At 36.6% G+C, this 71,184-nt stretch overlaps 5 protein-coding genes and 2 long non-coding RNA genes across 15 annotated transcripts; 2 read left to right on the forward strand and 5 right to left on the reverse strand.

Moving 5' to 3' along the window:
- Positions 1–5,063: 5,063 nt before the first annotated feature.
- LOC112280676 (uncharacterized) lies at positions 5,064–10,519 on the reverse strand. The gene is made up of 12 exons (XM_024516447.3): positions 9,176–10,519; positions 8,559–8,615; positions 8,362–8,427; positions 8,123–8,141; positions 7,911–7,984; positions 7,675–7,696; positions 7,363–7,424; positions 7,092–7,200; positions 6,903–6,974; positions 6,408–6,589; positions 5,900–6,281; positions 5,064–5,759 (listed from the first exon to the last, which is right to left on the reverse strand). The coding sequence occupies exons 1-12, from the start codon at positions 9,355–9,357 to the stop codon at positions 5,736–5,738; spliced, it is 1,251 nt and encodes a 416-aa protein (XP_024372215.1). The 5' UTR covers positions 9,358–10,519; the 3' UTR covers positions 5,064–5,735.
- Positions 10,520–15,169: 4,650 nt separating this feature from the next.
- On the forward strand, positions 15,170–16,771 carry LOC141045140 (uncharacterized). Its single transcript, XR_012217080.1, has 3 exons — positions 15,170–15,311; positions 15,484–15,662; positions 16,204–16,771. It is a non-coding gene; the product is annotated as an uncharacterized LOC141045140 (long non-coding RNA).
- LOC112279526 (uncharacterized) lies at positions 15,180–19,406 on the reverse strand. Its single transcript, XM_024514048.2, has 11 exons — positions 18,781–19,406; positions 18,245–18,301; positions 18,068–18,133; positions 17,870–17,888; positions 17,627–17,700; positions 17,402–17,420; positions 16,956–17,126; positions 16,762–16,842; positions 16,364–16,551; positions 15,896–16,253; positions 15,180–15,786 (listed from the first exon to the last, which is right to left on the reverse strand). Exons 1-11 carry the CDS (start codon positions 18,960–18,962, stop codon positions 15,766–15,768), a joined length of 1,236 nt encoding a protein of 411 aa, XP_024369816.1. The 5' UTR covers positions 18,963–19,406; the 3' UTR covers positions 15,180–15,765.
- A 7,482-nt stretch (positions 19,407–26,888) lies between these two features.
- LOC112279872 (CLIP-associated protein) lies at positions 26,889–34,532 on the forward strand. 2 transcript variants are annotated; one of them, XM_073532514.2, is made up of 14 exons: positions 26,889–28,395; positions 28,613–28,768; positions 29,020–29,082; positions 29,279–29,347; positions 29,743–29,983; positions 30,093–30,254; positions 30,557–30,654; positions 30,969–31,043; positions 31,183–31,251; positions 31,369–31,454; positions 31,570–31,687; positions 31,891–31,989; positions 32,100–32,433; positions 32,615–34,532. In XM_073532514.2, the coding sequence occupies exons 1-14, from the start codon at positions 28,063–28,065 to the stop codon at positions 34,048–34,050; spliced, it is 3,339 nt and encodes a 1,112-aa protein (XP_073388615.1). In that variant the 5' UTR covers positions 26,889–28,062; the 3' UTR covers positions 34,051–34,532. The 2 variants fall into 2 exon arrangements, with proteins under 2 accessions (XP_073388615.1, XP_073388616.1); XM_073532515.2 differs by having other exon boundaries at positions 32,151–32,433.
- Positions 34,533–43,229: 8,697 nt separating this feature from the next.
- LOC112279824 (putative cadmium/zinc-transporting ATPase HMA1, chloroplastic) lies at positions 43,230–49,873 on the reverse strand. 2 transcript variants are annotated; one of them, XM_024514564.3, is made up of 15 exons: positions 49,278–49,873; positions 48,588–48,790; positions 47,977–48,324; positions 47,538–47,688; positions 47,235–47,422; positions 46,850–46,996; positions 46,484–46,679; positions 46,014–46,126; positions 45,606–45,832; positions 45,271–45,373; positions 44,755–44,913; positions 44,382–44,598; positions 44,053–44,243; positions 43,787–43,873; positions 43,230–43,645 (listed from the first exon to the last, which is right to left on the reverse strand). In XM_024514564.3, exons 1-15 carry the CDS (start codon positions 49,510–49,512, stop codon positions 43,463–43,465), a joined length of 2,748 nt encoding a protein of 915 aa, XP_024370332.1. In that variant the 5' UTR covers positions 49,513–49,873; the 3' UTR covers positions 43,230–43,462. The 2 variants fall into 2 exon arrangements, with proteins under 2 accessions (XP_024370332.1, XP_090105349.1); XM_090249223.1 differs by having other exon boundaries at positions 49,081–49,520.
- A 1,207-nt stretch (positions 49,874–51,080) lies between these two features.
- On the reverse strand, positions 51,081–54,656 carry LOC112279825 (uncharacterized). 5 transcript variants are annotated; one of them, XR_016502297.1, is made up of 6 exons: positions 54,210–54,634; positions 53,745–53,896; positions 53,310–53,558; positions 52,900–53,170; positions 51,592–52,802; positions 51,081–51,387 (listed from the first exon to the last, which is right to left on the reverse strand). XR_016502297.1 is itself a non-coding variant. In XM_024514565.3 (5 exons), the coding sequence occupies exons 1-5, from the start codon at positions 54,442–54,444 to the stop codon at positions 51,898–51,900; spliced, it is 1,812 nt and encodes a 603-aa protein (XP_024370333.1). In that variant the 5' UTR covers positions 54,445–54,656; the 3' UTR covers positions 51,081–51,897. The 5 variants fall into 5 exon arrangements, 3 of the variants coding, with proteins under 3 accessions (XP_024370333.1, XP_024370334.1, XP_090105350.1); XR_016502298.1 differs by having other exon boundaries at positions 51,732–52,802; positions 54,210–54,607; XM_024514565.3 differs by having other exon boundaries at positions 51,081–52,802; positions 54,210–54,656.
- Positions 54,657–67,020: 12,364 nt separating this feature from the next.
- LOC149989590 (uncharacterized) lies at positions 67,021–68,280 on the reverse strand. Of its 3 annotated transcripts, none has more exons than XR_016502300.1 (4): positions 68,051–68,280; positions 67,766–67,820; positions 67,451–67,507; positions 67,021–67,255 (listed from the first exon to the last, which is right to left on the reverse strand). It is a non-coding gene; the product is annotated as an uncharacterized LOC149989590 (long non-coding RNA). The 3 variants fall into 3 exon arrangements; XR_016502301.1 differs by having other exon boundaries at positions 67,404–67,507; XR_016502299.1 differs by lacking the exon at positions 67,451–67,507.
- Between the last annotated feature and the right edge of the window lie 2,904 nt (positions 68,281–71,184).

The raw sequence follows: 71,184 nt of genomic DNA on the forward strand, positions 1-71,184 counted from the left end.
CCTATTAGAAATTTGGAATGGCATATAAAGTTCTTGGCTAGATTTTCTTTAATATATTCTTTGAATTTAGCTAATTTATTTTGTGATAAATTATAGATTGGTCCAAATAAAAATTGAGTTCCTTTTTGAAGGTTAATTGAGTAGTCATAGGAATGATGTTTTAAAAGAATATCTGTATTCTTTTTCTCAAATATATCTTCAAAATCTTGATATTGGATTAGAATGAAACTTAAAGTCTTTCTACCATTAGAAAAAAATACAACATAAATGACACAAGATAATCCTTCTTTTGTAACATATAAAAAAGCTCTTAAATCTATAAATATAGATTTAATTATATTAGACATATAACTTTCTATTTGATTAAGTAAACTCTTAGTTATACTTTTAAAAAAGTCAAGGCTACAAGAAATCGAATGTATTTTAGAGTTATATTTTTTTAGCTAATATAAATCTAAAATGATTGAATTAGATGGAAATCTAATGATATTAAATATTATAAAGCTACTATGACTATTAGCTATTACTTCTATAAGAAAGATTTTATGAATAATATCTCTTAAAGATAATGGATGACAATCTATGATTTTTATATGAATAGGTTTAGTTCTCTTCATTAAAGATACACTATGGCTTTTAGCAAATTCTTCATCTAAGAAACATGCTGAGGCTCCTAAATATAACAAAATAAAGACTTTGTGATGTTTAGGTCCTAAAATAATATTTATGTAAAACAAAGAAAGAATTTTGAGGAGAAAATAAGATCTTCACTAAGTATTGTATAAGGTTCAAGTGGCACAATTCTTATTGTAGCTAAACAAATTTATTTTTCAACTATCTTCTTTAATAGCCGTACTCTTCATTTTGTGGTTGCATTGCTTGTTTAGACAATATCAAGCAATGTGCTTGGATTCTCTATAATACAAGCACAATCCTTCCTAACAATGACAAGTCTTTTCTTACTCAATAAGAGGTTTGAAACGTACTGCATCAATTTGCATATCCTCTACTTTCAAATGTATGTGTTGAAAAGACATTGGTATTGCTATTGAATTAAAGTAACATTAAGGTGTATTTATGCAACTCTCAAATCAAAATTCAAAAAGTGAATATCACACTTCACAATAAATTCATTTTCTTGATTCAATATTTGAGGATTAGATAAGTTGAGCATCAATTTTTTTATCTCATATTGTAATCTATAGAAAAATTGGCTAATAAGTGCAATATCATTCTACTTGATATTAGTTGCAAATTATCAAAATTATGAAGCATATAACATTATTGATTGATTTTCTTGTCTCAAAATATGGATCTTGTTGGTTGCAACACAAATTACATCCTATTCTCCATACATGGATCAAAATTCCGTCAAAAAGCCTTCAAATTATCCAATATTACATCTTATTGTTCAAGAAAAAGATAAAAAAATATGATGATGCTGAATTCGAAAGAAGTATATCAATGAATCTAACTTGTGATCTTGGAGTTGGATAGCTTTAGAGTTGAAGTTCAATCACAAGTAGTACTTGATTAATAAATCTTCAAAATTTGAATCTTGTGCCATCAAACTGCTTAGGCAATGCGATCTTTGGTTTTTTAACATTGAAAGGATGTTCAACCAAAGAAGAAGGGACATGATTTGGTACAAATGTTGAAGTAGCTCCAATCATTTCTATATCTTTGCTCCTTCCTATTCTTCTTACTCTTTGTGGTGGTAAATTGAATTGATGCATTGTAAGTATTAATTCTCTCAATTGCTCTTGCATTTGTGCCATTGCATTCTTCATTTCAAGAAGGTCTATCATGATAACATTTAGAAAAGAAAAAATGTCTAATATTACTAAAGATAAATAGAAGAGAGAACTTAAGAATAAAGAAAAACTAAAAATAATATTAGTTTAAAAGAGGAAAATCCATAACTTTTAATATATTTATGTCTTATTAAGAAAAAAGAGTAATATATTCTTAATCAAGAAAAGACAAAGCTTTGATATTGTAAGTATAGTCTTATTAATCTATCAACGATAAAAACTTGATAAAAGCAAATAACCAAGTGAAAATTTTCTCAAAGAAGTATGACAAAATAGAAATAAGAAAACATGTATATTAAAAAGAAACTATAATGGCTATTGTCAAAAGACAAGAAAATTAAAGATTCTTCAATCTAAATTAGAGCAAGAAACAAATTGACAAGAGTAAAGAAGACTTTACTCTTGCTTTTATATATATTATCTACCTAGGAGCTATGTGGTGACATTTTATAGGACCTCCAACATGTGTTGACTTTGCAAGCCACATGTCTTAACTTGCAAGGCATGTTTTCTATATGTAGGCCACATAGTTAGCTTATTCTACAAACCATCTACATATGTGACACGTCAATAACTTGTTGACCAAGTTTGTAACCTAAAAGTCAACTATAAACTCATGTAAAATCAAAACTATATCTATTCACCTTTTAGAAAGCTTTTCTAGAAGATATTATGAAATCAATCTATTTTAATCTAATTTTACCTACTTCTACCTAATCAATAAGTAATTATTAGAATAAGTATGTATTTCCTTGATAGTATGTTCATAACACTTATTTTTTATTATTTTTTCCTATTTCTAACTTATTCTCTCTTTCTCACTTTCTTAGTACTTCTTTCAACCATAAAAACTAAGATTCCAAAAAAAACTCCTCATTTCAAAATCACCTTATCTATTAAATGTCTAAAAACATTTCTTTGCAAGGACTTAATGCTTTAAAACCACAAGTGCCTTGCCATTTGATCTGGCATGCTAATTGTTTAGTAAGGCCATTGCAAGAGAGGTTACTGCCTCCTTCTCCCTTTCCTTTATTTTTCTCTCTTCCCTCTTCCACCTTGTAATCAATGTAGGTATTGATTATTATATAGTATTATCAATTGGAGATGCATCATTCATAATTTTTTAAATTAAGGTGGTAATCAAAATAAGATATAAATTTAAATATTGTGATTAATTAAAATATATACAATTAATTGTAATTGAATTTTTTTAAAATTTTATTCTATAAAATAATAAATTTAAAACTTATTAGAAAAATAAATTATCAAATAATAAAATTTAAAACTTATTAGAAAAAATTAATATTATAAATTATCAAATAACTTGATAAAATTAAATTATTATTTTTTATTTTAGTTTATAAATTTATTATAAATTTTAAATATTAAGAATCTATAATAAATTTATTATTTTAAATATTAAGAATCTATAATAAATTTATTATTTTAAATATTAAGAATCTATAATAAATTTATTATTATAAATTATAATATTTATCAAATAATTTATATTATTTTTTATTTTAGTTTATAAACTTATTATAAATTTTAAATATTAAGAATATAAGTTTTAAATTTATTAGAAAAAATAAATATTATAAATTATCAAATAACTTGATAAAATTAAATTATTATTTTTTATTTTAGTTTATAAAAAATATAATATCTAATATCAATGACTTTTAAAAAAAAAAACCTTATTGATTTTAAAAATTAGAGCTTGTATCATTTGATAAATTTTAAAATTACATTCTATATTTTTTTATGCTTGCCAACTATATAAGGTATTTTTAAGTTATAGATAATATATATAAATAAATATATCTTCTTGAAAAAAATGATACTAATTAATAAATAAAGCATATTATATATATATATATATATATATATATATGTTAATGAACAAAATATAACATTAGATTTGGTTAATCTATATGTTAGAAAAAAATCACAAAACACATGCTTCTTATACAAAGCCTCTTATTTACATAAAATTAATATGATTTCAAAATTTCAAAATTTCAAAATTTTAACTCACATTGAAATTGGATTTTTATAGTTAAATATTAGATTATTTTCTAATTGATTATACAAGTTGTACTATCTAATGTTTTCTAAAAATAGATTATGAATGCAAAAATATGATACTATCATTATTTTTAATTTAATATAAATATGATTTTAGATAAATTTCTAAAATTTTGAAAAAATCTCATACTTTTGTTAGATTCTCCACAAAAAATAAAAAATAAAAAATAAAAAAAATCAATTAAAAGTTTATAATAATTCTAATGAAATTATACTTTTAAGTTGAAAAAAAAACAGTTGATTCTTTGTTTATTTATATTTGACAAAAACCGTTCTTTTAAATTGAATCATAACTTTCAAAAATAGTTATAATATAATAAGAAAAGATGGATTGGATATTTTATTATATATTAAAACACTAGAAATCACTAGAAATCACTAGAAAACACTAGCAAAAAGAATGCTAGTTATAGATGTACTATAAAAGCTCAAAGAAATCGACAATGATATACTTCACAAAATGAAACCAAAACAAACAAATTATCACATCAAATAATTGGAAACATCTTGTTGCAACATTTTTACCACCAAAACATACAAAAATCTTTCTGAACAGAGCTCAAAACAATCTCCAAAATTCAAAACTTGCTTCTAACAAACAAAAACACTCACAAACCAGTATAATAGGCAAGCACATTGCAACAATGTTCTTGCACTGCAAGATTCACATTGAGAACATTGAAGATTTTTGCATTTAAAAAAAAACATTTTCACACAACCGAACCATCTCTCTAATCTACTAAAGCATGTATAGACAAGAACTGCTTTGATGGAAATGCTCACCGCTCATCGACGAAACTTGTGAAGTCTCAGCTTGCAAGAAAGTTGAGGATGGTTGCCAGAAGCTGGAGAGTTAGCATGATTGCCAGTTCCCATAAAAGTATACACCAATGAATGTCCCTGGGGTATTACATCTAGGTCTGGCAACCTTGAACAATGGAGCTAGGTGGGTATCGTTATGGATGATTCACTTGAATTCCCTTATAATCAAGGATTTACGCTTGGTGCTCTGCCAGGTTGTAATACCTTCGATGAGTGGAACAGAGGAAATGGTAAGACTTTTCTATAGCACCCATTTGGACTTTTGCGAGGATTATGCAGTCATTGTGGTTCACCATGTGAAAGAAAACAGATTCGTCCGTCCACCCACATCCACTAAGCTTTCTGCAAACTAATGAAAATATTAAAGAATCATTTGACTGGACAATGTCATGCCAAGACTACCCCAACAGTCAGTGTCTTGATTACACGACGAGGAACAGTCACACTAAGCATGGTACAACCTACTTGCTGAAAAATTGCAAGAAGGGAATCTAAAGGTGGTACGTATTCGCAACTGACGAGCCCACTTCTACACCGGAATGGATTGCCATGGACTACAATATAGCTTTAGAGTCATACTATCCTCTGAATGCGGGGCCACCTCTTAAAGCACCATGGAAAATGTGCAACCTGTTTGCTGAACCACTGGCGCTGATCCAAATGCTTGACTAGGCGGAACGCGTGACGTAGATGAAATGGGTTGTTTTTTTGTATTTTTTGTTTTTGCTTTTTTGTTTTTCTTCAGAGGTGGGGTACAACGAACACACATGGGTGATAGCTGCTCTACGTAGCACAGCGCCAAGATCACAAAACTTCCACCAGTGGTCAGATTCATGATCCCACGAGCGTCACTCGAAAGTTCACTGATATCATCTCTTGTCCACAAATTGATACAGCCGACTGAGTAGTTGACACCGAAGTGGTTTGACTTGGATGAGCCGTCTGTATCCCATATGAAGCTGCTTCTTCAACTACGTGTCTAAAACTAAAAAGATTGCAAGTCCACGCAACTTACTTCCATGCATGGTGTTCATTCTGCACATGAGAAAAGGGGAAAACTTCAATGACGCACACAACTACAAACTCGTGTTGACGTGATTCGTAGTTGTGCATGACGGTTGGGAAGGTGAAAGTGAGTCGCTGCGAAAGAGAGGCAGCAGATCAGTGTACTGTACCTGGCTGAAGAATAGACTGCCGTTACCGTACGCATGAGGGTGATGGTTCGCCGGGTGTGGCGGCCACTCTGAAGCGCTGACGGTGCCATGAGCCTGTTCAGGTTGTTGCTCTCGAGAAAAATTAGTCTTTGACACTGCTTCAGCGCCAACCGGACCCGCACTGGTTGAGGTAACAAAGCCCATGCTGGCTTCAACCTTCGCTTTTTTCTGCTCCTCACTGTACTGGGCCACATTCGGCTGTTCCAGCGACATCTCGTGCATTGTCAATCCTCGACTGACACCCCCCATCCCAATTTGCCGCAGTGTTTCCATGTTCGATGGTTGTGGTCCAGATGGGAAATATCCCACACCTGGATTTGATTCACCGTTACTTCCTGGCTCTCTGTTCATAAAAACCACATTCAGGCTAACGTAAGGGGCACGACAGGGAGCAGCTACAGCGGAACAATTTGGAAAATACGAAGTTTAGAAAAGCTTTTGCGAAGGAGAATCTGGCGTGGCCACGTACCTGTTGAGCGATGCATGCATGAGTGGAGCAGCTGGATTCGTTTGCTGTTCCATAAAATCTTGGGGTGTAGGTTCTGGGCGCTCTTGTTGCATCGTCCAGTGCATGTATGGTACCTGTGATGGTGTCATGCCTGCCTGCTGTTGCTGCGCTTGCTGCGATTGCTGCTGTCTCAGTGCCATCATCTGCATGGAAGCTAAAAGCCCATGTTATCCTTGTGAACAGGATTGTAACCTCGCGGTGCAAGCATGTCCAAACCAAGATTGTTAAATTTTCAACTGATCCTCGAGCTAAAATACTACTACGGAGTCCATTGTGGACTTTTATAACAGCATTTCAGTTTAATTCGAGGCTGAAAAGAAACAAATTCATCATGTTTAACTTAATTGATTTTACCAAAAAAAAAAGAAACAGTGAAGTTAGATTTGCTTCAAGATATGAAATTCGCAAAAAAGTAAATGATAATGATGCTCGCTTGAGAAATGCAGATATTAATACCTGCAAACTATTCCCAAGAAATTCATGTTGCTGCCGTTGTATTACATTCTGGTAAGCACTGCTCACATAATTCTGCACATTACATTAAATAACAAAGACAATGTCAAAAGTCAGACAGCATTTCAAGGAAAAGAACCTATCCGTAACAAATCCCTTTGATGAAGTCAACATATGAATAAGATCATCTACCTTTCTCGCCCGCACACGCTCAAGTGCCTGCTCTAATTCGCTTTCCATATTAGCAAGCTGCGGAACGGAGGTAACACCTTGCAAAAGCTGCTCATCAGCCAAGTACAACCTGAGAGTAAAATGAACCGACTGATCATGTCAACTCAACTTCACTTTTTAGATTGATAGAACAAGTCAGTCAAGCAAGCAACTGGAGTTACATGAAACAAGATTCTTTGAAACTTGAAATGCATGACAATGCTTTTGAATAACACAAAAACCAATGATGCACCTTGCTCTCTGTTGCACCAATTCCTTCTCTTGTTGTGCTTTCTTTAACTCCTGTTGCAATAACTGCTATGCCGACAAAATAAAAAAAGTTAAACTGTATCTCTTCCGACGCCCTAAATCCAAATCTCAATTACAGTACGTAGGCTTCACAAAAGTATGTAACCGTAGGTTAATCACTATCCAGGACTCGAAATCATAAGAGAGGATATCTGGCGTAAACTGTCTGTTAACAATTAGAGAGGACACTCAAGAAACTCATGACAATGTCAAATAACTTGGAAGATAGTGTTACAGCACAAGGACGAGAGATGACCTCGATTTCATACGTTGATTTACTGTTAAAAGGTCCACGCAACACAGGATCGCGCGCACGCACACACACGCACACACGCACAATTTCTCACAAAAGTGAGTACCATATCTTTTACAAAGCTCAGGAGTAGAGTTACTGAATAATAATTTGAGCGTAAGACGAACATTACCAACTTCTCCCTGAATGCAGAAACCCATTTTTCATTTAACTTAAAGTGCATTCACAACAAGGCTAACCTTCCAGACAAATGATCTTGACTAGCGGCAAGACCATGTTCTTCTGCGAGCTTTTTCAACGCCCTTTGCAGCTGCTGCATTCATGCAAACAATCACGCTACTCAGCTAAGCATACAAAATACTAGGCTTCTGATGCTTTTACAATACCAGGCATTGGTGCTTGAAAGATGTGATTAGTGGGAAGCATGGGACCAAAAACCGTTTGAACTTACCTCCAAGTTTTCAACCTTCCTGAAAGAGATAGCCCCCGACAGATAACACAACAAGTCATTGATCAGAATACCAATTTGAGTCGCATGTAAAATCTTGATCAGAAGGAAACGTCACCTCATCTGAAATAACTGCGACGCACTCAGAAACGGACTAAAGCCAAGTTCAAGGAGCCGAGAAGGAAATGGTACACTACTAGGATCGACCTTAAAACAACGACAGAAAGAAAAGGGATGCACACCTATTGTATTTGCTGCGGTCATGGTGCATGTGATTGTTCGAAAAGCGTGCCAACATATCCTCAAAACTGCTCGATCACAAAGCCATTTCACTGATTTGCTATGTGCCGTATTTAAAAATAGAAAGGGGTTTTGGAACAGCGAACGACGAAGTCATTCACGTTAAAAGATCTGAATGAACACCAGACAATGCGCGTACCTCTTGTTCCGCTCGTGCATGGGCAAATTGGCAAATCTGGCGATGACTTCTTCAATGCTGCGATACAAAGCGAATTGCCTAAATCAGTCAAAACGCAACTCAAAACTAGAAAAGATCCACTCGCTAGTCTCTATATCAGAGTGGAGTAATCATTTAACTGTACTCGCAGTAACTCCACCTTTCACTCGAAGTTCACAGCCTAATCATCCGTTAAAGGTATTGACGCAGAAATTCAGAAATAGGGCAAGTAAGGCTACAGGCAAAATTCAGAAGGAAATCCGCCTGTCACTCTCATCAGGCGTGAAGCGACCACGACTCACGGCCTTGCACTATTTTTGAAAAGCGTTAGAATTATTCGTGAAAGCTCACGCCTAAGCGTCCCTCTCCTAACTAAGCAACTAGAAACAATGAACTTGTCGGTGTAGCGTGAACGGTATATGGAGCGTGCATCAAACCACAAAGCAAGATGAAGGCCGCCTAGGGGACTCACAACGTCTGGGTTAACATTTCAGAACGACCTAGGTTTTGTTACATGATTGCAGAGGCATTAGAGCCATGTGACAAAGAGATTCTAGCACTACTGCAGGCGGTGGGAGTAGGAATATGTATCACACTACCTGCAATTGCAATACTGCGTGAGCTTGCCAGACGGCGAGAACATGATGAGCGCTAAGTCAATATCGCATAGCACTGACAACTCATACGCCTTCTTGATGAGGCCGTTGCGTCTCTTCGAGAATGTCACCTGTCGGTTAGTCGGGTTCTCGATCTTTTTTATCTCCAACTTAACCCTCCCCATCTCTGCCGCTGCTACAATCCCCTCTTTGAATGCACCGCCAGCCGAACCCAAAAACTTTAAAACTCCCAGGTCACTCCAGTTACTCTCGCTGTGTGTGTGTCTCTCTCTCTCTCACACACACACACTAAGTGTACACTACTGTAACCCACTAAGCACGCGACGACCGCTCTCCAAATTCCTGGCAGAATCCTCGACAAAGTGCACACACGCACGCTTGGCCCTTACCGACTATAAATATCTAGACAGCGTTGACATGAGTTCCGGCAGTTCCCACCTCCATGTTTATCTTGATCAAACAAACAGCCACCGCATCATCCCATCATTCTCTCGCGGCATGAAATGCTACGCCGACTTCCACTTACATCACCCAACGCGGGGATTCCGCGACCACAACGACGAGAAGATGTGTTGGGATAGGGAGTTCCACGGTTTCGACTGGTCGGCTCTACGTCAAACCCTCCCAAACTGGCCAAGTGCAGAAAGGAGGGAAACCAAAAAAAGCCAAAAAAAAAACAAAATCTCAACATCCAGAACAATATGTGAGTTGAGAGAGGAATAGTTTGATGAGGAATGCTTCCAGAGCTATACAAGACCCAGCTGAGACCGTGGGCACGCCAACGAAGACGGCGAGCATCCTCCTGGTGGACCCTTGCTCCGATTTCCAGTGGGCCCCGTAGAATTATCCGGCGAAAAATGAAACCAGTGTGATCGAGAAAGGAGAATATTCCTGTGTTTCGGGTTCGTAAATGATGAATCGTTTGAATGTTTTCCAAAATAAACTTTTCAACTCGCAACTCAAGAACACGATCTGGTCACGGAGAATCAGAATTAAAAACGAAGTCTATACTAGCGATAACTGAGCCTCTTCTTACCCATCGGGCCAACCGATCAAACCACACGAATCTGGCCTCCCCCAACCAGATCCAGAGCAACAGTTTCTTCGCCCCAACTGATAGTTATTGAGGAATCCCAGATACGAGTCTGTAGCTCGAGTGTAACAGCTCCAAGTTGTCTTCTCACCAGCCGCACACCGCGGCACAACCCCTTCCACTTGCAGCAATCTGGTCCTTCAGAAAATTTGTGTGCTCACACATCATCATGCAATCATAAGGGTAGTTCATCGCGGACCTGCAGGGTACCAGAGCACTCCAGCGTACTAACAGTGATGATGAAACCACCCCCAACTTTTATCAAGTCAACCAGCTTTGCTATCTACTTCCCTTAGGCACGTCACGCCGCAAATTTCATCACCCGTTGAAGGTTGGGAAACTCATCTGTTGCACGTTGCCGTATCTCCAACAAATAAAATAAAAAAATTTAGAAATCGGAAATTACAGAACAAAGGGGAAGAGGGGCGGGGAGGGGATTGGGTGGGTTTTAACTCGTGTCTAAGAATTGCAACTCAAGTCAATGCGATGGAGATCGACTATTGTTGACTGGAATATTATAAGCTTGGTGCAGTGGAGCAGACCAACATATCCACTTGTCCGCCATGCCAGAATCTGACTGACACGCATGAAGAGAAGCAGGCATTGGCTCCTTCTGAGGGTTCATCAGTCTGACTAAGTTTTTCCAAAGCCCTCGCATCACATCACAACGACAACAGCAACAACAATACCAGTGTGCTTCTCCTCGAAGTTACTATGTTGCACAATGCGGGGTAAAAATCTGAACTAGCCACACACGAGCAGAACAAAGACCGGAAATAAAGCAGATTCAACAACACCGAAGTTTCGAAAAGGGGGTGAATCTTGGAAGTTTTTGGAGCCTGTCAGGGGTGACCTAATAGATGGGTGGTAACGGCAAAAGGAAGGTAGGAAATGTCGTGCCCTTGGTCACCTTGACCATGAAAGACACCGGACGGTGTGGACGGAGCCATTTGTGCATCGTGAGTGTAGCATCCGCTTCCAGGGAGAGCGTGTGGGAAATGAAAGGTGGGGAAAAAACCTGCCATTAAACACTGGGTGCCAACTCAAAAGTATCGCCTACTCATCGGTCACTGCCGTCAGAGGGGCGTGCCAACGCATCGCCTCTTTGTTGCAGGATGGCAAAGCGTAGGCCCTCCCAACCACGACTGACACAAAGGACATGCTCAGGTGTCAGAGAGATTAGGATGGCAGCGGTGTCTCTAGTTATGATGACCTCATGTTTGCTCTGGGGGCATCGAAAGTCATTAGTGTGCACCTGCGCTAAGGGGCTATCCTATGGGCGAAAACCAGCCGAGGTTTACAAAGCCTGTGCGGAGTTCGAAAGCGAAGAGAACGATTGCGTCAGCTTCCTGCCTATAGCAAAGCCTGTGTGTTTTTTTTTTTTTTTTTTTTTTTGTCCTGCCGCAATATTTGCTTCTCGACGCCAACTTCAAACCAGCCAATGCCTTTCACAGGCCATCTGAGACCGAAGTCCACTTTGCGTTTCCTTTCACGCAGATTCTTTCCCCCAGCACATACCTGCTACAGTAGTGTCGCAGGTACTGGAAGAACCCGAAACCGAGAAGCAGGATGTGGGAATTCTAAACCTCGTACTGCTTCAAGTGAACCGAGGATCTGTTTTGTGACTTTGCACACATCCGAGGGAATGAAGTGGGTGCAGGCTACGATTAAGACGAGGATACTCCCAAGCTAGGACGGTCGTTACCCAGTGCATCGGATAGCTAACTGATACTAGAGATTCGGTGTCGAGTGTCATCAGCTCCGGACGATTTGGTGCGTACAGTGATGTATGGATGGGACATGGTGGGAGAGTAAATATAGCATTGCTCCACTGCGTCGATCAATTAGCCCACCACTTTTGGAGCACCTGCAACCGGCCCTGCCTTAACAACGATCCCTAGAAATACCTAACCCCCAGAAACATAGGAAAGTTTAGCTAAATTTCGAAGCCTTGCAATTCCTTCGTTGTGCAGATGCGACATATGTCTCTCGACCACGACGGGCGAAGAATGGGACCCCTATTGTGTCGATTTCAGCAGCGATGGAGCCATGGATCGGCGTGCCCACAAATGAATCCAACATTGGACATTCAGGCATCTGATCTGCCGCTGATCCGGCTCTCTTCCATCACCGACAATTCGCAACTGGTGGCGATTGCATGCGAGATCCATCCACGACGCAGATGTCTCGGAATTCATTTACACTTCTGATGATCGGGATGTTGTCAAAAATATATATATATATATATATATATATATATATCAACATCGCTGTGACATACACATACACATATATCTGTGTGTGTATGAATCCGAAGGAGAGTATTTTGGGAGTTTTGCTTTGAATAAAGTATCGCGGACGGTAACTTGTTCAGATACCTCTTTTGAAAATGTGAAAATGAATAAGAGTATCATGCTTCCAACAAAACAATCATAGTGGTGCAGTCACGTGTACTAATACAGTACACACATCATTGTTAAAATAAACGAGGACTTATGTGTATTTATTTTCAAGATTGTAAGTAGGTGATTTAAGTTAAAAGCTATCAATTTGTTCCCAATAAAAACATATGATGATAAGGATTATAGTATTAATGATTTTTAAATCAAATTTTTGTTGTATCTGTTATGCCATCGACAAAGAAAAGGGCAACTTTTTTACAAGTTGTAAAGTTTTATTTCTATTTTTTCTATTTCCAGAAAAGTGTTTGAACTTGTAATTGTACTAGCTATATGGCCACTTTATAATTCATTCATAATCATTTCAAACTTAGTGGAAAAACAGAACACACAAAAAATGTAATAATGTTTTCATGACACTTTTTGTTGAATCAAGGTTTGTCGTTACATGTTATCATAACCAACAGACCACATTAAAACAATCCCAATTATATTTTTTAGTCTCTTATATATATATATATAGATAGATATACTCACTCAATGAAACAGAGTAAAATTACTTCATCTTAGTTTGTCATGTACAAAACATATAGTTAGAGTTATATGTAACATTGTATACTACAATACGTAACTAAATCATTTTAAGGTTTTTAAGATATCAATTTGCATTCTCTAAGATAAAACAAAGAATTATCCCAAATACACATCACAGCAGGTGAAAGACAGTGTTTGTATGGACAGTAATACTCATTTGTTTGTTTCTTTAAAAACGTATTGTCTCATTCACAATGCTAGAGGTAAGAAATAATGAGGGATGAAAGGGTTTTTTTTCTCTTTCAATCAGCACTGAAATTCTATCGCCAAATTCTCAAGATCAATAAGGTAATGCTGTCTCCGGGCTTGAGTTCAATGTGATTATAATTTGTTGGATTTGCATTCCGAAGAAAACTAACCACAGTGGCATCTGGGTAATTATGCTTAAAGCCTGAGAGCTTTGGAGGGGGATCCACAAGGGTGATGGGGAAAACAAGCTTCCCCCAAATTTAAGCGGCGCCTCTGTGTGTTTGTCTCGTTGTCGCCATGGGGAGTGATGTCCTTGTGAGGCACGGGGCTAAACTTCCTTTTCGGCGCTAAATTAGGACGAATCTTTCAAACAGCGGGACCGCTAAGCGGATGCCAGTACGCTTTTGCTCCTCAATAGTCGATTTCTCCGGGAAATGAATGACACTCTATCATAACATTTGTCAGTGTGAATCAAGCCTTCAGAAAACAAGGGGGTTTGGCGTTGCCTGAATCGGATGCCGTTCCGGAGATCCACACAAGTGCTTGACTATTCGTTTGCAGCAACAGCGGCATCCGACCCAGTGCAGACGAGGGTGCCATACTTCATGCCGAGTTTGCATGCGTATCTCATGACTAGGGAATATCAGGCTTGTGGAGGTGGAACAGAAGCAACTGGAGGATGAAGCGGAGGTTGCAGCTGTAGGACAGTTTTCACATCCCGGACTAGATTCTCTTTCAGGAGAGCATCTGTGTCGTGGCCTTGTCACCGATGTTGAGCGTCGTGTTCCAGTGATGATCCGAGCCCGTTGTTGAAGGAAGGAGGTTAGGCAAGAGAGAAATTTCCCTCCCTTCCAGGTTTTCAGTGTGGAACAATTGGCAGAACTCGAGGCTTTTTGTCATCAACTTCCCCTTGTCCTGCGGGGCACGGGACCCAGAAACGCAGATGCCTAGTCGCGGACCTGGAAACCCTGAACGGGCCACCGATGGGAGCCGCAAGCTGCCAGCTGCTGGGCCCGCAAATGCGGGCGAGGGGCCACCATGGCCCACAATCCACGACGTGCACAAGAATGTGGGCAGAACGACGAGAACCTTTCAGTGACAGGGTCCAGCCTTGGCATCGATCTGTTGCGGTTGACCTCCACCTTCAGAATTTTGGCACAAGCATTGAAAACTTTGACGATATCTGTGGCATCATCGGGAAAGTAATTAGACATATAAGTAAAGGCATTCCTGGTATTTTACACGCACTTTCCTCATCGCTACTCTTGCTCACGAAGGATCAGGTTCGAAACAGCGAAAATGTCACCGTAATAGATGTAACTGTTGTTTTCACGAATCCAGGCTTGGGTTGAGGAGTACATGACAACACAAAACAGCATTCGCTGCTTGCGTGGCATAGTTATAGTTTTGTTGTCTGGTTCCTTCTTCAAGGTATCCCTTTATCTTGGAAGTCCAAAAGACAAAAATGAAGAGACACGACTGGACAGTGAAGAAGGGGAAACTATTTGACCCCGAGTAATTAAAGCCCGAGTTTCCTACACGAATTCTCCCTAGGTAACTGCTGAAATGAACTGCACGATTCATTGATGGAGCATCGGGAACTGTCCAAACAGTCAGAAATTTTAATATTGGAAAAGAATCAACCCGAATGGTAAAGTTTACATTTTGTCGAGCAGTTCAAGCATTTCACAGTGGATACTGAACTCTCAAATAAGATAAGGCTTCGCCTACGATGAAATTAAAATACGTTCAACTGTTTGGAGATACAGCTGCCGCTACAATCCTCAGCGGGAGGGACAAGATTCGACACACGAGACGCCTGTCTGAGCCTCTTTGAATTCACGTATACGAGACTGTTTCTCTTTTGAATTTGGAACTAAGGACTATTCCTCAGAGGCATAATTTAAAGCCACATATATCTCATTCTCATCGGTGTCGTTGAGTGTCGAAGCTTGTCCTATTTTCATCCTACAGTGTTCAAAACACGAGTTGGAATGGGCCAATGTGCCGTGCAGGGGACGGCTAGCGACCTGTCGATCGGAGGGCCAGGTAACAAAACAGACATTGGTGATGGCTGTCTGAATGGCACTCTCACCGATCGCCTTCAATCATCAGGCCCCAAGATTTTAATCCTTTGGTGGTGTGATATATGTAAGCATGCTACGTGATTACCAACAAAATCGACACGGCTGAGGTACTTCAGCCAACTGATCCGAAAGCACGATTCTATCTCCACGTTTTCTGAATACGCCCTTTAAAGATATGCCAATTGATTGTCGAACTTCTTCAAACTTGTACTATTTCCACGCCTCAGCGGTCTGTACATAAAAGGTCTTTAAGTGTGCTTTCGACCATTCGATAGGCAACTAACATGAGGGGGCTGGAAAAGCTTTGAAAGACAATTCTGATAGTGCAGAACTACTGTACCTGAGTGAAGTAACTCGTTGGGTACTGGGGGCTGGTGTATGCTTGCGTATGATGGTGTGCCTGATGCCAATTTGAAGCAGTAGCGCTTACATGTTCAGACTGATTGGTAAAAGAGTCTGCAGCTGCCTCTGTAACCGCCTCATTACTTGTTGACGATGCAAATCCCATGTCCACTTCAAGTTTGGCTTTCTTTTGGTCATCGTACTGCGCAGAAGTTTGATCCATAGCCATATCGTGCATATTCAGACCTCGGTTATTACCCAAAATATGGATATGCCCCAGTGATTGCAAAGTTGGTTGTGATGCAGATCCGAAGAAACTGGTGGGATTTGTTTCACCACTGCTGGGCACCTCTCGACTGTGATAACAAACGGGAATAACAGATCAGCAGAGAGATTTACATCTGGCAGCTAAAAATTTGAACACTTGTCCATGCATATACATACTAGTTGACGATTGATTCCGTACCTAGCTAAGGGTGTTGGCATAAGTGCAGCTGCAGGATTCGTTTGCTGCTCCATGAAATCTTGAAGAGTTGCCTCTCCACGCTCTGCCATGGACCATTGTAAGAATGATGATTGCGTCCCTGCCATGTTGGCTCGCTGTTGATGATGATGTTGTTGCTGCTGCTGCTGCTGTTGGCGCATGGCCATCATCTGGAAGAAGCGCGAACGAAAGTTTTATTAGGATAACGCAATGCTTTCATTACAACAGGGCTCGTCGTAGCAGACAAGTATTCGAAAACAAAATTTGAATTTAGCATATAAGATTTAGGAACTTCCTCAGACACGATCACTCCAATTAAGAGTATGTTAAAGTACTCCATGAATACAAAATACCGTGCAGACGTTATGCTGCATAATCACCTGATGACAACTATTTCCCAAGAATTCGCGTTGCTGTCTTTGCATAACATTAGCAGTTTGGTACGCACTGCTCACGTAAGTCTGAAACACAACATCTTTGGTAAGACTTCAACGAGCTTAACTCTGTTCACCGGGGAGCTAAATCGTGAAGAACAATGCAACATAATTGAACTAAGAAAACTTAGGACACAAACCTTTCTTGCTCGCACTCGTTCGAGTGCTTGTTCCAATTCAGTTTCCATGTTCGCCAACTGCTGGACGGAGGTAACACTTTGCAGCAGTTGCTCGTCCGCCAGATACAGCCGCGCTCTTTGTTGCACTAGCTCTTTCTCTTGTTGTGATTTCTTCAACTCCTCTTGCAACAACTGATCAAAAGTACAAGTTCACAAGATTTGAATTTAGTATACAACTCATCTGCTTTTGATATTTACCAAATCCAGATTTATCACATTATAGCCACTGGCTACATAACACATGCCGCAGCCAGACGCTCGTCAAACAGAAAATTCCAGCTTGACACGACCTCGAATATCACTGCATTATCATCGACAACTAAAATCTCCACCGCTCTAAGAGACCCCAATAGATATCCTCAATAAAAAAGGAGCGAAAGATCCGGGCCAACAAAGTGATGACGCACCCCGACTTCATAGCTCTTGCTGCAACAGTCGCAAAGCACAACACAACAACACAATCCGTAGAATATTAGTATACAAAAGTTCTACTACAAATGAGGTGTCCATAAACGCTCAATTTCTGACGAAGTGGAAATAGCGCAACAGTGTCGATACAATAGAAGTCCGCATCAGCCAGCAACAAGACTACTTGAGATATACAAAAACCTTGATGAAAAGACAGTTCTAACCTTCCAAAAAGGTAAGGTTGATTTGTCGCGGGGTCTTTCTCTCCGGAGAGCTTTTTCAGTGCTTTATGAAGATTCTGCAATCGGTGATAAATTTCTTAGTGTGACTTGGTATGCACCGCATGTAACTATTACAGGAAGAACTGTCAAGCTTTCTATGGTAAGTGTCAAGCTTTCTATGGTAACACTTCGCATCCTTATAAAATTATGTGGAAGTTAGGGTTTAGGGGATGGAGCTCCGCTCACCTCCAAGTTCTCGATTTTTCTGCATGATGCGAATGCAGTCCAGAGCGAAGATAGCGAAAACGCACATTTCCACACGCCATTGATAAGTACATTTTCAACGCTGCACGAATAAGTAGTACACAATATACGGTCCGCAAGATAATATAATACTGATTTCCGAAAGAAATTAACATCGTTTTAAAGTGAAATGGTTTTTACCTAGTATATTTGTTCCGATCATGAATCATGTGGAAATTTGCAAACCGAGCCAGCATGTCCTCAAAACTGCAAAACCGCAAGGAAGATGGAGAAAGTACTCAGATTCCACTCTGACGCCTGCTCTACTGTGAGTAAGATTCAAATGTAGCTTCCTGAACGAATCAGTGTTCGTATTACCTTTTGTTTCGCTCGTGCATGGGTAAGTTAGCGAATCGACCGATGACATCTTCGATACTGCACCACACTGAAAGTGTCAGTTTTCTGGCAAATGTGAGACGAATTAAAGACAGAAAATTACTCTGAAGTGGACCCTGTCATCTCATATTGCGAATGTGCAGCTGCCAGTCGTTTAAGTCTCCGAGAAGATAGAAACACTCCCAGCGACAATTCAGTGACTCGTGCTCGACGATTTCTCGAATAAACAGTAGCAGATAATCAGGTGAATGAATAGCGTTGGTATTACTACGGTAAATCATAGATCAAGGTGGACAATCCCAGGGCAAGTTTTGAACACAAGTACCAAAGAGGTTCGAAGCGCTAATAAGTTGGTCCGAACGAAAGAAAAAGGAAAAGAAAACAAACAAATTTACTAGCAAGCAATCAAATAACAAACAACAGTAGAAACTACAATCTGCTATAGCCGCTCTACTGTGTGAAGAGACTGCAATCGGCATTTGCAGGTACTTGTTCAGGGCAAGGATCGAAATTCGGACCTGCAGTTACTGTACTGCGTGAGTTTTCCTGAGGGCGAGAACATGATCAATGCGAGGTCGATATCACAAAGCACTGACAACTCATACGCCTTCTTAATCAGGCCATTCCGCCTTTTAGAGTATGTAACTTGTCTGTTTGTCGGGTTTTCAATCTTCTTAATCTCTAACTTCACTCTTCCCATTTTGGCAGCCTGGAGGCTTCCGGCCAGTCAGCCTTTCTCACGGATTTAATTCCAAGTAGCTGGCAAGTACCAAGCCTGTCCGCAATCCCTGTCCAGATTACACTCGCCACAGAGCATTCTCAACTCAGAGAATTCTTCTTCACCGTGCAAACCAAGCGGCGCACTAAGCTTCCGACATTGAAAAGCTACGCACCACCTACATTCGCAGCTGCAATAGCGAATTTTCCTTTCCTAGATGATCGACTCCTTAAACCTTTAGGTCCATGCAAGTGCAGCAAAGAATCGCGAAGGGGCTCGAGCATCAGCGACTCTATACTACTCGGCAAACACAGCAGCACAGACCGCATGCAGTGATTGCACCGAAGAGGAGACGTAGAAGAGGCAAACGAATACTGGTGGAGAATGAGATGCTCTTCACAAGAAAAGGAGGAGAAGGAGGAGGAGAAGGAAGAGCAGGGGGCGGGGGGGGGGGGTGTTGTAGGCGGGAGGGACAGGGCGATGCGAATGGGACAAAGAACAAACGACAGAGTCTTGGCTGTAGGGGGAAGGAGCAGCAGCCTCAAGGAAGCTCTCGCTTGCTCGCATGTCGCCAATGGATGTGGGACCCTCCTCCCCTGTCCTGCCCCCGCTTCTCATGCGGGCGCAGGGAAAGGACGAGGCGGGCCCCACTCCGCGTAGGGCCCGCGGCAGGGAAGCGACGGGTAAGCGAGCGAGCAAGGGGGGTTAAAACGGCGTCGGTAGTCTGGAAGCACGAAGCCGGAGACATGGACGCAGGGGGGGCCAGGCTGGACACAGGGGGGAAGAGCGCGCCGTGAGGGGGAGAGAGGGAGAGTGATCCTGCTGGCTGACGTGCGCACGCCCATGCGCCCCCCCCCCCGCCCGCGCCAAGCCCGCACTGAGCAGCCAGCCTCCCACGACAATACCACCCGACGGGAGAGGGAGGTGCCCTCCTCACTTTCTCCCACACTCCCTCTCTCTCACCCTCATCCTGACGTTCCCGTGTGGGGGGATCCGCGTTCTCTCGCTTGAATTCCTCGCTCTCGAACACGATCGACGTTCCTTGCAGCTTAACTTATCCCCCCGCCCAAAATCCCCTCTTCGCTGATTTTGCGTGAGCAGACAACCTTGGCCCAACTTCCCCTTCCTCCGTCATTCTCGCTGCACAGCGTCAAATACTGTGTGTGGCACGTCATCTTCCTTGTGTAGAGCTGCTTCACATCACAAGCAACTCTCCTCTGCAACCAAGAAGCCTAAAGAAGTTACATTATTATGTGAAGGAATAATTTTGTTATCAAACAAGGGAGGGGGGGGGGTTGGGCAAGAATTAGGGCAATCAATTAACTGAACAATCATTAAGAACCAGAATTGTACAAGAAGGGATTTACCCTCCTATGTGGCAGTAAAAAAAAGCATGCAATCATTCCCATGACCTATTTATTACTGAAAAGGATGTACTGCTTGCAGAGTGGAAAGCTTGAGGGGGCCCTTCCCTCCCTTCCCTTTCCCTCCTACACGTTGACTTTGAAGAATGGGGGATATTCCTGGCAATGATGCAAGAAATCAATCAACCATCCTGTGGGTGGTGGTGGTGGATCAGCCCCACTACTAGAGTTGAAACCATGCATGCAGTCAGTCCATACTACCATCCAAAGCCCCACTGGGAGAAGCCAAAGCACAAAGGGCCAAAACAAGACCAGAGGAAGGGGAAGTGGGGCTATGTTAGCACCTCAACTCCTCATTCAAGGAGGGAAAGCAAGCAAAAGGAAAAGGAGCACAGACCATGCTGGAGCCCTTCTGAGTCCATTTGCGCAGTGTGAATGCCCCCCCCCCCCAACCCAACCCAAAGTAAGGCCGTGGTGAGATCCAGAGAGTAACTAGTGAAGTGTGGTTAGTGGAGTGGGGTCTTGGAGATTTTCACTCGGCGGCGAACATGTGGGCCATTGGAGCTTGACAAGAGGGCTTGGTTAGATTCAAGTGGGTCTCTCTCTCCGCTTCACTCCTCTTCTCCTCTCTTCTATTCCTTCCCCAGAGTAGGAAGCTACTACTAGGCCCACCCCCCCCCCCTTGTCTAGAAGCTTTGTTCCAGTCGTATAATAAAGCATTCATTCATAAGACAAGGCGAGAGTACCACACTGTGTGTGTGACTTGTGGCCTAGCCCCGAATTGCTCACTGCATCAGCAGACTCTTTTGTTTTTTATCATTTTATAGTTACGTCTTACTTATGATTCTAAGGTAAGACGTAACTATAAAATGATACTAGATGGGGAAAAACGTCCCCCCAAAGAAATGATACTAGATGGGGAAAAAAAAGGACAAAATTGAAATCATATTGTGATTTTTTATTTTTATTTTTATGAGTTTTCCCATTTCGACACATTCTAGGATGTTTGTATGGATTTGAACTTGAAGATTCAACTTTGTCACATGGTTTTAACATGGAACTAGAATAAAAATCTACCACTCTGGTTTCATGTTAGATTTGCAAAAATGCACTTTGAACTTGCTTGTGTTTGTAGACTCAACAAATGTTATTGTGTATTGTAACAGAATGCATTAATATATATATATATATATATATATCTCCCTTTTGCTGAAAAATAGAATAGTGACATACATATAGCAAGTTTTTTTCGTCTAATTTTGACACCAATATCACAAATTTATGGTATGATTGTATTTTGATCATTAGAAATTGTAGAATATTGTGATTGATCACATGGACTTGTTCACCTCTAGTTCCTTGCTCCAACCATATTTTGTACACTTACTAGAGACACATTTGTTGAGTGGCAATGTGATGTTCTACTTCAACATTTTGGGTGAAAGATCTATATACATATATATATATATATATATATATATATATATATATTACAATAAATAAAACATACATGTTTCTCTCAAACTCTAGATTGGCATATCTTAGCTCAAGTACTTCATTTTTTTTACAAATAAATAAAAAGAAATATAACTATAAATATAAGAGAAATATTTTAATGGCACATGAATAGATTTTGATATAGCCCAAGAAAATTTTAACCTATTTTAATAAATTTTCTTTCATTTTTTTTTCCAACCACCCATTCCAAAGTCTACCATATATAGCACTTCAAATTTTAGTTTATTCTACCATGTACCAATCTACTAGTGCAAAAACTTTTATATTACAAATTTTGAATATAAATACTTTAAAAAAATCAATCTATTTCTTGTACTTTTAGTAGAAATCTATGAACAATTCATTCACAAATAAAAAAGAAAAGAATAAAAACTCAAACTCAATTCTTTTAAGATTTCTGAAATTCCTACTTTGAAATTAGTATTGGAAATCTCTATAAATCTGAGGTAATTTTTTTTTTTTCTTTTTTCTTTTATAACTTTGAATAAAAAGAAGTAAAAATTAGAATAAGTGTATTGAATAACATATTTCTGAATAAAGTAAAGTCTTTAAAAAAAATGAAGTATCAATAAATATTTTCATAATTTATTATTTTTAGTATCTAATTTTAATATTTAAAACTTTAAAAGTCAATATATGTAAATAGACTCTTCTATAACATCTTTAAAAAAATTAGATATGATTAATAATTCATTAAACTTATAATTTTGTACCAATTATTTTCTATAATTACATTAAAGACAAAATCAATAATATGTAATCATTACTAGAATCTATTTAAATATATTTTATTAATATAATTTTAAATATTATATATAATTAGTAAATTAACAAAAAAATGGCTTAAAAGATTAATTATAGAAAGTAAACATAGATTATAAAAAAATATTACTTAGAAAGTAGACATAGAAATAACATAGAAGAATATCATTCTTTTTAGAATTTTTAACATCTTATAGTTATTCTATATTGATGATAATTGTTAATGCAATTTGAGTTTAAAATATAATTCTATTTTAATTTAAGGTAAAATAAGATAACAAAATTCTATGATATAATTCTATGATATATATATATATATATATATATATATATATATATATATATCTTAGTTAATAATTTTGGTGGTTGTATAAAATTCTATCTTTTCAAAATCTCTTATTCAAATTATTCATATAACTTTATATTTAATGCCATAGAATTTTAAAATTTAAAATAATATTAAATATATTATTTAATATTATATTTTTAAATTATTTTATAGATATAAATAAATATATTTTTATTTAAATAATTTTTTTTGACTAAATGCAAAATAATTATTACATATGTGTATCAAGGACATGAATCTCAAAGAAAGAGAATCCTTGATATACTCTTGTGTCACTGAAGAGACATGAAAGTGATTCCAAAGGTAATGTAATATTAATTAGAATAGCTATTGCCAAAAACAACAAGACTAGAAAGTCTTGAAACAAGACTAAGAACTAGAACGGCGTTGAAAAGAGTGAAGAAGGCTACACTCTTGCCTCCATATATACTCTTAACTACGAACTATGTGGCGATGTCCTATAAGACTTCCAAAACATGTTGACTTTGCTAGCCACATGTCTTAAATTGCAAGGCAAGTTATCTATGTATGCCCTACATGGTAAGCTTGTTCCACAAGCTATTATGCAGAATTAACTTGTTCCACAAGCTACCAACATGTGGTTAGCTTGTTGACCAAGTTTACAACCTACAAATACATCTAAAGTCAAAACTGCATCTATGAAGCTTCTAAGAAGCTTCACTAAAAGACTTTATGAAATTAATCTATATTTACCTAGTTCTACCTAATCATATAAATAATTATTGAGATAAATGTATATATCCGTGATATTATCCCCCTTTATAGGGACAAGTTCTACAAGGAGCGGTCTTCATATTTTGAAGAAGTCCAAGCTGCAACGAATTGTATTTGCCACATACTCCGATCTTAGCTCTCTTCGAAGATGGTTGATAGGCCTTCTCAATCATCAATATTGTCCCATACCAATGTAAGAAGACCACTGTGTTATTTAGTCATTGTTGATGCCTTTGTAATTTCTTTGAAATAAATCATTTGGAATACCGTCACAAGTTTTTTCTACCTCTAATAAAATCACCAAATAGTGGGAGTCTCTTCCAAGGTCGTGGTACCAAACACATTGTATCTTGCCATCTATTTGAGAAAGGACATGTCATTTTTGAGGATCTTCATCTCGATTTCATCGTCTTGAAGGTTATGACAATCGTAATGTTTCACCTGATAAGTCTACAAATAAAAGCCCTTGAGTTGAATCTGCTAGTTGTTGGTTCTCCATATCCTTAACATTACAAATATACATAAGTTACAAAGAAAGATAGAAGATAGAATGTTATCTTCTTTTGATCTTGTTTCTTTTATAGCAAATATTTGTTATTCTTCATCTTGGTTTTGATAGATTTCATTGATAAAAAGCTTCAACTTTCTTTGCTACATTTGCAAGATTCTTTTATGGCTTCCATATGCGTTTACTAATATCATATCCGCACCAATGAACAAGATATTTCAACCTATTCCGGCATCGCCTTGAATCTAAGACTTCTTCCACCTCAAACGCTTGATTATTATCCACTTCTATAGGAGAAGGTGGCATTTGTCTTCTTCCCAAAATATTCACTGTCTTATATGGCTTAAGAAAGAAGATGTAAAATACAAGGTGGATCTTCATAGACTTCGATAGATATAATCAATAAGCAATACAATTGATTTGTTCACAAATAGAAAAAGATCCAAGCCTACAATAGTCCAACTTATCACAAAGATAAGTAGTCTTGATATTGCAACAAAGTAACCATATCTTGTCACCTATGTTGAATTCTAATTGTTCCTTGCGATAGGCATCCACATTAGTCTTTTGCCATCTTTGAACTTCTTTTAATTGTATCTTCATTGTTGCATGTAGCTCTGACAAACGATTTGCTAAATCTTCCGTCGCAGGATTTATTAAATATTATTATCATCTTCTACAAGTAAATTTTGAAGAAGGGTTTTGTGGATAAAATCTTAAAAAGAAAAAATTGACATTGTACAATTTTTACATGCATTGATTTAATTTTGTGTCACAAATAAACCTTTTAATGTGTAGAAAATTCTTCTTCAAGAAAAAAAAATGAAAGATTTTAAAATCTAATAAATAAGAAGTACAAATTAAATGTGTTTTAGTTTATAAGTTTAATTATTATTATAAAATAAAGAAAAGATTTAGTCAATTATACAAGTACTTTACAAATTAATGTCATATGAAAATTTTATTTTATAGTTTCTATTGTAGATAATTCTTTAATTTAATTTAATTTTTAAAATTTGTCTTGATTATAATAGAATTTCTTATGTTATAGTTGTTTTGCTTTTTAAGTCAAGATTATGGAGTATGTTTATATACTCTATATGATAAGATTAATTATTTTTATTGGCATCAAGTTTTTTCTTGTATTTCAAAAGTTTAAAATACACAACATTACTTTTTTCTTATAGATAAAAGAATTACTTAAAATTAGAAGTAGAAGGAAAAATAATAATAATATAATAATTTTTAAATTATTTATTTAAAATAAAATAATCTACAGCTTCGATATTATTTTAATGATTTAAAAAAATTAAGGTACTTCATTCTTTATTAAGATACATCAAACTATAATATTTCATATCTTATAAAATATTTAAGAACATTAATCTAAATAAATTTATCAAAAAATATTATATTATTGTAAAATTAAGAAAATAAATCTAATAGGAAGAATGTTTAGAAATTAAAATATAAAAGTAACCAATGCTAAGTATAGGGAATTAGGGAGCCTTAAACCAAGATTTTGGCACAAGTAAAAAGTATTAGTATGATATTATATGGCCATAGTCTTGCATATATGTATACTAATTAATGAAGAATAAAATGTAGAAGCTTCTTAAAAATAACAAGGCTTATAGGCCAAGTATTTGAGTTATATGATACTATCATAGTAGTTTTTTTTAGAAGTAAGATACTTCAAGTAGAAGTCTAAGTAGTCACATGATACACTTATAGATCTATTTTATATTTTAAAAGCTTTTTTGATGTTTCTCAAAGAAGACATTGTTAGTTTAATCTATTTCAATCTACTTCTCTTTATTTTTACTTACTTAAGTATAATGGAGAAGCATGAAAATAATAATAATTTAAACAACAAATAATTCTATTAACGAGTGTCAATAGAACATAGATAATTTGTTGGACATACTTGAGATTAAAAATACCAAAAATAAACCAATATATATAATGAAAAAGAACTTGTGTGTTGGTACAAAAATATACAGAAGATATTTCTTATATAGAAGTTTATTTTGTCATAAAATTTTAGAGAAATTAATCTAAGATTTATTTCTGTATTTTAATTAATCAAAAATAATTTCAAGTAATTTGCATATAAAAAATTATGCTCCTCAAAAAAATTAAGCATCTTATTTATTTATAAATAGAAGTACCTCACAAAATATTATCCTTAAATAAAGTAAGCTTTTAGAACTCATAAGATATTTGTAAAAAAAAATGAAACAAGAAATCATTAAAAAAATCTCTTAATCATGATACTAGTAAGGATTAATAATTTAAAAAATGAACATATTAAGCTTTAGAAACAAAGAAACAATGCCCAATATTCCAGTTCTAATTTTGACCAAGTTCAGACTGAGATCTTAAATAAAAACTAAATTTCACTTACTTAGAGAAATATCTTAATAATAAAAAATAGTTTGACAAATCACAAGATCATATATATTACTAGACTATTATGCAAAGTATTGGCAAGAATAGAATCACAAAAAGTAACCATAAAAATAAAAAGTGACAGAGGAAAGGGGGTAACGGTCAGCAACATTTGTGGTCATGCAATCCTAACTGATCCCACGGGGACCGAATCCCGCTGGGCAACGCATCTTAGCCCACAATCCAGATGGGACAACTGCCTCTTCTCTCTCTCGCTCTCTCTCTTTCTGTCTCTCTTCTCTTCTCTTCTATTTACTGCACTGCTCTGTCTGTGTTTCCTCACCATCTTCCACACTTTGCCCTCATTTTTTCACATCGTGGTTTCCATACTCCTGCTATGGATGTGAAGTAAATGATGTAACCACAAGTGTCGTGTAATGTGTGGGGAATGCACTCGGGTTGGTTTTGCGTTTTGAGTCTATTGATACTTAACCGGGTGATGGGAGAGTGGGATGTAGTTGAATTGTGGATTCGATGGTCGGAGGGCGTTCCGATGGTCAGTTTGATGGTACCGTGGTGGTTTTGTTGAAGATGTGACACTTGTGTTGGTGATAATTGATGAGGGTGTGGTAAAAACATTTTTTGGTTGCAGTGTTTGCGTGAGAGTTGATTGGTATGGTCTCTGAGGTTCTTGTTGTTGTTGTTGTGATATTCTCGTGCATTGGGGAGGTGCATGCAGTGTGGTCCCCTGGGGTTTGATGGTAAGAACCTGGTCTTTGCAGTGAATTTAGGATATGCACCGTGATTTTTGACTGAGGAAGGGTAAAGATGTTCCGTTCTCATGACATCCTCACGAAACAATACCCTCGGCCACCTATGGCTCTGCATTCCTTCCCCATTGAACTGGATGATTATTCTGGCCGCATTCCTTTTCGTCTTGTAGGAATTGGCGCTGCAGTGAGGAATTGCTCACTTAGGCTTGGCGTTGCATGAAATTATTACATCCGAAGTACAGTTGTCGCATGTTCATACAATACGCTTGGTTTTTAGCTCTGTTCGGATCTGTTACAGACGGGTTTGCAGCAGAGGTTATTTTCGCTCTTGCTTTTGTGTTAAATGGAGTTTGGAGCTCTTTTTAGGGTGAAAATGGATTCTCACAGGAGAGAGCAGAGTTACAAGCAGCCTGGTTTGACACACTGATTTTTAAGAGTTGATGGACGCCTCTATGGTGCACACCCAACAAGCCCTAGAGAAATCATTCTGCAAGGGGTAGAATGCATGGTTATAGAGGCAGTGGTGTTTCGGAGTGTGGAGTGAGTGTTGGGCGACAGTTGGATGTGTGCGACGAAGAGAATATACATAACCCCGTTTGGACTGTGCATGAATTTATGAGCCCATTCATGAAAAGCCTGCGTCCTTAGACTCGAGTGTTGAAGTTGTGTGCCATTCACGACAATGGATGAAGCACTTGAGCAGCTTCAAAGGGGAGACACGAAAGACAGACTAGCAGGAGTTGAGAGACTGCAAAGACTTCTGGAACAAAGTCAAAAGAGCCTGTCAGAAAAGGAGGTCATGGCTTTGGTGGACGCCTCGACCGTCCTCCTGAAAGACAACAACTTCAAAGTATGTCAAGGGACGCTACATCTTTTAACGTTGGCGGCAGTCATGTCTGGGGAATATTTGAGGGTTCACTACAATCAACTGGTACCAGCTGTAGTGGAGCGTTTAGGTGATAACAAGCAGACTGTGCGTGATGCGAGCCGCAGGCTTCTATTGGCTCTCATGGAGGTGTTTACTTCCTCACGAACTCATGACTATGCGCAATGGTTTGAACATGACAGACAATTAACCTTGATATTAGCCTTCAATGACGATTGCAAGCCACCTTAACTTCGTTGCAAGCTTTCATCACTGCGTCTGTAAGCGCAACGGTCGTCCGAGCATTTGAAACTGACAAAGAAAAATGACGCTGAACAACACATATCCCTCACATTGTGACTTTCAGGTTTCGACACCTTCCATAATTGCGGATAGAGCTGGCAGTTACGCTTGGACGCATAAAAATTGGAGGGTGCGCGAAGAGTTTGCTCACACTATAGCATCAGCTTTCAATTTGTTTTCTTCAACAGGTTTTCATTTCCAGCGAATGCATTTGCCAGCGGTAAGCGCGCTGCTCAAAGCTTTACTGCGATATTTACCCGCATCTTGAGTAGAGATGCTAGAAATGAAGTTAGATAACGCTTCAGGACTTGGCTACATGAACCGTGAGTAAACAAAAGTACATGTTCATTTGGTCAATTTTGTAGAGTCTATGGTAGAACTTAAATTACCTGGAGTCAGCATCATGATTCTAAACAATGCCCTGCCATTTCATCTCCTAAGATATTTCATTTTGTTTTGTTTCATCTGCAGAATCTTCAGTTATTGGAAGACTCCAATAGCAACGTGAGGGAGGCAGCACTGGTTTGCCTAGAGGTATGATAAAAAAATCGCCTCGAGGTGTTTATGTTGTGCAGAGTTGGTGGTGAGTTGAACTGCGACTACAAGAACAGCAAATTTGTGTCTTTGTGAAATGTTTTTGAAAAATGACATTTCGCTTGGTGAGGCGAGAGCAGAAATTCATGTGATTACATCATTCACACACATTGTCTTACACATTATCTCTCTCCAGGAGATGTATCGGCATGGTGGACAGAATGTCAAGGATGAACTTCAACGACATCATTTGCGTCCTGCGCTGGTAGCCAGTTTCCTGACCATTCAAACTAAGGCTATTTCTTTGAATAATCTTCTTTTTCTGGTGTTGTTTCTACACCCACTTTTCAGGTTCAGACCGACAGCATCGCATATACTAGTGTGTGTATATAGGTTCTTGAGCCTTTTAGACTAGTTCTTTCTACTGCCCATGCGAGTTCAAGTAGTTTGAGTGATATACCATCTGATGTAAAACCAAATGTTACACTGAAATCGAATTCCAATTCACCGATCACCTCAATCCCTCCAGCAATCTGTCAAGTTAGTTTGTGTAATAACTGGATCTAGGGCAATTTTTTCTGTGACAAGTCGTGAAAGTTTATTATTCTAAACAGTTCATTTTACTGAGAATTATTTCATAAAAATTTCTGTGTTCTGTAGATGAAGGAAATTTCTTTCCGGTTTGATAGGATAGAACCTACCAAGCAGCTAGACAATGAGCATGCAACTACCAGTGGCGTAGGTCGCAGTAACCACCGAAACTCTTGCCACAGTCCTGTATCCCCAATTCTTCACTCCAATGTGGAAACAAAAGTCTGTCATTTTGGAGGAAATCAGCGACCCCATAGGCGATGCAGTCCGAAGTATAAATCAATGCTCTCTACTGATGTCCACCTGGGAGGTAAGCTCTGAAGTAATAATTTTGAGTCTTAACAGATGCCCTTCTTTTGATGCCGTTATATTTTAGTCTTGACCTGACTGTAGATTGGGCCTTGTGTCGTGTGCATCAGGTGGAAGTGGAGGAAATGATAAACCCGTTGGTCCTATTAAAGTATTTTCTGAGAGGGAGCTGACGAAGGAGTTGGACAAAATTGTCAGCTTGCTCAAAGCTGAACAGGAGTGGTCTGTTCGGATGGCAGCTATGCAGAAGTTGGAAGGAATTATCGTTGGAGGTCCACTGTCAAACCTGAATTACCTTTGACCAATATATGTCACGTATTATTGGGTATTTATTACATTACCTTGGTTTTTAAAAAATTCTGAAGGTATTGAAAATCTTCTAACCAACTTGTGAGAACTTGCTTTCTTAACAAAAATCCGACCTTTTTCATTTTAAAAAAAAAAGAATCTCATAAATTCTTAATATTTCAATATATGAACAGATCCACATGCTTCTGAAATAGGGGACGCAACTTTAAATATGGGCAACCATCACCTTGTACACTAGTAAGAAAAGGATCAAATGGATGAGCAGGTGCTGTGGAGTTCGGGTGCTTTTTGACGCTCTTCAAGAATTTTACAGGTCCTCTCAGCGGTCAATTGTTAGATCGGCGTTCTAGCATTGTGAAGCAGGTCTGTTACTCTCTGATGCTCTCTGATGCTCTCTGATTCTTCTCTTAATTTGATTGTTTGGGGCTCTGTTTCTCATTGTCTTTGTCGTAAGTTTATGTTGTTGAAGTCTATACTTGTAGAGTACACCAGATGAACTTTTCTGCCAGCACCAATTTGGATTGAGATTGTCGTCCCTGGTTGAAAAACCCAGCGTTCATTCTCGCATCCTTAAGGATTGATACCTGCCAAACACGGAAACCATTTTCTCGTCGTGCTTTTAAATTAATTACCCTACAAAATTACTCATATTTATATGGCCTATGTCGTTTGTCCAGGCATGTCAACTTCTGAATTTGCTTTCGAAGCAATTTCAAATCGATTTTGAGTCCTTTGCAGAAGTATTCATACCTGTGAGTTGAAATTTTCACCTAGTGAGTCAGAATTGCTATGTCCTCACGAAGTTTTTCTTTGCTTTTGTCCTGTTTTTGAAGTGTTAATTGATTCTAGTTTACTTCTGTTTAACAACCGCTTTATTTATTTCCTTTACAGGTTCTTTTCAGATCTGTTGTAGTTACTGTGCTTGTAATTGGAGAATCAGCAGACCATTGCATAAAAACGGTTAGTCCTTTCTTGCAATCAGAGGAAATTAGTCGTTCCTACCCTTTTCCATGTACCCTTTCTGTGTATGATTTTAATTTTGGTTCATCATCACTGATCGATACTGGCGGCCTGTAGATGCTAGAGAATTGCCGCGTGGCACGTGTACTTCCCCGAATTATCGAGTGCGCAAAGCATGATCGAAATGCCATTTTGCGGACAAAGTAAGTTATCTAAAGCTCAATCGATGTTAAAAACCTAGTTAATGCTGTCCACGTAAAAGAATTGTTCGTTAAATTTATAGTTGTAAGCAAGCAATGACGAAGATCAAATTCGCAGGTGTTGTAATTATGCTTTGCTGGTCCTTGAGAAGTGGGGGGATTCTCCAGAGCTTCATCGAATCTCTGATCTTTATCAGGAATTGATTAGATGCTGCACTCTTGATGCTGTAGCTGAGGCATGAACCATCTCAATTTTGAAAGTTGCAACCTGAATTGGATAATTTCTAAGTAAAAATATTTTGTAACACGGTGATCTCACATGTTGAGTGGTTCGATTTGTTATTCCATAAAAACACTTCATAAGAACCACTTTAAATCTTGACATGACTGACCAGGATGATCAGCTTCTTCGTGTGATGTGCACTTTTTTCCTCTGCAGGTTCGCTCAAATGCAAGGGCGTGTTACCAAGTATACTCAAAATTATGGCCAGACCGTGCACGCCGAGTTTTCTCATTACTTGACCCTGCAGTTCAAAAGGTGGGCATTCTGAGTTACACATCTGCTGGTAGATCATATTCTAATCAACTAGTATCCCGGGGAAAACCCAAAAATTGACAAGTTAAAGCTATCTCTGTTGTGATTTGTAGCTCTATCATGACGAAGAAGTAAACAGACGATACTTGTTTTCGCCTGCGAAGGATTTGGGGGGTGACGAATTTAATCAGCTGCGGCGATCGACCCGAATGTCTGTTCATTCAGTACAAACTTTGAAGGGAGAAACTTCAAATGATAGGAGTAAACGTTTAGTGCCCGGTTCTGAACCATCAACTGCTTCAAATCTGTTGCTAAGAAAATCTCTTGACATATCCTCCGATATTATCCCAGAGAAGATGCTGGAAGCCAGTCAGCTGAACGCTATCGATACAACGTCCAAGGGCGTCGATTCCCCTGAAGGTGTTGTTTATGCACCAGGACGCATAGGTATGAGAGTTCTTCCTTTTTGCTCTGCTGATGTGGTTAAGAGAAGAAAAAGAAATTAAAAAAAAAAAAAAGAGACCAAGTTCGTAGCACGAAAAAGTAGTCTAGTTGAATTTTACCATTCGCAACAAAGTATACGTATTCCGAGTGCCAGATTCTGATCTTTCCTACATCTATTTTGCAGCCGGTGGGAGTTATCTAGAAATTCATGCACCTACACCCACAGGAACCATGCGAGTAATCGCTGATTCGCCGTCTGCTCGCGACCCACCACATCCCGCATCTGCTCCTGCATCCTGTCATTGCAATGCACTACAGTTTAAAGTTTCTGGCTATAGCAGTTTTACTGGCTCGTCCACTACCATACCCGCATCTGCCGGTTTAGAGGATAGAAAAGAAGAGGAGCATGAGAACAACAGTCTGGAAATAAAAAGTAAAATCCTTAACGCAACGGTTGGAGGGGCTTCAGTTGGGTCCCCAGGTGCCAATCGAGTCTTGTCATCTACTGAAACGCCTTGCTACAACGTCTTTGAGGGAAGTTTCATGGACAGGGAAATCAAGCAGAATCCAATTTTAGATGTTCACATAGAAAAGCTACGAATCGCAGATTCATCCTCCAGCATCGGATCGCTGTCCCACAGGATAAGCTGGAGACATACAGCGTCTGGAAAGTCGTCAGAATGTACTAGTGGGGGAAATATTCACCAACCTGGAGGTCTGAATCCCCAAGCAGAAATGTTGAATTACATGGACGGGGTGATGTCTTTGAATGATGCTTTAACTGAAGGATTGGGACCTAACGCAGATTGGTCTGCAAGAGTCGCTGCATTTACGTACATTCAAAAGTTGCTACAACAAGGCTCTAAAGGTTCACAAGAAGTGGCGCAGAATTTTGATCGGATGATGAAGCTTTTCACTACACACTTGGATGACCCTCATTGGAGAGTAACACAAGCAGCCCTCTCGGCCTTGATAGAGCTCGTGCGGACATCACGAAGGATGTTTGAACCATATTTGGAGAGGACCCTACCATCTGTATTTGCAAGGCTAGTGGATTCTAAAGACTCCATCCGCCAACTTGGCTTATCGGCTTTGGAGACGATCGGTGACACATATACCATTGACACCTTGCTGCTGCCACTACTGCGTTCGATTGATGAGCAACGTATACCGAAGGCCAGAATGACAGTGATTGAGTTCGCAATTGCTGCTTTTGCAAGACTAGCAAACGATGGCTCTGGAACAGGTTCAACTGGTCTACTTAAACTCTGGCTTGCCAAACTTGCTCCGTTAGCTAACGATAAAAATGCAAAGCTTAGGGAGGCAGCTATTGCGGGTATTATATCTGTCTACTCCCAATTCGATCCAACCATAGTATTAAATTTCATCTTAGGGTTGTCTATTGAGGAACAAAGCATGCTACGAAGGTCATTGAAGCAGTTTACTCCGCGCATTGATTTGGATCTTATGGCATTCCTTCATAACAAGGTTCAAAGGCCAAGAACAAAGCCTGTACCCGATCAAACAGATGCTACCAGGGGTACAGTTGAAGAGTCCACAGGTAGGGCATTGTCAGCTTTAACTGGTGATGACGCTGAGATAAGAGGTTCTTCCATTTAATCTGTTCTATTGAGAGGTGGGTGGGGGGGATGTTGCTGCAATCGGACCTTTCATCAGGATGAAGTCTCATAGAGTGCGAGGTACGTTGGGAGTTATTAAGAAAGTGACAGGACGAAGGAGATGTTCAATGGAATGGTTGAAAGTCAACAGACTTACACTGAAGAGTATTCACAGAAAATTGCAGATCTCGAATTCCCACTGGCTCAGCTACTTGCCTTAGATTATCAACTAAGTCTTTCATCTGGTTTGCCTTCTTAGTCTCAGAGGCAATGGACATGCAGATCTTGTTGCTCATCAGGGTTTACACGTTACATCTGTAGAGGCCAATGTGTTAACGCGACTCACACAGTACAGTGTTCTTGCCCACTTGAGATGTTCCATTTAAGGTGGAAATGAACACTGTACAGCACCCACCTTTCCTACTTATGTCACATGTTGAAATATACTCCATGCACATAGAACATGAATTTTTGTTGCCAAAATGTTCTTAGCGTTTGCCTAAAGAAGGCACAGTGGCTTCGTTGCCTGCACCACAGAGTTAACTGAGTGCACTGCGTGCTTAAACTCTGAGCGCAGCAGTCCCTCACATCGATGAATGTCACACTCCACAATCGTTGATCAGCACCAAACAAGGTATGTCTCTGGTATCCCTTACTGAAAATCGTTGAGGACAGGAAATGACCGCATGACTTGGTTAATGTTCAGCTTTCTCATGCTATAGATAGAAAGTTCACCCAACTTGAATAGCAGAAATGAACTCTCTGAATTTCTGAGCAGTGGTCGGGGTGCCTTCGAATGTGTCAAAGGTCTAAGAATCTGACAAAGAAAATTATTGGCCAAAGATGGGGTTGTTCATTTGGAACAGGTTTGCGTAGCATGTGTCATTATCTGAGCTTGTCTTGCACATTTTGTGGTCAACTATGAGAGCCCCATCAATCTAATCCAATGTTAACAGTTGATGCACCCTCAACCGACTAATTATAATTTATTAAATTAAAAGTTGTATCCAACCTATTGCTTACTTGCATTGACAATCGAATTAGACCAAGGCTTGGTATTGATATCAAATAGATTGAATCCTTTCAATCATATAAGTCCTATAGACAATGTTACTTGTACATGAGTTGGTTACAATCATTCTAAAACTAAGTCTCTTGGATAAGTTACTTAAATTATCATTCATTTTTTGTATATTAAAAAAATCGTTCTTTATAATATTATATTTTTTATATAGAAACATATTTTTTGAAAGCTTATTACAATACTTCAAACTTATAATTCTTATTTTTTATTTTAGAATTAAGATGGCAGTTTGTTTGTTGTATGATTTTTTTTAAAACTTCAATGTTTTTAAGAAACACCCAAGCTAAGACAAATGTTTGCTAAATAAAAATTTTTGGATTCTTCTTTTATTCTTCTAATTGAAACTAAATTTTACCTGCTTAAAATATAAATATGTTTTTATTCCAAAATTTTAACTTTTAATTTTATAAACAAAAAATATATAATACACCATAAAACAATTATGTATTCCTTTGAGTGTTTTTTGCTCAAGCTATGGATTCTTCAAAGGGAATGATATGGGTTTGCTTAAATTTCCACACAGTTTTTATTAATCATTCTTTTTGGAGTATTGAAAATTAAAAAATTTAAAGACTTTGGGATCTTTGGTGACATTTTTAAGTTTTTTTTTTTTTTTTTTTTTTTTTTTACTTCTTCTTCTTCTTCTTCTTCTTCTTTTATTCTTCTATCAATAAAAATATATGAAGGCCAATGCTATAAAGAGAAAAGAAAAAATAACTATATATTTACGCCAAGTGAGGACTGCATTATTGTATTACAATATCCCAATCAAGGGCTGAGAATGAAGCGAATTAATACTTTGAAGTGGGAAGGATGAGATTCAAATGAACATAAATGAATGTTCTAGAATGAAAACTGTGGTTGGATTTGTTACTTTGTTGAAGTTGCTAACCTAATTTTAAAAATTAATCTAATAGAATTTTCAATTTGGAATTTTTTTTCTTTTTTATTTGGTACAAGATCCTAAGCCAACTTTAAATAATTTTATATTCTATTATTTAAATACAAACTTTTTAAATTGTAATAACATAAAGTTCAATATCTTGGTCTCAATTTTTAGAGAAATAATATTAATTAAATTCATCCTCTTAAGCATGTTACATTCATTCACACATCTCAACATTATAATAAAAGTTAGTTTCTATTCTAAGTCTTATTACACATTGTCTTATTTTTATTTCAATTTTTAGTTTTTTTGCCTTATACTAATGATGGTAATAAAAACAAAAAGTGGCGTATATAAATTAGTATTTTTAGGAGAGAAAGTTATCAAAACATTTTATAAAATATTTCTAATATTTTGATTTAAACTTATAAAATAAATATGAGCAATCTTTATAAAATTTTATGTCAAATTAGAAATTTATATGACAATATAGACTTATATCTAGGAAATATCTTATATTTAAAATGAGAAATATATATATATATATATATATATTAGACTATTTTGTAATGATAGAAAGTTTATTTTGATACTTAGGAAATTATTTTAAGACCATCAAAAATTAAATCAAAAAATATTTAATTAAATTATTTAAATTTAATGTAAAAATATTTTTATAACATTTATTTTGAGAATTTTTGTTCGTTTAATTAACAATAAATATATTATTTTGATAGTTATGAGATAAAAAAGCCAAATAGTGTGTTGAAGTATAGTTTCTCTAATTGAGTCCATATTCAATTGAATTGTTTTTTCTATTTAAGACTTAATATAAATATTCATAACAAACAACAAAAACTGAATAAATTATCAAAATAGGTTTAGATACGTATTTTTTAATTAATAAAATTCTAAAAATAATATATATACAGATATATTCAAAGCTGTATGAATGAGATTCAATCGTGTTTTTCTAAAACCCCAGGGTATGTTTTCTTCAACTATTTTTTATTTAAGAAGAGGGGAATTGTACAGCAAGGTTGAAAAACCACACCTTGACAGATATGAGATGTGGTTAGACTACAGAGAAAAGGGGCTTTGTAAGTGGATTTGACTATGTTGCTAAATTTAGCAGAATTTAGAGGAGGAGAGGGCCGAAGATCTTCAGAACTGGGAGACAAATTATGTGGTTTTCCAGCATCCTACTCTGATTTTCCTTCAGAAATTCAGGCTACCAGACTTGAATGAGGAGGAGCCCACAGCTGCAGGTCTAGAGAAGCATCTACAATGTTTGGGGGAAGCTACAAGTTTTGCGCATTCTGCCAGGTTTAGCATTGAATAAGTAGTAGAAAGAGCTGGAACTATTCTTCGTCTTTTAAGTACTGACATGCAGTGGAGATGCTCTTTGAAATTAAGTGTACAGTCTGAACAGTAGAGGTCTACTGATATCTGACTCTTGTGTGTACAAACAAGGAGAATTGAACGGTACATGGGCTCCGACAGAATATCCTTCAATCCCAGGCTGACCTCTTTAGCTACTTCTGCAAGCTTGAAGAAACTCAGTAGACAAATCTTTCTCTACATCCAGTTTACATTTCATGGTTTTCACATCATTCATGATATCACAGCAATTTCAGACAAAACCAGACAAACCTATACAAAGGAGATTACGGAACGCACAACCCTTTTTTTAAATTGTAAGCAGAATGACTTTATATACATAGGGTCCCATCAGTAAGATGCCGATGTGGAATTGATCAAAACAAGCTGAAAGATTACCACCGTTTGTATACCTTAACCTCCAAACTAAATGCACCCAAGTTAACTCAGCACCTACAAAAATGTGCATTGGGAGCTGTGCACCATCATCAGACGTTTTACACTACATACCTCTTCTACTGTGATCTATTCCATCGCCAGACAAACCTGCAATTAGGGAGATGATCCACATTATGTCGGCATGTACTGAAGGGATAAAGTGGCATGGACGCGATCAGCGAGGCATTGCATCCTCACAGCTTGCTCTCTCACCTACTTGACCCGCCCAGAAAGAAGGTGCTATGTAATACAGCATACTTCCGACGCTATCTCATACATTCTGTTGGCATAAATTATGACGTAGTAACGGAAAAACACGTTCCACAGCAAAACCGAGCGATCGATATATGAGCTGGTCGAGGAGTCAATGCCCGTCACAGACGACATCCGCCAAGTAAGAACATGCTGCAGGAAGAGGGGAAACCAATCCCATTCCTGAGGAACAAGAAACACGCCTTAGAGGGGGCGAGGATGCAATTCAAGTGCCCATCTGCCTTAGAAATTCTGTCTGCGACATACCCTTCTCCTGATCACTAGCGGGCTGCTAAAAAGAGAACACAAAGAGAGGAGAACCCTAACACTTGCGGAGGGAGTGAGCGACGGGAAGCACGGCTCCAAGAACAAGAAAAAACGAAAGTAAGAAATTAATAACTAACAAGAGTGAATAGTACGATTCCGAGAAAGATGAGAAGCCAATGACCACTGTAGTCCAGGAACATCGACATCCACCCCTGCTGTTGTTGTTGATTGTTGTATCTATTGTATGGACTCCACGACCACCACCCTCCCCAACCTCTGTTGGGTGCTGGGTCTCTACCATACGCGCCGCCCCTACCGCCGTACCCACCACCACCCCTCATCGCAAATCGAGCAAACCTCTCATCGCCATGGCCGTAGTACCAGTTGCCACTGAAGTATTGCAAGGCGATGACAGCAACCACGGGGATCCACAACAAGGCATAAGGGAAACTGGATGTAGGGCTTCGAACTGCGGGCTGGTAAGTGTAAGCAATGGTGGGTTCCGATGCCCTCAAGTATGGCATGACAGTGATGAGCAAGACGACTCCGAGAATCGTTGCAGGGATCCACGGGGAAGGCCCCGGGCGACGATAGTGCTCATACTCCCCTGGATTTCGTGGGTCCCGAGATCTGTACCACCCGCGGGGATCGTACCCTCGGTAACCGTAACCCGGCGGAGGAGGCCCTCCTCTCATCATACCTCCTCAACTTTCCCCCAACACAGACAAGATTTGAAGCTTGTAAATCGCTACCAATGAAGCAACCTCTTCAAAATAAACCAAGGGAACCATACACTCCGCTCAAGCAACGCAAATCCACTACGGCCACAAATGCTAGCAAAGTCTCCTCCTCCTCCTCCGCGACCTCTCAAACAGTCGATACCATTCAGCGAAATTCTATACAACCCTGCTACAGTTCTCAAAGTGCTGGACAAGAGGATCCACCCCGCGTTACGAATCCACGTAATTCAGATCCACCAACACGAACTGATAGCAGCAGAAGCTTCATACTCAATTTCCTCCTCCTCCTCCTCCTCCAAGCAACGAAGAAAAACCCAACAACCAGTCGGTATAGACAACAACGCCGCTGGAGCCGAGTTTGCGGGGAGTGATCCAGACGAGGACGAAACTAAAAGCGTTGGAGAAGCTCACACACGACACCCGAGATTCACCGCGATACTGCAACGAGGGGGAATCTTCTTCGCACGCTGTTGCAACATCGAGCGGAATATATGTTCAAAGCAGCAGTGAGATCGTGGGATTCAAAGCAAGAGGCTTGGCCACGGGACAGCGACCTCCTCGCCCCCAATTGCCACACGTCCCATCACGGGCCAAGTCGGCCGAGGCCGGGCAGTCGGGCAATCGGGCAGGGATCTGCCCGAAGGGGAAAACAATTGTCATCGGACCGGGTCGCGGCCCCAGGTGGCCGGGGCCTGCAAGTGGAGTACAGCGACCGCTAAATTTGACGGCCGCCTTGGATGGATGAATGCCAGTTCGTTCTGGCGAGTTTCCCCTTTTTAAGGCTTCATGGGATCGATTCCCGGCGGCGGTAACACTCTTGTTTGTTACCACTGTTGTTTCTAATAATAGTTTATTTCTAGCCTTCAGAATGGACTTTTTAAAAAAATTTAATGGGAATGTGGTTGGTGAGGATGGAACTGTAGGTTATTATCCAACGAAGCGCATCGTGCTTCATTTTTGTTGGTAGAGAATAGATTATTTAAGTGTTTTGAAGCTTTAAATAATTAGGTTGTCATTTTTCCAGTTATTAGTATGGGTTCAATAAATCAGGGATGGTGTCAGTGTTAGCAAGACACCCAAGCTTGGGTGTGCTTTGGATACCGCTTTAAAAATAAATAAATAAATAGACAGCTTTGTTTGAAAGCTAAGGTCATGTACAAACATTTCACTCTTAAAACGATATTGTGGTCATAATAATGATATTACTAATCATCAACAAAATGTGTAAATGTACAATAACATGTATTATTTTTATATGTGTTTTTCTCAAGTGGAAGTAATGTGTTATGGAAATAATAACATAACATTGTCATAGAAGTGTGAAATAAAGTTTATTGATATTATAAGATAAATTGTTAAAGGTAATTGTCAAATAAAAATTGATTCTCAAAACATTAATCAATAAATTTTAATTTTAAATCAAATTAATTTATAGGATTGCTAATATTACAAAAGTTTGTTATTTGAAATTTTTATTTTCCATTGTCAAAATAAACTTGTGTTGTTGCCATGAAAGCAAATGAAGAAGTAGAAGAAGATTCTACATTTCTCTATTCCTAGCCTATCAAAATATATTCTTTGATAGAGCACAGTCACACATATAGTCCAAAATTGGATTAGATTTTATACACAAGTAGATGACCAACAACCAATAGTAGCCTTTTAACTCCCCATACTGGACAAAAGAATAGAAGAAGATAACTAGTTCACTCTCCCACATTTCTTTATAATTAAAAAAATATTAAATAGAAACTTAGACTAAAGTTCTACACTAGAACTGAAATCTTTCCAAGACATTAAAGTTTGAAACCACAAAAAGTATGCAAGTCCTAGTGTCTTAAAGTCAAATTAAACAAGCAAAGATATATCAAGCATCCACTTATTCTATTACCTAGTATGTGATCTAATCTTTGATCCTAATTCATTTTCTTATTCATCTAGGAATGAATTGATAACATATTTTGCCAATCTCATAAAGAAATTATATTTATTTGGCTCATCTTGCACAAAGGTGTAGCAATTAATACTTTGAAAGGGAATGATGGTTCCACTTATCAATATTAATTTTGATATTTACTTGTTACAAAAACTTGAATCTATTATACATTATTTTTGGGAGTGCTTTCAAGTCCAAAAATTTTGGAATTGGTCTACCTTCTTACATAAAATGTCTTCAAATCCTTGGAAATGAAGACCTTAGAAGGCCTTCTCTTAGAAACATGCCATTCTTGCAAAAAAAATCTCTTCTAAATTCAAATGTTTTTGGAAAGTTTGGTTGTTATTGCAAGGCCTATGCTTTTAAATAATTTGGATTCAAAGAAACAAGTTTGTATCTGAACAAGAAATATGGAGTGAACTCTATACAAGAACAATAATTTAACAAGGCCTCGTAGATTATGGCCAACTTAGCTAGAAATTTGTAAAAAAAGAAACTAGGCAAACATCTAAGACATAAGACATCTTTTCTAAAAGATGAGACAAATCTTGGATTGCTAAACAAATAACAATTACAAGAAAGAAAGAAAGAAAGAAAGAAAGAAAAATAATAATAATAATAAATCAAATGGCACTTTAAAGTTCTACACAGTGGTTTCATAATACACAGAAGTGTATTATCTTAAGAAATATGTATGTATACTTCAAGTTGTGCTCTTAACTCTGCCCAATTGAATCTGCCCAATTGAATATCAAGGGTTAAGCTGTCTTTATTTTTGTAACTATTCACCCATCAATGTAATGGAATACCCCATTTTTGTGTGCAAAAAAACAAGGAAGAAGAAAATGAATTGTCAGCGATAGTGGGGTCGGACGGCGCTTAGCTTTGGAAACAGAAATCTCATTGTGTGGCTGGCAGACGACGCATCAAGCTTCGATGTACCAATCCAACCACACAAGCAAGCAATCAAGTAAACACACACAAACATACAATCAAACAAACAAGCCCACCACCCGTTCATTTATTTATTTATTCATATGTATGTATGTATATATATATATATATATATATGGGTTGTATGTATAAAGGCTCTGGCTCTGTGGGACCAGTGACCGGACGTGGTGTCGATGCTGCTGCTTTTCTGGCTGTGGATGAAGAAGGAATTGGGGAGCGGGGGAAGCAATTTCTCTGCACCTCTGCCTTCACTGTCACAAACCTAACTCTATCTTCGCAACCCCATTCCTTCCCCACTTCTCTCAATTCCTCTCTCTCATTCCTTCTTTCTACTCGTTGTCATAAGTCGATCATGTTTTCTCCACTTACTGGTCGAAGTTATGTATGTATATATGTGTATATATATATATATATATATATATATATTTATTTTCCATCGCTGTTGATTTCGTTGTCAATAGTTCATTGTGTTTGGTTCAGGATATTTTGTGTTTTGTAGTGTTCTTGGAGCAAATTGAACATTGTATTTTGTTCTGTTCAAAAATTGCAGTTTTACCTTTTGGGTATTTGTGTAAACATACCGAGTAGTTTTGTTTTAAAGAAAGTTTTGCAAACGTTGATTGTGTTTGGTGTGTAACACTTGGTGTGATGCTGAGTCTTAAAATATTAAATATATTAACACGAGTGTCCAGTAAGTAGACACAAAGGTGAAACAGAACATGATAGTACTAGTATTGTCATTGTTTCATTTTGTTACTTTTTTCGGAACAGGTAGTAAACACCCCTTCTTGAAAAGCAAGTCTGCGAGTGCTTGCGTACTTGGACCTATTCCTGCTTTGCGAGTACTGGAATAGATTTTGTGACGAGGTTCGTACAAGAATAGATAAGGATACTTTCAGACTTCTGAGGAATAAGTAATTTCTGCTTTTACAAATAAGAAAAGTAATGGTAAAACTTGAATAGCCGTATTTGCATGCAGAAATATATATCAACCACATACCCCAAGGTATTTCTAATTCGAAAAGCAGGAATGTTCAAAAATAAAGACGATTCAAATATTTCATGGACATGAAAAACCACAAATCTGACTTTGCTGCTGCTTTTGAAGCACTTAGCAAGCGCAGGTCACGCTTAGTCCTTCATAACATCCGATCCATTCATGGAAAATAGAAAACAAATCTTGTTGTCAAGGTGCACGACCGAAGAATGTAATGGTGCTTTCTCAAGGCTCAAGGCTCAGGACTCAGATAACGAGGTTACTTTACAACCTCCACAAAGTTGGTAATTCATAATCACAATTCTTGTGAAGGATACAGCTATGGACTTGATTCAATGCAAACGATGACAAAGGAATGAAGAAATCATAATCTACAATAACGTTACAGAAGTTGGACTTCACCAACACTATATTTCCCACGGCTCCCCTATGTCTTAAGACACTTCGGTAATCGCACGTAACCTGATTTTTGTTTATCTTTAAGATGAGGCTGGAGCGACAGAAGGAGTTGGAGCAGAGGATTTGGTGCCCTTCGGGTTTGTTGTGAATAAGGAGATGAATTGTTGCAGCAGTTTCCAGCGTCCCAATTTGTAGGAAGGATTCCTGAATGCTCTCACAGAATTCACGCATACAAGTAAAGTACCGCCTTCATGCATAAGTACCTGCACCCACACAGTAAACAATCAATATCAGATGCCCAGGTTCAGATTAAAAATAATAATAATAATAATTATTATTATTATTATCATAAAGTGTTGAGAGACTCTTGGTATATTATCCTTAGTGACACGGTGAGGGCCTACCGCAAGCCAAAGAGGGAGAACTCCCAGTACTGAGGGCAGACCAGCGAGGATAATAGAAAACAATGCAAGCGCAACGTTTTGCTTGACCTGCAGATGCAACATTCTGGATTGTTATTGAGAAAACGACCAACGCAGTCTTAATTGTAGAAAATGCAATGTTTAGTGTTGACCTGGGCAAAGAACACTAACTATCTATGAAGAATTATCATTTGAAATCAAGTACATAATAAACAAAGATTTGATCGTTCAACGAGAAAAGAACATACCAACGAAACTGTTTGGTGAGCTTTCGTAATAACGAAAGGTACACCATCAATAGCATTCTGTACTAAAAGCACATCTGCCACTTGCACAGCGGTTGCACTAGCATTCTGTGCAAGAACAATCCCAATCGTTGCAGCTGCTAATGCAGGGCCATCGTTGATTCCGTCGCCAACCATCACTAGACCTCCGCAGTCTGCTTGAAATAAGAGTAAAAGACAACGTCAGAGACAAAGAAGATACAATTACATGAAGAAATTGGATTTCATAAGGTTGAACTTCGAATGTCTAATAACAATAATAAAGAAATGTAAACGATAGTGTTCACTCTTACCTTTCTCTTGTCTCAAACGCTGTACTTGCGATAGCTTATCGTCTGGTTTCAATCCAGCATGAAATTCATCAATACCAACTGTTTTTGCCACTCTCTCTGCAGTTGTTGCATTATCTCCAGTCAACATTAACAAGCGTAGACCACATTGCTCCTTCAGAATTCTTACTACAGCAGTTGCATTTTCCCTCAATTCATCCTCAAAATGAAATAGCGTGATCTGCATAAAAGTAAGAAGAATCAGAATGTAGACATTAAACGACCCGTAAAAACGTCATCAAAGACAATGAGAATGCATTGCTTTGATTGCTTAACGCACCATCTTAACTTAAAGCTGCATTTTCCGAAATAAAGCCAACTCAGTAACAATTCTTACCTTCTTGTCAACGGATAACGCAGCCTGAACTAGTTCCTTGCTGTATGCAGAATTGCTAGCAGCTTCCCTTATCTTCGCAGCCTCAGAAGAGCTTGATTCTGAGGATACCACGTACTCCAAAGAGCCCAAGCGTGCTTTTTGACTTGATCTTTCTCCGACCTAGCCACAAAGCCAGATGTGAGAAAATGTGATCTATTCTGCTACACGAGCAATCCTGCTAGAATCTTTCGAATGTGAGTGAAGCGCCATCTCTGAAGCTTTTGGTGTGCGGGAATCAGGTGCTATCAGTTACAATCTAGAAATGGACATGAATCGCTTTCAGCTCTTTCATAGTACAGAATCTTCCTCTCCGCGGAATGACAGCTACGGCAGAATCGTCCACAACAGAAATAGAAGTATGCGGCACACGAAATATCCAAGGAAGCTTCACGTGTATATCTCCAATCTACTACCAATGGAACTAAGTGAAGAAGTTCAAGTAATTTAAGATTCAATTATGCAAGATTGAGAGCTTACCACTACGTTCACAACAGCTGCTAAACCTTGTCCAGGAATGGATTCAAAGTCATCAATCTCAACCCCTGGAAGATTCTTCCCATGTGAATGGTCTACAACAGCCCTACACCAGACACAAAATAGTAAGAACGTGGCTCTTCCAGATGGGGCTACTTCGAGTTTGTTCCAAATATTATGTTTCTTCCACAAATTCTACTAGCCAAAAACCAGGCAGTGCAAGTTGTTCCTTTTAAAGACTCTTCGAGATTATTACTCACGGTTGCTAAATAATGTTACAACTATCGTTCAGAGTTTGAACATTCACTGATGGAGTTCATGTAGGTTTTGAGAAGCACCGAGCAATAGGATGAGTTGCCCCCCTTTCCATCGCGGCGGCTACGGCAAGCGCCTCCCCTTCACAATTGGGAGTACAACATGCAAGTGAGGACGACTGATGGCCACGAAGTGGCTCAATGGCCTTGCACCGAAGTTCTCCAGTAGTGAGAGTTCCAGTCTTATCAAACGCCACAGTATCACAGGCTGCCAACGCGTCTAGGACTTCTCCTCCTTTCAAAAGGACACCCTGTGTCATAAGCGACATTCGAGAATTAAGTCAAATCGACGGAATTCTTCATCAATAAATTACTGTGCACAAGTTGAAACATATATCGCTCGAACTAAGTATAAAAATGATTTTCCCCGCAATTCCGAGGGTCAGTTACCAAAGAATCTTGCTTCAAGGATTAAAGGCTATAAATTACTACCTTCCTAGCACAAGCGCTGATGGCAGTTGCATACGCAAGAGGGGCAACAGCTAAAGCACAAGGTGAAGCAGCTACCATCAGACCCAGCGCCCTATAAAGGGATCCTCGTACACCTAAGAGAAAGCACAAGCCAGGAATATGAATCTCCAAAAAACAAATACACCACCTGAAGAAGCTATCCGTGCTGAACACCAGCCTTTCAAAGGAAAGCGGAAGCGTTCAACATGCATTTCAGTCTTCTCACCAAATATATATATATATATCGCACATGATAGTAACTTCAACAGATACTATTGATTTTGAGAGGGATGGTGAACTTTGAAATGAACTTCAACTCACAGATGCATGTACATGCATGGTACATGTATTTTCAAATTGAGGCTCACACATGCTAAATTTACGAAGAAGCATTGGAATGAAAGGAGATGAGAGAAAATGGAGACTACTTCAGGATTGACTCAGTGACAAACCTGGAGAGCCAAGAAAAGGCCACTTGAATAAGACAGGCCCGAGAAAAGCAACAGCAACCGACATGGCCATCACAAATTGACTGTAACGTTCAGTGAATTTTTCTAGCCAACGCTCCAGCTTTGGCCTGCTTGATTGTGCCTCCTCGGTCAATCTCATTATTCGAGCCACTGTCGACTCCGACCAAGCCTTTGTTGTCTGAAGCATAATGGAGTGTATAAATAAGAACATAAGAAGGTATGTACGTAAGACGGCATATAATCAGGACATGATAAATCTTTTTGCTGAATGTTCATTAAAATAGCATCACTTGAACAAGTATGATGAATTTTTATGCCTAGGAAATGTTGCAGCAGCGGCACGAGTACCTTCACGATCATAAGTCCATCCAGGTTGCGGGCGCCACCAGGGATAGTATCACCTGGGTGCTTCTCCAAAGGAGTAGCCTCTCCTGTTAGATGCTCTACAGACACTGTAGCCTTCCCTTCATATACATCTCCATCCACTGGAACTACCTGTAGAACACCATCTTTCAGTTTTCATGGGCACAAAAGCCATTACCAAGTTCAATGAATAAAAAGAAATCGAGATATATCCACGTACTCACAACTTGGAAGTGTTATACATGCACCATGCACAAAAGAACAACAAATGAAAAGAATGGAACCATCACAGCATAATAACTAGGGATTAACAGATCAAGATGCATTTTGGAGACCATGTTCAGAGAATGTGGATATTGATGAGACACACCTCACCAGCTTTAATCAACAAAAAGGAACCCACAGCAACATCTTTCGCAGGCAGTTTTTTGTAGGGAATTGATGTAAGCGGCGGGTTTTTTTTGGGATCAAAATCATCCAAAACAAGCGCATATTCTGGATTTGTATCTTTCAATGCCTTCACATCTACCATAGCTTTCTCTGTAAAATGTTCCTCCGCTGCATACACACAGGAATCAACAATGAGAATAAATATCTGACTCTTTAATCAGCAAGCTTGTAAAACAATTACGTAAACCAGGTATAGAAAATGGATATGTACATTAGATCTTACCAAGATGGGACAAACCGAACATTGCAAGAAGTAGGCCGCCCTCCAAAGCACTTCCCATAAGCACTGATGCTAAGGCTGCAAATGCCATTAGAACATGAATATCAACCTTTCCTCCAGCCACATCAATGGATGCATCTAACACAGCTGGTACCTGCCATGTGAAAACTTGTCAATCCACGACTTTCGACAAGAAGATGTGAAAACTGGACCTTATACACGCCACAAATAATACAGTATTTCATGAAATATTCTATTGTAAACGACTCTGTGAATAATCTTCCCACTGTAGCTCTCTCTAACATAGTGAGTGAAATAGTCATTAAACCAACCACTTCCTAAACACCAGCGATGCAGGAAAGATAGCTAGCTGCGGTTACATACAACACACTAGAACACCAAAAGTTTCGTTTTCAAAGATTCGCTGCGAAGAGATACATACCCCTGTTAATGGAAGTGCGGGAATCACGAGAAGATTTTGGTAAGAAGCGGCCTGAGGAAGAACCAAAGGTAAAGCGGCTCCTAGCAACAAAAGAACCGTGGAGACGCATACAATAGTAAGGTTTTCTCTCCAAGCATCTGCAATTGCCGCAACCCCAAGTACCTCTGACGTCCTCTTTATCAGCTTCTGAATAGCGTTCAAGGAAGTCGGACGTCCATGGTTATGACTACAACCATGAGAATGTGTATGATGTTCCGAATGAGAGTGAGAGTGAGAGTGAGAATGGTCGTGGCCATGGTCGTGGTCACACGATCCGTGGGAGTGATCATGATCTTCCGTTCCTTTCTCCTACCAGAAATGAACAGTTCAATTATAACATGGGTAATACAATTCAACAAGGCAAGATGCACCTCGTACTTCCAACTCAAAATAATTTCTGTTTCCATGCTCACAACCAGCTTTGGCTCTCCATTTGGAAATCTGCCTCATCCATACAGTATTACAGGAATTGGATTTTAAATAAATAAACCTATTCTGAGGGTTACAAAAGGCAATGGCGAAACCCTAATAATTCAACAAGCACAAAATTTCAATTCAAAAGCGGTTATTACTTCTTCGTCATAGGAATGAAGATGTTCATGATCATGGTGGCTGCTTGTCGAGGATTGTGAATGCTGCGAACTGAAAGCGAGAACAACTCGGGCAGCCACTGACGCGCCCAACAAGACCTTGCAAAAGCGCGCATCGGGAGCTTTGCTGGTGTTAAAGCTGTTTTCATTGGCTTTGAGTGCACGAGTTGCTTCCAGTATGTTTCCTGCAATTACCAAACCAATGCAATAAAATAAAGTCGTGCACTCGAGCTACTATTGAGAGCAAGCTCATTGCTGATATCCTCGTTCTGAAGTCTATCTAAATTCCATTCAACAGATTACGAGGCAATATGATTCACAAACCCTGAGACTTCTGTTTACCACCATGTTGGTGTAGGGCAATACAGAGAAATACGAAACAATGGAGAAATAAACTAATAAGAGCTAGCTCGCAAAAATGCTTGTGACGGGAAATGATTCCAAAAACACTGAGAAAGTATTCCACCCGTCGCACCCGACTAGCACAAAGAGAGTGACTTCCTTCCACGATAAAGACCATTCCAATCGCACTTCACGCCCCTTAAATCTTGCATAGTATCCACACAGAACAGAAACCTTCCTGATAAAGATGGCAGTCTCCATCATGACAAAGCGGCAGAGACTCTTCAATTCCAACATCATCATCAAGAGAACAGCTCAACAACAACGCACCTCCATCGGCACCATCACACAAAAAATCATTCCTGCGAGGTACTCCACCGAAATCTCTCCGCAACACACGACCCTTGTTATGGAACCCTAGACCTAAATTCTTGCTGGGGAGAAGCTTGGGAACGTTCAGAGATTGGCAGGCACTTGAATTGGATCCGGAAAGCCGCAGACCAGGGCGAGAAACGACCACGACGGGGCTCCTAGCTGCCCCGCAGCAAATTAACATGGTTGACATCCCAAATTCGGAGAAATGCTACTGCCTATACGATTGAGGGTATTCTCTTCTTGTCATTAACAAGCAATCCCTCAACAAAATTCATGTACACAGACGATTTCCAGTTTATTCAAAAGCTTTAGGGGAACTCATCGGTATTGACCATCCAGGCTTCCGACAACGACCAACGGTCGGGCTTCCAACCCACATCAGTTTCCACCAGAGAGACGTGTAAACCCACTGGTCGGAGAAGATTACCATCGGTCAGTCCCCATGCCCTTTGGCGTTCTGACGCGAGGACAGCGTCTTGTCCGCCATGTGTTGCTTACGAAGGCTCAACCTTTTCCATTGCTCTTTCTAGAGAGTGCACTTTCAGCCTCGCCGCGTTTACGGCATTCGCACAACCAGCAGGAGAGGATTAATTTGGGTTGCTTGGGTGCAAATCTCGAAGGTTTAGCGGCGTTTTCATGGTTTCTCTGTCTTTCTTTTCTATACGTGGACCACTCGCAGCCTCCCACCATGCAGTGCCTGTGACTTTGCGAGGACAGGTCCAGGCAGGACAGGTATTTTTATTTATGGCAGTGGGCGGGCCCAGCATGATCACAGGGTGTTCTCATTTCTCTCGCAAGTGTTATCATTCCAGCCCGCTCCCGCCTTGAAATGATGTCACTCACACCTCCGCGCTGCAGCAGCACCACTTATTCCCTCCAAAATCGCACGTCCACGACCGCAGTATGAACCCATCGCGTCACATACAATACGTTAGGTGTATCAGGAGATGGCGATAGACAAGTAGGCGAGAGCGCACTACAAGTTTTTACGAGAATCATCAATGATCAGTTACATGCTCCTCTTTAGAATAGGTGGCCTGGAGCAGGCAATGTTGGTCTATGTCGGGAGTGAAACCCCCGCCATCCTGTTCAGACGCGTTCCGAGAAGAGTGCCTCCGGCAGAGTGAGAGTTCATTTTTCTGGTTAGAGTGGCATTGATGTTACATACCGAGATCATCTCCAATCATGTACAGAAGGGGCTGTGTGGAGACTAGAGAGGACCATGCATTGTTCGAGGGAATCGTCCTCTTCTGCCCTCTGCATTGATCCTGTCCAGTCTCTCCACGGCCCGCTCTCAACATAATTGCATACTTGGCAAATGGAGCTCCATTTGAGACAATGTGTCTCTAAATCGACTTAGAGACAATGTGTCTCATTTGCAGACCAACTTCACCGGCGTCATTTGAGACTCTTGGCTCTCGAAACGCTTGAGGTAGCCATGTTGAAAGGTAAAGCATTTCTTACAATATCGACCACCAGTGCTATTGGCTTAATATGTTGGCATTCTAGATGTGCTTTCACCAAAGAGGGAAATGTTATTCTGCTCACCATATTGTGAATTGTATCCAAGTTGCCAGTACCACAGGAGGATGGGTGCCACCTAGAGGCATTGGATGCACTGTCCTCGCAAAAGGGGAAATTGAATCAGGGTGCAGTTGGAAGTTTTTAAGATTCTCGCGTATAATTCCTGAATCGAATTGCGTTTCAGCGCATGAATTTTGAGGCTTTCACTAATGGCCGAGATGATACACTAAAAGATGAGGGGAAGGGACAAACATTCAACTTCAATTCAGCAATTGATGAATACAAGATACTTGAGTTCGCCAATCTCTGGCTGCTGTGATCTCCATTACATGGGAAACTAGTGAGTATGTTGCCGAACTTCAATGGTTTCTAATGTTTATTGGAGCATGTTCACTTCTCCTATTTCTTTATTGCTAACTTACCATAGACTTCGTCCACCTAACAATGGCAAGTGGTACCAGAACTTTATCACTCGAAGAGATAAAGTGTGACTGTGAGCTTCAACCTACTGTACAAGTCGCAAGGGTCCACAATGTACACTCTGCAGAAGTCCCACAACCATTTATCAGCCAATCACAATCCCAACGATAACCACGTTGAAAATTCAGCTGAATAACTGTCATCGAAACGGAAACTATAGACACTCACTATTTCAATGCGAACAAAACAAAAGCTACACCAATTCCTAAATATTTGACACTTTTTGACAGAAAAATAGTAAACGCCTCAGACTTAGTTACAATACTTTGTGATAATCTGCTCGTCAGCGGATGCCTTAGTTAGCACCACCGCTGTCCCTAAAGTTCATGGCCCATCAAATATAGAGCCCCTGACACTGCTGACACTAGAATGAAGCATGGTCGAGGCTTGAAAGTTGATGTGCACATTTTGTAATGAGCAGTTTTGAAAGAGATGTTTGACTCCTAGAATAATTTATGCGGAGCTGTCACCGAATAGCTGAATCTCTCCAGGCTGGGCAACCAGCAATTTGGGTTGGCTCCGAACTTATCATCTCATCAATTATCATTTTATCATTAGACCTCCAAACTCATCAATACGACGAAACTTTGGGAGGCGAAGATCTTCCCTTGTTCAGCGACTGGAGGAAGCACCCAACCAGTTCACCATAAGTTCGTTGATTCATTCTTTCTCCTTCCATATTTCTTGCCAGCTTCTCACAAGCAACATGGAATCTCCCTTTTCCTAACACTTCGAACACTAAAGGATCTGTCTCAACCTCGGCTGCAACATCAAGGTTCCGAAACTCAACCAACTCCTCAAGTAAATTAGGCCGCAGCTTCTCCTCCGTGAAGACATCGATTACCGCTCCATATGTCACCAAATCAGGAGCTATTCCGTTATCCTGCATCGTAACTATCAATTGATGTAGATCCTCTAACTGCTTCGCACGACTGTATGCCAAGGCCATAATATTACACGTCGTCACATCAGGGGAAAACCCCAAATATTTCATGTTTTGAAAGTCCACTCCCAAGTCGTCCATTGCGAGGTTTGCAGCATGAGACAACAGAAGCGCGTTCCAGAGATAATTCACCATCGTCCGTTTCCTCAAGCCTACTCTCTTCACATAACCACTAAGCTGAAAGAACAAACTATCCTTCACATACGCACGCACTATTGCTTTGATTGTTTCCTGACCAGCTGTAAAAGAATTCTTCCACATGACCTCATACTGCTTCTCCATTTCCTTGACCAATCCAGCCTCTGCGTATGCCAATACCACTGCGTTCATCGTCGCTGAGTCTGCATACATACCATTGCGGCTCATTTCCTTCATAGTCTGCTGCATCCTACTAAACAGACCCCCACGGGCGTACGCTTTGATCAACGTCCTATAGGAAAATTCATCTGCAGGAATATGTTGAGTCTTCATTCTGTTGAAAGTTCGCCACATCCTGTCATACATGCCGTGTTTACCATAAGCGTATATGAGACCTGAACACAGCAAACAGGAAAAGAGGATTCAAACCAAGATCCATTAGACTTCAGTGACGTGAGTCAAAAGCTGATACAGGGGATGCTTGTGACTTACCTGCATAAGTTGTAGTATTAGGCTTTGCATCGCCAGATAAAATCATATCTCTAAGAATCTGTTCGGCCTCCTCGAATTCGCCACGCTCTGCATAGCCCTGGAGAAGGTATGTGTAGGTAACCACGCTCGGTCGTAGGCCTAATTCGCACATCTCAATGAAGAGTGTTCGCGCTTCTGTTGGCATGTGTGCCTGGCCAAGCATGCGGATAATTTTCGTATAGTAGAGTTCGTAAGGTTTGTAACCATCTTGTTGTTGCCACCATTTGAACACCTGAGTTTGGAATCAGTCAACAAGCACACCAGTTTAAAATCCACGCAGCCAAAGAGGAGTTTGCTTCTCAAATTGCAGGAAACACGCTATGGACGCACATTTGTATGAGCTTCAAGGAGTAAAGAGGTGGAAGATTTACCTCCAGAATCTCTGCCATGCGACGATGCCCATGTAGATAGTCTATCACAGTCCAGAAAGAGGAAGGGTTGCACTCTCTCATGCTCTCTAGAATATCCAAAGGGCTACCTCCTGATTCAAGATCGTCCACCACATGCAATGTCCTTTGTTTTCCAGATTTCTTGAGACACGCATCATTTTGCATAGGATTTGTATCCTGTCGCGACTGTAGTGCTGAGCCGTCGTCGACTTGAATAGAAGAACTTTCGGCCTGAAAGTTAACACCATCGGTCACCCCATTAGATACAGAAAATGAAGCCAAGGCGCATTCCTGAGAAACAACAAGTGATCCTCTATTTGTGACGATGAAAGACGATGTGTCTGAAATCGACTGTGCTAGAATTTCAAGCGTAATCAAATGTGTTGTGCAGTGACATATGGGAGTGTGAGTTTTTACAGTTAACTCATAAGAGTGACGGTAGATAGGTTCATGCAGTTGGCTGTTTGACGACGATTGTGAGGAAGTAGAAGCAAGCCCAACTTCATCAGCTAATTGGGAATCGGGACTCTTGTTCCAGCAGGCATCACAAAATACAATCCCTTTGTTTCCTGGCAGAAATTGTACAAAAAATTTTAATGGTTCGGCGAACAAGAACCGCATCGGCAATAAAACCCAGTTCTGTGCAAATTGACACACATCGCCAATTAAATTTTACCCTTTCTCAAAATTCGCTAAAAAAAAAACGCTTCCTGTGCTCCACTGGAAGAATTGCGAACACTGTGCTTTCTGTCCAACGCCCACCGAAACTCACACTAATACCCTTGAACCTCTCAAAACAACAATCCAGTGGCCACCCTTCTAATCAGGCAGGTAAACCAGTTTACCCAAAATTAATCAACCAAAAGAAGGGTAGATGGGCACCTCTACGGCTGCCATGAGAACGGGGGTACACAATCCCAAGTCGCTGAGATGTTGTCAGCAAACTCTCCCAAAACAAACCATCCTCACAGGAAAACCCTAAACTCAAAAACCTGGGGCTCCTCAGGAACTTAAATAATGTGGGGCTGGAGCTCAAACTCGGCAGCGAGAGGTGGAGAAATCGGCTGAAATCCAACACCGCAGGGCATTGACGCGCCCCGCAGCGGCTGAGCATCATGGAATCTCAGAGAGTGCGAAAATGCTGTTGATCAGCAAAACTACTTCTTCTTCGTCTTCTTCTTCAACTCTTATGCCGTGACGGAACAATTCCTGAGACTCCATCCAATGCAATGCGATGCAATGCGATGAGCTCAGAATCAGTGAACAAGGTCTCAGTCTCCGAAATTCAATCAATTAATCTGCAGCCATGAACAAACCCTACAAGCTCCTACGAAGAGAATCAGCTTCATGACCGCAATCCAATTGTTCTAATCCATCGTAGTAATCCACAAATTCTGTATAAAAAAATAAAATAAATTATGTGGGTAGTTTGATATTGGACAACCAAATACTGGGTTTTCTCCCAAAGTATGTTGAATTTCTTTTAGATTCATTTTTTCTTAGTGACTTCATTTCTACATTAATTTGGAGTGTTTGATGATGTAATTGATCTCATTAATTATTATGGTGACAATTGATTAAGCAGAATGATAGATGCATTTCCTTTTTCAAAAAGGAAACATATTGTTGAGAATGTTTTAGAGAAAGAGAGACAATACTAGCTAGAAGTAATATGCACACACACATAAGAAGTGAGTTTATTGATAGGATTATCTCCCTTATCCAAAGAGAAGAGAAGAAGATAAATAATGTCTCTCCACTACACTCCAATTACTGTAGCTACAATAAATACTATAAACTACATTAAATAGTATGGAGAGCACCGGCTACATTTAATGCTCTCAATACTCCTCCTCACTTGTCATAATATTTATATGCATAGAATTATGATCTATATTTTTCTATAATCTCGTAAGATCAACAATTGTTGCTTCATTAAAACCTTATCCAAGAAAACATTATTATATTTAAGGACAAAATCATAGATAAAGGAAAAAGAGTACAACATTATTTCAAGAGTTCATTAACTTTCTTCTTCAAAAAAAGCAAGTCGCCGCATGCCAATGCCATAAGTAAGTCGGCGATGGTTGCACAAAGGGAGAGTTTTGGTAAAAAGATGAGCAAGATTATTTACAAATTCAATTTTCTTGACCTTAAGTACTTGATCAGTAACCAAATTATGGATATAACTAAAGTACTTTGGATCAATATGCTTTGTCCTATTCCTTTTATTGAAACTAATTTGCATCTATGCAACACAAGAGCTATTATCTTTATATAAGATAATTTGAGAATCATCATATGAAAATCCACAGGTTGTTTGAATGAGTTTATTAATTGATCGCAACCAAATATATTCCCGAGATGCTTCATATAAGGCAATAACTTATGCATGGTTGGATGAAGTTGCAATTATAGTTTGTTTCAGTGATTTCCATGATATTGCAGCTTCATGTCTTAAGAATACATAGCTTGTTTGAGATTTAGCTGTTGCAATATCAGATTTATATCGTGCATCAGAATATCCAACCAATTTTGGATTTGAAGATTGTGTGTAGTATAATCCCAAATCTTCGATATCTTTTAAATAACGTAGTAAATGTTTGATGCCATTCCAATATTATAGTGTTGGACATGTGTTGTATCTTGCATGAAAATAAATGCAAATATAATATCTGGTGTGGTAGATGTCGCTAAATATAAAAGTGTTCTAATCGCTACGAGATATGGATATTACTCTCTTAGTATTTCATCTTCTTCCTTGCATGGATGATATGGATTATGACCATTATGACCATGCCCAACCATTGGTGTGGACAATGGATAAGCATCAATCATATTGAATCTTCGTAAGATTCGTCTAATATATGTTAGTTGGTAGAGAAAAATGCTACTATCTATGAGATGCATAATCTGAAGACTAATGTAGAAAGTTGTTTTTCCTAGCATTTTCATCTCAAATGCACATATAAGTAGGTTAGAAACTGCAATGCATGCAAATCTAGTACCCACTAGATTAAGATCATCAACAAATATAGTAATGATTAAAAAAATCAATTTTATCTCGTTTGATAAATAAATAAAGAATTAGTGGATCACTTAAAAACTTATTTATAATTAAATAATCTTAGAGATGTTGATACCACATGTGTTTATATTATTTTAGACCATATAAGGCTTTGCGTAATTTAATACTATGATATCATTTTGGATTAGGTGCATTTGGAGTTCTTGTTTTCAAACCAGGTAGAACTTTCATATAAATATCTACATCAAGTGAATCATACAAATCAGCAATTATCACATCCATGAGACGCATCTCAAAGGTGGAATGAACTACCATTCCAATAATATATCGAAATGTAATTGATTCCATGATTAGAGAATATATGGATTCATAATCAGTGCCAAACTATTGAGTAAATCCTTCAGCAACAAGACGAGCTTTATAGTAGGTAATTTGACCTTTAGCATCTCGCTTGCGTATTAATACCATCTTATATCCCAAAGGCCAAGAAATAAGAGTGTCCACAATTGGACCAAAGACTTTTCTCTCACGCAAAGAAGCATATTCCTTCTTGATGGCAATTTTCCATTTTTACCACTCAAAGTAACGCATTGCTTCTTGAATGGTTTGAAATTCAAGATCATCATTCTCATAAGAAAGAGCTTCTGCCATGTGTATGTTTTCAAAATTGTCATTTTGAAGAGAACATATTTCCATCTCTTATAGAAGGAATATTTAATCAACAAAGAAATATAGTACTTGCATTTGGAGCACCAGAAACATTTATAATGAATCTTGATACTAGAACATCTTTGGCTAAAAGTGAAGTTGTTAAGATTTTGTATCCAAAACAAATTACAAATGAAACACATGATGGCTTTAATGATGCACCTCGGATTACAAGAATTCCAATTAATGATGCTCAAAATGAACTCGCTCAGATTGTAATACTACTAACAAATATATCTAAGGTTAAAACATCAACAATTAAAAGGACTTTGTGGACTAGATAAGCAACCATAAAAGAAGAAAGCTATAACATGGTAATCCCCGTAATTACTGTATCAATACTTCGTAAAATATCCATAGGTTTAACTCGACTGGAGTCAACCATTCTCAAAACTATTGTAGTAGGCAATAAATGATCCAAATCCAGCTCTTCTATTGTAACACCATTCATAAGATTTACACTAGATCCTCCATCTACCTCCACTCCCGATAGTAATACTTCATCAATTGAGACATCAATCGTTAGTGCACTCGGATCGGGATTCAAACTTACTTCTCGAATTTCTTTATTTCAAGATTTGCAATGAATTAATGAGGAATTCAAGATAGTTTGGCATTCAGGTGCTACTGCCAATAGTTGCTTCATAGAGACTGTGGACTATATGGTGCCCAAATCTTTTAGAATATTATATGGTTCTGTATTAGTGGTAATTCCCAATGTCCATTTTTTCTTCCTAATCCTAGACACCGACACAGGTAAATTGGTTTTCTATATATTAGAAATTGGTAAAGTTACTGGAACTAAATTTGACAGAGCTTGTAAAATCGGTTCTTTCAACGTGTAAGATTGTTCTCACAATTGGACTGATATTGGTTTTTTGGAATTCACGCCTCTGAGAGGATCTTTCAATGGAAAGGACGTTTCTCGAAACTGTATAGAGAATGGAACGGCTTGAAACAAAACCGAAGCCTCCGTAATCGGTACCTCATTAGGATGCACAACCGATTCAGGTCTTATACTGAGTAGGGGGCCCATGTCAGGACCTAGATTGGATGTCCCTGTAATTAGGTCCAATTGGCCCTTTGCTTCAGGATCACCCAGATGTTGAATTGGTACTTTCTCTTTTTACTAACTTCTTCTAAGGATACCTTGGACTACTTCTACGTAATGAACTAGTGAATCTTGAGGACCTTGATTTATCTCCTCCATTTTTCCTTGGCTTTGGATCTGTTGATCTCGATTATTGAAATTGAACGGAGCATTACATTGCTGATAAGTATGTCTCGACTATTTGCAATTTATACATACTAGCGCATAATTGTCACTGACTTTGAGATTGGGACATTCATTGGCATAATGACCAATCTGTCTGCAATGAAAACAATAAAGTGGTCTTCTTGCACCTCCATCCGACATATTGGGTGTCTCGATTGGTATATATATACTAAGCTTGTTCCATGTAGGATTAGAAAATGATCCTGGTTGTCATGTTGATACAGAGGGTACTTGGTTCGATGATGCTGGTGGAGCATATTACTGATACTTCTGCTGCTCTTTTCCATAGTTTTGGGGATTTGATGCAGACCCCTGATTAAAATTAGAACTTTGAAAGTTATTGAATGTTCAATTTTGTCGATTAGATCGATTTCCATTCCATCCATACGTATTTCCCATTTGAACTTGATTGACTTGCCACTGAGTTAGTGGGATTATGGTCTGATTACTAAATTGTTGTTGCCTATGTAAATGCCATCTGTTTTGGGTAGGGTATTTTCCTCCACAAAATGTACATTGAACACCCGTTAGTCTAGGTGATGGACATTCCGTATCAAAATGACCTTATTCCTTACAATTATTACACCATACATTAGGTCTCGTATTAGAAGGCTTATGTTATTTCTCCTTATCTTTAGCCAAATTCACGGCCAATTCTTCCATCTTCTTTGTTAGATTTAATAACAAGGCTTCATTTGGATCTTTAACAATCGCATTTGTGAACAACTTCAGTTGTTGATAGGTTGGTGATGTAAAATAAGGTGTCATCGTTATTCACGCTATTGTTTGGAGTGGTGTAGCATTAATTGGTTGTTGCAACATAACATTCTTTACATTGGAGGCAGCCATTTGTGGATAATTACCCATCGACACATTTTCCGGTTGTATTTGTTGGCTTCCTAAACTTGGAATCATTGTGGCCCCCATTGTTAAAAATTGGTTGTAATGACATTCTTTCCACACCTTTGCTCATGCCAACGATGCCTCTACTGTGCCTGGTCGAGCGTCTTTTACAAATATTTTTAATTTTGGTGGATGCAAACCGTTAATTAATATCGACAATATAAATGCATCTAGCATTTGATTATTTCACCATTTACGAAATATATTCGCAATCTGGCCATAATAGGACTCTATGGATTCCCCCGCGAACATCTTGCTATTCATAAAACTTTCTCGAAGCTGATTTTCAAATCCAATTGATCTAAAATGGGATAGGGAGGCATTCCTTAAGGCCTCTCAATTGAGAAATCTACCCACTGGTTGCCAAATATACCATTCAAAAGCTATATATTTTAAAGTTGTTGGTAACCATCTCAACCAAATATCTTCAGTTCTATCATTATTAGCTACGTAGGCTGTCAAGAATTGAGATATATGGTGATCGGAATCAGAGCCCGGTCAACCACTAAAAGTAGGTAATGGTGCCATACTTGTAGTTCGGTCTCCTACTACTCCCATTTGTACCGCAATTGGTACTTTTAGCATTCTCGTGGCCATTGGTGTTATCACTGGTCTCCTTGCTATTTGAATTTGAATTTTTCTTCTTTTGGTTTTACTTAGACCTACAATTCTTTTTTTTCATTCCTGTAGGAGATTTCTTATGCATAATTGCTCATGTCTTTCTTTCACTTATTGATTAATTCTTTGATAATCCTCTCCTTCATGATTATCACTCATAATCTTTCATTCTTCTCATACAATCAATTTCTAATATTTCATATTGTTATCATTTCCCCGGCAATGGCACCAAAATGTGTTCTCGTTGTGTTCAAACTTTAGTATACCAAAGCAATTGAACTAATAGAGGTGGGTTCGAACACGGGGAAAGACTGGTTATATGGATTGGGTCTGTTAGTGTCACAATTGACTGTACTCTGGCTATCTGAAATCAATTATCAAACTACAAAACACCAAGGCTTATTACTTCCATCTTAATTCAACACATAATCTATTCTACGACTATCAATTCAACAATACTTCTCTCAATCACAATTCTTCATAAGCAAATAATAAAAGCAAAGAAAACAAAGAGGTAGCACCAAGCTTACTCCGGCTTACGACTCTCACAGTCTAGCTCTTGGCTTACAACTCTCATAGTCTAGCTCTTGGCTTATGACTCTTATAGTCTAGCTCTCGGCTTACGCTTCTCAACTTCTTTATTCTATCCAAAAGATGATCCGTCGACCAGCAGATTCCAAAGGTTATGATCCTTTGAATTCTTAACCATTTATTCTACTAACAACCTACTGTTACCAACTAAACTGCCTAACCATCAGTCTAATTCTCAAGGTTGTCAATAACCAACCAGTAACTTACCACAAAATTTATTTACCTATTCTACAATAAACAACTGACTTAAAAAATCCTAATAATGTTAGCTTCTATACACAAAGCCTTTTTGTCCGATCAAAGAAGAGCCAAAAAATTTTAAACTCAAAAGATATCATGTACAAGCTTTGATTATTTTATTTGAAAATTTATGTAATATGGCATATTAAAATATCCATCTTGAAAAAGATACTTATAAAAAATATTAACATAGCTTCACTTTTATTGAGTGAATTAAAGATAATTCCATTTTATCTACATCACTTATGTGGTTTTTTAAAACATTCCAATAGCAACCAGTGACTATTTTTATTTTTTTATTTTTTTATTTTTTATTATTATTTTATTTTATTTTTTTACGAATTATTATAAATTAGTTTTGGGAAATCTTTTAAATCTGTTAGTATTGGTAAATCCTCTAAATTAAATACATTATCAAGAATCAAAATATAATTCTTTTTTAAAAATTCTTTTGATAATATTTATTTCTTTTAAGATTTGTGGCTTTACTTTTTACATCCAAAGATTTCAAAAAAAAAATTTGATTCTATCAAATGGTCATTTTTAAGATCGTACATGATTTTTTTGTAGATAAGATATATCATCAAAAGATGTTTCTTCTATACTATTATTTCTAAGAAATGAAGACATTTTTTTATTAGTTAATTTTTTTTTATCAATATAAACTTGAAAAACCCTCACCAATGTAGTCTTGCTTATTCATAATATTCTAACTACATCAACTCTATGATTTTTGTAAAGTTTCTCTTCTAACTTTATAATTCTCAATTGTGAAGGTAATTGAAAGCTTGTCAACTTGTTGGAAAACTACAAATCAATACAATATATTTGTTGAAAATAATCCTATTTTAAAATAAAATAATTATATAAAGATATACAAAAATATATATAGATATACATAAAATATATATATATATATATATTTAAATATATTAAATAATTATAAAATAAATAAAAATTAAATAATTGTAAAATAAAATTTAAAAAAATCATAATAAAATCCTAAAGAAATAAAAATAAATCCTAAAGAAATCACAAAAAAAATCCTAATTTTTGATTTTATCAACTAATTTTTCATGGCCATTCATTATTTTCATTTCTCTTTTGTTTTTCTTCCATAAAAGCTTCATGATGACTCTTTGCAATATATGCATGAATAGATGAACTAATTACTTAATTATTCTACTTAATAATTTGTCAAATATTATTGCCAAAATATACTAAATTGCTTCTTATAAAATTCCTCTTTTCAACACAATTCATTGCATTTGACCACAAGAAATTAGATTCTCCTAGAAATTCAAGTTTTAAGCTGACATTTGCTTGGACTTTCTTCCATTTAATATGTTGATGCTTCATTGCTTAAGATTGTATGTACTTTAAATTCATTCTTTATAAATACCTTCATTCTCTTTTTATCAAAGTTTGTCTCTAATTTTTCTCCACTCTCTTTTAAGTATATTATATCATCTTTGAAAAAATAAGCCCTTTGCATAGTACTTCTATAAATTCTTCATACTCTCTTCTTAACTAATCTATGCTATTACACCACATATACTAATGCATTATACCTTCTATTGGTTCCAATTTTTGTCTTATTGATATTCTTAATAATTAAATTTTATTTTCAAATCTCTCATCTCACATATGATCAATCTTGTAAAGCTTTGTTTGCCATACTCTCTTTGCAATTTTTAAGTTATTGTTGTTGCAAAAATAAATAAAAAATACTTAAAACATGTTTGCAAAGTTAGGATCAAAATACATAACTTATCTTCTACTAGTACCTCTAATTGTAGTTCTACTTGCAACTCCATTTGAAGCCCCAATTGAAGTATTATCCATAGCTCTTGTTTTAATTCTCTTGTCTTCCTTGTTCATAATTCAAACAAACCAAGAAAACCAAACACCTTCCACATTAAGCTTTTCTTGTTGGATTCACTAAATATGTCATATGACATGAAGCCTCGCTTAAGAATGTACCAAGGACTTGAATGTAGAATATAAATTAAAAATTGCAACACTAAGGTTCCTAATAACTTTAATAGAATCCTAAATGAATTATAATTTAATCTTAACAATTCTAATCAATCTTCATCAAATCCAATTGAAATCATAAAGAAATTACAAAAATAATAAATAATAAAGAAATCATAATAAATTTTACAAAAATCTAAAAAAAAATTTAAATAATAAAAATAGAAAATTTAAATAATTTCCAAATATATTTTAAATAAATACTTACTAAATTCTAATTAAATCTTAATTTCTAAAAAAATCTAATAAAATCCAAATCAAATTTTAAATCTTAAATTAAATTTTGATAAAATTCTAATCTTAAATCTTAAATAAATTCTTAATCAATCTTATAGAAAATTAAAATCTCAATAAATAATTATATTATTATAGATTTTAAATCAAATATGAATATTTTTTTTATTACTAAATTAAAAATAAGCACAAAAAATTTGAAGAAGTTCAAAATTATTAAGTAGAAGATAAATTCTAAAATCCACTTGAATGTTGGTCACCATTTTTTTCCAACCATGATGACAATCTCTTAGTGCCAATATCTCTTAATTCTACAACTTTTTTACTTCTTACAAATATTAGAAAATATGTCTATTACTATTGTAAAAACTTTTAACTCAATCCAATTAGTGGATTGCTATAAATCTTAGATACCCTTATTGATCTTCTAAACTCCAATTTCTAAGATCCCATTATGTTTGAATTTCAATAACCCTATAATGAATTGTTAAACCAAATTTAAAATTATAAAAAAAAATTAATACAACACCAATAATTCGATCACAAATTTTTAATTATAGACCATTTACCAATCATATACAATTTTCTAAAGTATAAGCTGTTTATATTTTTCAAAAATTCAAAGTCACCTTTAAACAGGCTTGACTTTGCAAAGCCATTACAAAGTAAATACAAACTCAAATAACTCAAAATTAAAGTCCAAAACATCTTTTTTAGTCCATTCTTAAACCTTACTCTTTGATTAACCAAAGAATCTTTGAATTGCTATAGGTGCCTAACTTTATGCCTTTGGATCTAATTTCAACTTTGTTCACAATTGGTCTTATTTGAATATCAATTTTTAGTTTTTCAAGATAATTTTTGGTAAAATCTATTCTTAACTCCTTTTTTAAAATGCCTGTATTAACTATTTTTCTTATCTACTTTAATTTGCCTCATTTATGATCCTACAAAGTAGAAGTCTTTTTTTAAAAAATGTAGTATTAGTACTTATTAATTTTTAACACCTCCTTGTCTAATATTTATATTTTAAAGATAATTTGTCATAATATTTTTATTTAAGCTCCTATATAATATAATTTTTTTTTCTCTTTCACCTAATAGCTATGTTACAACACAACAACATAGCTTGTAGTTAGAAAGTATACAAGAAGGCAAATGTAAAGCCATCTTCATTCTTGTCAATTTCTTTCTTGCTTCTAGTCTAATTTTAAAAATCTCTAATTTTCTTATCTTTTAGCAATATCTATTCTAATTTTTTTTTGAATAATTTTTTCCTATTTTTCATCTTTCTTAAGAAATGACACACTTGTTTATTTACATTCTTTAATTTCCTGTCCTTTATATATAAGTACTATTAAAAAAAATTAATTGATTCAACCTTAAAAATATTATCAATATATTTTAAAAATTAGTTCCAAAAGTGGAAATAATCTTATAAAAAATTTTAGATAAAAGCTAAAAGGGAATAGAAATCATTTAAAATTTTATTTTTCTAGTTTTTTAATTTAATAAAAATTAGATACTAAAGGTATAAGTAATAAGCAATAAACAACATAAGAATAGCATGTCACAATCTGTATATCTTTTAAAGTTATTAATGGATAAATTAAATTAATATATAATAATATTATAGTAAATAGAAGTTAATAATATAAAAATATATTTAAAAAAAAAATTCATAAAAAGATAAGTTGTTCAAAGTAGTGAAATTTATATGAAGAAATCTAAGTAAGGTTGTAAATTAGAGCTATAATTTATACACTATAGACATGTTTGTTGATATACTACATATATGCCAAATTTTTAATAGAAAATTCTATATTTTATTTAGTATGTTTCAATTATATATATATATATATATATCCATATATTTTTTTCTTAACTATATATATGTATACATATATAAATAATTAAAAATTTTCTTAACTATATATATATATATATATATATATATATATATATATATTATTTTATAAATTTTATTTTTTTTATAGACAATACAAGTAATATCAAAGAAAGTAAAAATCAAAATCAAAAATCTTTATAATAGGATTCTTTTTAAATGTAAGAATTATGTATAATTTAATATTTTCTATGTTTCAATGATTATAGATTTTATCTTAATTTTATTAGAATAATATGATTTTTAAATTTTAGATATTATAATTATTATTATATAAAATATAATTTTTAAATTTTTAAAAAATCAATTTCAAAAGTATAAGAGGGTGCTTAGATTTGATTTTAAAACAATGATGTAATAAAAGAATTACATCTTATAGAAATGATCAATCCAAAATATATAAATTTTATAGTTTTTTATACAACATTCAACCTAGAAATAATATTTTAATCGTTAAGAAACAAAAGTTTAGAAATTTAAAAAGAACTGTTGGTGCTAAATGCAAGTTTTATATTTTAGAGTTTATTCTAAGTTACATAAGTATCTCAAATGGAATTGAGGTAGGAGAGTTTTTATTTTTATTGTAGGAAGTCTCAAATATTTTGTAACTAGTATCAATTTTTTATAGACAATAGATTTTTTAGAATTATATTCATAAATATTTAAATAGAATATTTAATAGTAATAAATGTTTATAAATCTAATAAATATGAATAAAAATATATATTATAAAATAAGTTGGTAGATTTACTATTTTTAAGGACTTTTTTGGATTTAAAGCAAAGATTATATATGCCTAAAATCTTAATAATAAATTCTTAAATTTTAAAGAAATTTTGGCAAGAAATTCAAAAACATATAGAATTTTTTTTTTAAATAAGATTCTATTTTCAATGCTTATTTTTAATGTGTACAAGTTTAATTCTTGGATTGTTAAAGAAATTAAACATATATTCAATCTCACAACCAATGACTAATATTTTTTATATCATTTGATTTTGGATTATCTAAGTTTTTGGCACAACATGCTACATGATGGAGTAAAACTACAAAACATTAACATTACATTACAATCTATAATTTTTTTAAAATTTTTTTAATTTTAATTTTAATAATTTTAGTTTTTTAAATAAATTTAAATTATCATGCATGGCTCAACCAAAGTCTATATTATATTATACCAAAATCAAATATTATAAAATATAATAAAAACTTTTTTGAAATTGTAACATCTAGAATAAATAAACAAGCAATTAATTAAAATTAAAAATTAATTTTAGATATTTCAAAAATTATAAGAAGAAATAAAAGGTTTTTAATTTTTAATTTTTTAAAAAATATAGTTATTTGATAGAATCTTTATTTTTTGAATTTTTTTGTATTATAGCTACTTATATAAATTTTAACTTAAAATCATAATCAAATTTTTTAGCTTCTAGTTTGGTAGCCTAAATAGTTTCTTTAGAAAATTAAAATAATTAAAATAATTAAAATAATTAAAATAAAAAAAACTTACAAAATACATGTTTGATAGAATTAGAAAGACTCTAAGTCAAAAAGATATATTAGATTTAAACTTCAGGTTTAATTTAATAGATGTATAATTTAAACTATATGAGCATATACAACCTATGCTTATATTGTTTGTAGCCATTGTTGTATAGCTATGATTACATTGAAAGTCTTCAAAAATATAGATTGTATTTTTATACAAACTTTATGTGCTAAAAAACCACAATTGATCATTTTTAAGTTCTAGAATTATTCTTATACAATATTTGTTTAAAACTAGACTTTATTATTTATTAATACAGAAATTACAAATTTTCCAAGATAGAAACCATGGAGGCCACTCTTATAAAAACACGCAATATTTTTTAAAGAAATTTTGGTACGTTTAGACAATTCATAAAAATTTGTTTATATTGTGTGAGATTTGTTTTTAAATTAGTTTTAAACTAGGAGATTTGCATACCTTATCCGTGAGTGCAGACAACAATCAGGGTTACTGCAGTAGTTTCGTATCCATGCGATGAAATGCAGTGTGCATACATGGAAATGCAATCGTTGCAACGAGAATGTATACCAAACGGTGTGAGAATACAGTCAGCTAGAACACCACCCAGTCGATAGCCCAATATACAATAGTAGATGAGAAAGTCTCAGCCGTTGAAAGCGACAGAAGCACACTTTTATGTCAAAGACCGAAGAATTGGGTTAATAACTATTGCGCTAAATAAGAATCACAAATCATTCATATCAAGAACTCCGTCATATTAAAAAAAAAGCCTTGCCAATTCAAAATTATACTGAACTTGAGTGAATTTTCTTTCAGAATTACGAGGTATTCTTGTAGGTCTCCTCCAGCAACGGCACATCTCTCATACCTGTCAAAATACCAGAGCATCAGGAATGTTAGTAAACACCACTGAGAAGGTAATGTATCACGCACAGTAGGTATAATCAGAGACTATATGTTCGTTACTAACAGTTGTCTAGGTACCGATTGATAAAATAAGAAATGCCGAGCCCTACTTCGCAAGAATTGATAATGGCTGCGGGTAAGGCACTTGAGCTTTTACACTGGCAATCAACTGTTGAAGACATTCTTTTCACGTACAAGAGCTTCTAGCCATGATCTATCACCACAACAAAGCAGTGATGTTGAAAACACATCTTAACATGACCTAATCATTGCAAGTAATACAAGCTCTCAGCCGTCATGCTGTCGTACACTTTCATTCAAGGATCGAAAGATTAAAATAAAATATTCATTTCACTCTACCTCGACTAGGCATACAATGCATTAACGACGCTAACTCCTGAAACTGATGATAATTAATCCATATTAAATAGCTGCAGAATTCAATCAATGACACGTCAAGAATTATACTTACGAGGCGTCGACGCCTGTCGCTGCATGTCTCTGCCTTCCCTTCGAGGGCACCACACCTGAAGAGGAAGCATGCTCAATCATCAACTGCATGATAAAGATAATGAAAATGAGCCTTTACGACTCCTCTTGCGATGCACCGTTGGAATCAACCATTCGATAGTTCAAAATTACATCCTAAACTAGACCAATACTTTGCAATGAGGAAAATAGCATCAATTAATTATATGCAAAACGAAACGATGTAAGAGAGAGCAAGTGCATTAGGAATGCAACTGAAATTTCAAACCTATCCAGAAGAGAATCCAACGTCTATAGGTTGAGCATGGGATTGTCCAAAGGCATGAATACCATGCTCGACCAAATTTCACCGCTTCCACCACGGCAGACGCAACTGTGGCGAGAATATGAATCCCTCCGGTTGCACTTCAACGAGATGGACAATACGATGCACGCCGTCCTGCGATTATCTACAACAGCATGGCCACTCTAATGGACCCGCGGGACTGACGAGCAATGGTATGGCACTCCACCATCGCCATTGCACTCCGCCGAAGAAGCCCTACGCTTCGTCGCACTCCAACACCGTGCCTCGAACCTAGTACCGCGTCCTCGAGGACACACCTGTGCCGTCGGGATCTTTTTCCGTGTCGAAATTTTTGGCGGCATTAAAAAAAAAAAATAGGGTAATCTCAAAACGATTTTCTTAAATCTTTTAGTTCAAAAAATCGAGGAAATAATGTCGCAGGCTTTTGATTGTTAACAATAATTATAATATTAGAAGTCATCATCTAAATTTCAAGTTAGGTAGTACATTATAATACATTTTTATCTATACCTTATAAACAGATGTGAAATTAAATCTTCTCAATAAATTTGTACCATTTGTACTCTATTTATTAAATTAAGAACTAGTATTCTGTCTACAGTAAATAAAATTTCTCAAGATTCTATCCTACAATTATTAATTTATTCATAAGTTTGACATTATAATTGGAATTTATTGTTTACATTATATTTATTCCATACATATAATAATCATTTGTGATTTTTTTTACATTATTTTTGACATTATGATTATAATTTAAAATATTTTATAGTATCTTTTTATATAATAATGATATTAATAAATTTATTTTATGTTTTAACAATTGATTAATAAAATAAAAAATTATAAGAGAAGTCTTGAAAAAACTATTTAAATAATAAAAATAATATGTTTAAACCCACTAGCTTAATCTTATATATATATAAACAATTCATAATATATACATTGCATGTAAAAGCCTCATTTTAAGATGCTATAAATCAATTTTTAAAATTAAACTAAAATCTATCAACTATTCCTTTAATAGATATAGAAGTAGCTTTAATATTAGTAATTTTATTGACAAGTTTCTAAAAATTAATGGATGTAATATAACTTTACAATCTAAATGTAACTATTTTGTTTTGGGCCAATAATAAATAATATGTATTTGTGTCTTAAATACTAAGTTTTTGTTTTTCTTGTAAACTTTTACAAAATGTGAAGAACAAAAGTTTTAATTAATTTAATTCTTTTCTTGTTAAATTTTTTAAATTAAACTAAATTCATTAATTTATTTCACATTTTTATATGTAGTAGAACTCAAGTAGAACATAGATGTAGACAAAATTTAGAATGATAATGTATAAATTTGAATACATTGATATATCAATAACTATTATCAAATATTTGTTTATAACTATTATTAAAATATATAATATTTAGTGATGACATGTTTAAAGTAAAGAATAAATATTCAATTTTAATATAAATAAATAAAGATAAATATATAAATATATTAGTAAATTATATAATATAACTTCTTAAATCATCTTTAGTTAGCATAAAATAAGAATACAAGTATCAAATATCTAAAGATTTTTTTTTTTTTCTAAATCAAATAAAACATTTATGTAAAGAAATTATCCTTATTTGGAACACTTGTGGTTTAATTTTTTCAGACTATAAGTGCTCACCTTAATTATAGTGCTCATAATATATTTATGCATACTAAAAAATTTACACCATATGTGCATTATTCATGTAAAACATACACCATTGTTTTATTAATGTTCATTCAATGAATTAATTTTAAATTATCAATGATATTGTATGCTCTTATTTTTATTATTTTATTATTTTTAAGATGATAGAAATTTTTATTTTAAAAATTATTAAAAATTAGGCTTCAATATAAATGTGTATATATATATCCTAGTAGAAATGTGTATTATTCGGCACTACAATCTCCGGCAAATCCATTTATTTCTTTGTTCATCCATGCTTCCTTGTTCCCATGTTCCTACATTCTCTTGTTACCATATTCCATGGTTTTCTTGTTCTAATGTTCCCTAGTTTCCATATTCTCCAAGTTCCTCGTGTTCCATGCAATCTCCAAGTTTGCTTCTTCATGGCCAATCAAAAGACTTCTTTGTCTTTTGTATTATACCCAAGTTTTCTTATGTAATAGATATTTATTTTGACATTATGTGCAAAAAAAACATGATTTAAAAATAAATTAAATTAAAATTCTAAATAGATCAAATTATATACAGATGTAAATATAAACAAAATAACTAGAAAGGATGTCATAGACATTGGTTTCTTTAATAATAGAGTTTGATTTGTTTGATACTATGTTTACACCAATGATACTGTTATCCATCTTAGCAATGACTACTTCTAATATCTAATTCATTTACAAAACAAAAAAAATTAATGTAGACCTCAAAATTAAAAAGTCAATCTTTTTGTGTTACAAAATCTATACTAAAGCTTTCATAATAATATTAGTGGGGTACAATTAATTTGAATTTTATGATAGAGGTAATATGTGAAAAAAACTGCAAAGAAAGATTTTTTATTATAATTTTATATCCTATAAAAAAAACAAAGATTTAAAAAAAAAAAAAAAAAAAAAAAAACTGTGAAGTTTTTTAAAATTAAAATTTTACAATTGTATGCATAGCCTAAAAATAATTGCAACTATATGGTCTTCTTGTATTTGGTCAACAACATGTATATTTGATTACAATTTCTATCATACTTTTTGATATAAGATAACTTGCAATTTAGTTCAGTCAAATCACTTAGAAGGTCAATAATAATTTTACCAAAAATATTGTTGCATTAAAAATCAAACTTATTTTTAAACAATATGCATCTTGGATTTATGAACTGTACCTTCTAGTTGCAAGTCAATTATGATAATATTATTAATGCTAAGACTCTAGAAGTTACTTAAAAATTATACATAGAAAAATCAAGAGAATATGTTTTAATTTATACTGGATATTGCAAGGTCTTGAATTTATAACATATATTTTGCCAACTATGCACAAATCCAATCATTGATAATATTGATGAAATCAAGCTTAACAAGCTTGGGAACATGA

Source organism: Physcomitrium patens, chromosome 3 (genome assembly GCF_059467195.1).
Source record: "Physcomitrium patens ecotype Gransden chromosome 3, ASM5946719v1, whole genome shotgun sequence".
Taxonomy (NCBI): Eukaryota; Viridiplantae; Streptophyta; class Bryopsida; order Funariales; family Funariaceae; genus Physcomitrium; species Physcomitrium patens.

Bases quoted from the DNA above. Each gene is read 5' to 3' on its own strand.
- LOC112280676 (XM_024516447.3), bottom strand. From the start codon at position 9,357: ATGGGGAGGGTTAAGTTGGAGATAAAAAAGATCGAGAACCCGACTAAC. The intron at 8,428-8,558 runs GTACGCGCATTG...GTGATCGAGCAG, and splicing joins ATGCACGAGCGGAACAAGAG to TTTTGAGGATATGTTGGCAC. The intron at 6,282-6,407 runs GTACGTGGCCAC...TTTTATGAACAG, and splicing joins ATGCATGCATCGCTCAACAG to AGAGCCAGGAAGTAACGGTG.
- LOC112279526 (XM_024514048.2), bottom strand. From the start codon at position 18,962: ATGGGAAGAGTGAAGTTAGAGATTAAGAAGATTGAAAACCCGACAAAC. The intron at 18,302-18,780 runs GTCCGAATTTCG...AGTGTGGTGCAG, and splicing joins ACGCAGTACAGTAACTGCAG to TATCGAAGATGTCATCGGTC. The intron at 15,787-15,895 runs GTACAGTAGTTC...TTTTATGTACAG, and splicing joins CAACGAGTTACTTCACTCAG to ACCGCTGAGGCGTGGAAATA.
- LOC112279872 (XM_073532514.2), top strand. From the start codon at position 28,063: ATGGATGAAGCACTTGAGCAGCTTCAAAGGGGAGACACGAAAGACAGA. The intron at 29,984-30,092 runs GTAAGCTCTGAA...CGTGTGCATCAG, and splicing joins TACTGATGTCCACCTGGGAG to GTGGAAGTGGAGGAAATGAT. The intron at 31,990-32,099 runs GTGGGCATTCTG...TGTGATTTGTAG, and splicing joins TTGACCCTGCAGTTCAAAAG to CTCTATCATGACGAAGAAGT.
- LOC112279824 (XM_024514564.3), bottom strand. From the start codon at position 49,512: ATGTCAACCATGTTAATTTGCTGCGGGGCAGCTAGGAGCCCCGTCGTG. The intron at 48,791-49,277 runs GTGCGTTGTTGT...TGGTAATTGCAG, and splicing joins GTGTGATGGTGCCGATGGAG to GAAACATACTGGAAGCAACT. The intron at 43,646-43,786 runs GTAGGCCCTCAC...GTGTGGGTGCAG, and splicing joins TTCTCCCTCTTTGGCTTGCG to GTACTTATGCATGAAGGCGG.
- LOC112279825 (XM_024514565.3), bottom strand. From the start codon at position 54,444: ATGATGCTCAGCCGCTGCGGGGCGCGTCAATGCCCTGCGGTGTTGGAT. The intron at 53,559-53,744 runs GTAAAAACTCAC...GTTAACTTTCAG, and splicing joins GTCACTCTTATGAGTTAACT to GCCGAAAGTTCTTCTATTCA. The intron at 53,171-53,309 runs GTAAATCTTCCA...TTCCAAACTCAG, and splicing joins GCATGGCAGAGATTCTGGAG to GTGTTCAAATGGTGGCAACA.